Below are 72,089 nucleotides of genomic sequence, written 5' to 3'. Positions count from 1 at the left end.
AGAAGCACAGTCTGTTCGTTTTTTAAAATCGCCCCAGAAATTTAAAGTGTTCCATACTAGACTATCTATGGCCGATCATCCTTACCGCCATGGTAGCCCCGAGAGCAGTCATCAGTCCGATGATGAATCCGGTGGACACTATGGAGGCGGCCACGATTCTGTCAGAGAACAAGATAGACTCTTGCCCATTGCCAACGTGAGCAGAATAATGAAGAGGGCGCTACCTGCAAATGCAAAAATCTCCAAGGACGCGAAGGAAACTTTGCAGGAGTGCGTCTCTGAATTTATTAGCTTCATAACGGGCGAGGCTTCCGACAAATGTCAGAGAGAGAAGCGGAAGACTGTAAATGGGGATGATCTATTGTGGGCAATGGGCACCCTTGGCTTCGAGGATTACATTGAACCCCTCAAAGTATATTTACATAAGTATAGGGAACTGGAGGGGGAGAAGGCCACTATGGCAAAGCAAGGAGAACCAACCACGGGTAAGGAAGGAGGTTCTACTAGTGCAGCACCTGCAAATTTAGGGGTGAATGGTGTCATAAATAGTGGTGGAATGCCAGGACATATGCAGGTGTTGCAACAACCGGGAAGCTACATGTATGCCCAGTACCAGTTTGCACCACCCCCATATCAGATGCATTTGCAGAGTGGTGGAAGTAGCCACAGTGGCAGTGGGCAATTACGGGGAGGATGAGTACAATCCAGTGTTTGGGAACATTGTGAGAGAGCTTTCGTCTCTCAATTCTGGAGGGTCTCAGTGGATTCTGTGGTTTGCCGGGAGTTTCTGAAATATCAATCTCGGGTTGCCTTCTCAATCTCGGAAGGCTTTTGAAGTGTTGATCAGTCAGTACAGGGTGCATGTATTATAGTATTAAAATATAGCTTGTGATGCCTTCTGTCCATTCGAAGATTATTTCCTCATCTCATCTTCCCAAATTGAGCTTGCTGGGTTCTCTAGACGGTAATTTTCCTCAGCATCGCTCGGATGAATGCAATTTTATTTCAAAAAGTCACAAACTCCCGTCTTGCCTTATTTGATGCCAATGATTTCGTTGTGATTGCTTTCTGTGGGAGTTGGAAACATCTTTCTTTGTGCTGCCTTGGCTCTACTAATATTTTTGCAAAAAGGTGTCCTCCCAATCAGTATGGACACTCACCCCATCCTCCCACCTCTCTCTCTCTCTCTCTCTCTCTCTCTCTCTTCCCCCCCCCCACCCACATCGACTATCTACTCCATAAAAGTTAGAAAAGGCAGCACTGTCGAGCGCATCATGTGTTCCCTTGTTTGTAGAAGTAAAGAACTTTTGTGAATATGTCATTACAATTTCATCTTGCCCTAAACAGTAGCTCGATATCTGCAGTCTGCTGAGTATTGGGGTTGCTGGAATCAATCTGGTGGTTGTCAAGAAGTGAAATATGCGCACTGCAAAAATATGGTTGGCTGTTGAGAAGTGAAACCTGCACACTGCAGAGGATAAGCATTGTTTTTCAAAGCTGAAGCAGTCGATAAGCATTCTTTTTCAAAGCTCATTTATGTCAATATGTGTGTCCTTATCTGGTGGGTTGTCAAGAAGTGAATCATGCTCACTGTAGAGGAGAAGCTTTTTTGCAAAGATAATGTATTCAATGCATGGTTCTATATTTATCTTTTCCTTGTTATGGGTGCTATTTCACATGACATCCACTGTAAGGAACAGCAGGCTGGGAACTTTTTAGCATGACTGCTCTATATTTATGTCAATGCACAGTTCTCTATTTATCTTTTCCTTATTATGGATGTTGTTTCAAGTGGTATCCATATCAAGGTACAGCAGCGTGCACCTGATGTACCTTAACGGATTGTTTGATAGGCATCGTGTCACGTTTGAGTGATGATGATCGAGTATAAGAAGATTTCTGATGCTCACTCTGAACACTAGGCTGTTTAGTTTAACGTCTTTCTTTTTGAAATCATGAACACATTTTTCAAACAGTAGGGATTGAGAATGCCTAATGTTTTTGCATGGCTACTATCTTATTTTGTGGTTTATTCTCTCATGCCTTTTCATAGAATGGCTTGGAGCTGGGGCAGAAACTTCAAGAGGTCAATAACATGTTTTGTTTTTCCTTGGTTTTTTCAGTCCTTTTTCGGGGTTTGCCTGCTGAAGAAGCTCCTAATTGTGGCTGTAGCGCATTCTTTTAGGTGTTTTCCTATCATCTTATGACTGATTAAGTGTTGTTGTCAGATGCAACATCTTGTCACTCTATCCTCAAAATATTAGCTTGGCCTGGTCTTGATTGTTATGGGTGATTCTGTCTCTTTTTCAACTTCGAGTGGACAAGATTAGACCAATCCCCTACTATAGTGAGGGCATATCCAACTGTTTTTCAAGTTGGTTTTTTTTTCAATGTCTTCTTCAGCTGTGTGAATAATGCAGGCTTGAGTGGACAACCTTGGCTAGATGTGTCATCTAATGAGATCCACACATTTTGTCAAATATTTTTTGTGGTGATGGGCATAACAAAATGAGTCTAGGACACAAATGGAAAAGCTCCCATAGAAAAAAGCCTATTAAAAAAGTATCGATCTCGTCTTTGAAGCAACCTTAGTGAAAAACTAGATAGGGCAATACTCTTGACCTTTTAAATATAGAGTCTCTTCAAAAATTCTTTCAAAAACTTTTAGTACACATTGACCATACCATGGAACGTTCTCGCTTCCATTACTCTTTGAGGTATGGGCCATGTCACTCTAGCCTTGACCTTTGATGGGTTAATGGAAAAGCTCCCATAGAAGAAAGCCTATTAAAAAAGTATCGATCTCATCTTTGAAGCAACCTTAGTGAAAAACTAGATAGGGCAATACTCTTGACCTTTTAAATATAGAGTCTCTTCAAAAATTCTTTCAAAAACTTCTAGTACACATTGACCATACCATGGAATGTTCTCGCTTCCATTACTCTTTGAGGTATGGGCCATGTCACTCTAGCCTTGACCTTTGATGGGTTCATTCCACATTGGTTTTTTTGACTTTTTTAGCAAGCTTCTTTTTCCCTCCCCTCAGAAATGAGGATTTATATTAATAATTCACAAGTTCATAACTTTTTACATCAAAAGATTCTCTGCCCTGGAACAATGGGAAGACATAACAAGAGATTGCTTGCATACTAAACCTAATCCTCCTCTTTGGGTGTAACCATATCTAGTTGGAAGACAACAAACACCAACAATGTACAGGGAGGAGAAGGAGTCAGGAATTTGGGGGATGTTGCCATAGGTTTCAATCTGCAAATATTGAGGCACACACAGAGAGTTGGGAACAAGATGATCTTGCTAAGTCTGTGCTTCCACCTCGACTTTGTATGAGGCACTACTTGGGTTTGTGGGAAGCACCAATCTCTTGTACCAAATTTGGGGGATGCTCCCATCATGTGTAATGGGGGAAGTAAAAAGTAGGCTTTCCATATGATCTCTAGCAAATGTGCCATCTTCGTGGCCATCATTTAGCTAGCTTCTTGTTGGACATCTTTGCAGTGCACTAGAGAGCCATCACGGTGCTAGTTAGTACTTTTATGCATACTTTTCTTAATAGCACTATTTTGGTAGTAAAATTGCAAGATACATAATACTATCCTCATAACCTTTCTCTGTTTGTGTGTGTGTGTGCATGCGCGCGCGTGCAGGCGGGCTCTCCATATTTCAAACTTTTATTTATACTTTTTAACAACACTACTTTTGTGGTAAAAATACAAGATACATAATAATGCCCTCATAATTTTGGCAAAAATACATATGTCCAATAAAGAATTTTCCTTTAAAATTTGCATTGAGTGGATAACTGGCTTGCAATTCACAGTGTTCATATCCCTAGCTCATTGCATAGTGGGAAAGGTTTGATACACTAGAATATATTATTAGTCCTCCATGATATAGTGGCTTACTTGGTTGGTTTGATATACAGGACTTTCATATCACAAGAGGGATCGGGTGCTGGAATGGCATAGTTAGGATCCTCCCACTCATTCAGTGGCTCTTCAATAATAACCTGGTAGGGGTTGCAGTCCCTAGATGGGTGGTGGCAGTGGTAGGTTTTGAGCCCTAGGTGGCCCTTGGTTGGCCGAGAGGGCTCCATGTATAGCTAGCTAACCCTAGTTATATTGGTTTGGCTATGCAATCAAAGCCAAGGGTTGCCTTTATTGATACATGGGGGGGGCATAGACTTGCAGTACCAACATTGTGAATTTTTGTGATTCCCCATCTTGCATAGTGAGTACAACATAGCGTTGGCCTATCCCAAAGGCTGGGTCACTCATCAGTAGGGTGGTTACATTGTCTCATCTTAGAAACAAGTGAGGATTGCTAAGGCCTTATCATCCCGACCCACCCTTGAGTTGTTGGGCCACTCGGTTCAACAGGTCCATAGCTATTTCCTCTATGTTCACGTTTTTAGCTAGCGGAGTTCCCTCTTTGCCTCACCTGTGCTAATTGTCTTGCCTGTATGAGACACCTCCGATGGAGTTGTAGGCAACTTTTTGGATTGCGCCTTATCCTTCATATTATCATCCAAGAGTATAAATGTTTTGCTACACAACCCAAAAGATGTGGGGTTCAGTGTAAATAGATGATCAATGTGCAACTTTACATCCATTTTGTTGCACAGCCCAAATGATGTGGGGTTCAAGGTAAGCAGAGGATCATGCAACTTTGAGTCCCTTAACCCAATATTAAGGAAGTGAGGCAATATCCCCTCGTCGCTCATCCTCGCATGAGGCTCACAACATGACTTCAAATATTTAATCCTTGCAATATATTCCCATAATAATTCATGTTCCTTCTTCTTAACCTCATATAAATGGTTAATTGGGCTCCATCTAGGACCAATGGGGGAAAGCCCCACTATAACATCTTTCCTTAGCATCTCTGAGTTGATTTTCTCCTTTGTGCTTAGAGCCCTATACTATTAGCATGCCTTACCATCTAGGCTCAACCCAAATGCATTACTTTGTCCAAGTCGCCTATGTCCCTGAAGGTCTTGCAAATCTACTCAAATGGTTCAATATTGGACAGTTGGTCTCCCTCTCGAGTGAAAGCAAGGTAATATGGAATATTTTTTCCACTATATAGCATGAAAATATAGCAAAATACTTAGTTCTTAGATGGAGAAAAAACAAAAATGGTTGTTATATTTTCAATAAAATATAGAGAGTTCGTTGCATAATTATGTGCACCACTACCAAGTAACTGAAAAACTGACGAGATGTTTCAGGTAGTTCTTAGATTGCAACTTCAAAATTATGTTCCGTCCTCGGTGTAGGTGATTGTGTTGTCAACCATTTGTTCCCCTATCCTCCAAGTTGAAGATGCTTCGGTTTGCTATATTCACCGTCTATGCTATTGTCTAGCTATATTCACCATCTATGCTATCATCTAGCTCAACTTCAATTTTCCCACAGTACTGGTCTACTGAGGATTCAAACAAGTACAATGCGACGAACTTTTTTTGAAAGCGGGAGTGGTGAAGCTAAGAATCAGTGCTTAAATTTGCTGCGCACTTTCAAGCTTCACAAAAGTTTTTGTAAAGTTCCCCAAAAAAATTCATGCTTCAAAACACCCACTTTTCCACTCCCCTCCCCTACTGCGCTTTTACAAAACATGCATTAACTATGGCTACTCATTTTATCTCTAGGCATCAGTATAGAGGTCCTAGATTTTTATGTATATACTTGAAGCTCTTAGGATAGGCTTAGGTTCCCTCTCTGTGCCACTCTGCTCTCTCCCTCTCTCTCTCTCTATATGCCAATGAAGCTCTATTCGTGAGGTCCCTTTAATTCTAATGACATTTTTTATTTTCGGGGATGTAGTACCATGAACTGGGAATCTCAATCTGTGCAGCGCAAATTTAAGCACTGCTGAGAAGATACTTTCAAAAGCTGCCCTTCTTTTCTTCAAAACGACTCATGAATTCAAAGTTGCGCAATATATATTGACTTTTAGTCTTTCGGTCTTTGCAGAGATCATGGCAGCTAATGCAGCTCGCAAGGCATCCAAGAAGATATCACAAGTGCAAGTCCTAGTACAAAAGAAATTTTTTCGGTATGCATAGGATCTTAATGAGGAGTATGGGTTCAGTATGGTTGGAAGTTTTTGGGCAAAAGAAAATAAATTTGTATCATGTATGTGGTTAGGAGCTAATGCTTAGAAAGAGTTTGAGGAATGACCGTGGTATCATACTTACTGGTTAAAAGACTACATAACATGTGCTGTGCAACACAATGTATGGTACGTAACACATATCATGATCTTTTTATATGCTACACGGCTCACAATTTTTGCGATGAGGCACCTAAGTATCATTGCAAAGGTTTCCAGTTAAAATACATATGTTTGGAGGTTTTGGAATGTTTTGATATTTTGTATATATTCATAGGTTTCAGTTTTAGAAATAGAGAAGATGATTGAGGAGGCACATGCCCACAGGGATTTTTGTTTACAGTTGAAGTCCAGGGCTAAGTTCACCCCCCCATTGTTATTCATCCACATCCACCAGTTGTTGATGGTGTGGGTGGTTTGCTTTTGAAGGCCGGTCACTATAGCCATTGCTCAGCCTGTGGCTTCCCTTTTGGTACTCAGTCATTTGAGGTGTTTGGATTACAAAGCGGTCACATGTACCACTTTCTGTGGTTTGCTCATGTAGCAATAGAGATTGGTAAGCTTGTACATAGTGCATGTAGGGAGCCCATTTTCTGAGAGATCCAAATCAATTCTTGGCATTCCAACTTCCTGTATATTTGGTATGTTTTAAATTATATGTGGTTTTTTCATCATGGCAAGTTGGCTGTTAAATTATTGAAGTTTTGTTATGTTCATGTGCAAATGGTTGACTTGATCCTGAGTTTACTTCTCCTGATGATGAGCACGTGACTCCTATTACAAGTGTGTATTTTTTTAATATCCTCAATTGTTCTTAGTGTCCATTTTTCTATGATAGCACTTTCACTTTTGTAATTCCGGTGAAGGAGGATCTGTGGGTGGAGATGTAAGAACACTTAAGATAGGGAGGACTAGTGATCTGGACTCCACTTTTGTATGTAGCAGTCATGACCACTCTGTGTTTGTAGAGTCGAGCCACAGTCTGGGAGACATCACATCGTATATGGTTGAAGGTATGAATCTTTAACATTCATAATTTCATTCATGTTCATCCTACTAGAGGATCTAATATTAGTTGAATATGATCTCTAAATGGACTTGTAGGCTCAGAGAAATTAAAAAGAAGAAAGCACGCATTGCAATATCCTGAAGCTGGAGCGACTAGAAGAATGAAGGAGAAGGAATCATTACAGGTTGATGGAGGTGATGAGATGGATGGCTCAAGAGGGCAGGCGCAAGATGTGAAGGAGCCTAGGGAGACTCCTATTGGATCAGTGGATGATTACATTCCCTCGTGTGTGGTTGAAGGTATGAATCTTTCACATTCGTAATTTCATACAATGTTCATTCTACTTCGAGGATCATGGTATCAGTTGCATATGATCTCCAAATGGACTTGCAGGCTTGGACAAATCAAAAAGAAGAAAGCAAGCATTGCGATACCCTAAAGCCACAGGGGAGACTGGAAGGGTAGTGTTATGAGAATTGGAATTATCCCATTAATTTAATCCTTCAGTATTTAGTTTAGTGAGATCCAGCATTTTTGTCGCACAGTTGATGCTTGTGTGCTCGATGTTCCGTAGTGATGTATGTGTGCTCCTACATGGCTGGATATACAGCTGCGACTGTATGAGTGTGTAGCATTGTGTGCACCACTTATGCGATGACGGTATGTGTAGCATGTGTGCACCATCCATACGATTTTATTCATGTGTAGCATCAGATGCACCATGAGATGGTATGTGTCACATGTGTGCACCATTCATCTGTGATTTATTGATTTCGCATTGCTATAATACTGAAAGGTTGATTGATTGTGGTGATTAATTCCAAGGTTATCTTATGCTTGAAATATTTCATTACTATTGATCGTGTGAATCCAGGGGAAGAGTAACTGATCGGGCGATGGCATCTGGCAAGCATGATCCGCCATATTTTGGGCACGTAGGTGCAACTCCAGTGATGCGGGGATGAATAAGGCTTATGCCTAATTTTTTATATTGAATATTAGTGGCTTGGCTAAGTGTATAAACTAAAGTTAGAAAAAGCTTTATTTTTTAAAAAAGCCAGCTATTCTAGAAGGTGGATGGGCTTTTTGTAGAAGGGTGCATGGAGGAAAGCACAGAGGCCTTTGTATGATTTTTGCTCGGAAGCTTTTTGGGAAATATACATAAATACATAGGAGGTGGAAGCAGAGCACCACTCCTATGGGGGGAGATTGTACCTAGCATGCTTGTTCTGTCTCTTCCGTTTGTGAGGTTTGAGAGTTTGTGCATATTTTCGAAGAGTGTTGCTGGGTTTTTCAAGGATTTGTAGGTTCCGCAAGCGTTTCCCGTCGCACTGGTATTAGAGCCAAGGTTTTGTCGTCCATAGCACGGGAAGCACATGCACCCCATGTCCTCAAACAAGAAATTGCAACATGCATCAAATTGCGGACACCGCGTACAAGAGCGCAATGAAGTTCGAAGCAGCAGAAGTGAACAGCATAGAACGGCTCATAGGTAGGAAAACGTGTGGCAAAAAAAAAAATCAAGGATTTGCAGGTTCCGCGAGCGTTTCCCGTCGCAGTGGTATTAGAGCCAAGGTTTCATCATCCATAGCACTGGAAGCACACGCACCCCGCATCCTCAAACAAGAAATCGTAGCATGCATCAAATTGTGGACACTGCATACAAGAGCACAACAAAGTTTGAAGCAGCGAAAGTAAACAGCGCAAAACAGCTCGTAGGCAGGAAAATGTGTGGCAAAAAAAATATCACAGCAAAAGAAATCGGTCATATGTAGACAGGATGAAGCTTGTGAATGCACACCCGTGCCTTAGCTCCTCCAAGTGTATGACAAAGGCACCGACCAAGGCATAGTCCTTGGCATACCTGGCACTGAAGGCATCGTTGGCACCGGTGGCTGCACGCGAGGAAGCCCTGGGAGATTGCTCTTAAAACTTCCCGGGAGGTCCCCCATCCCAGTACTGTTCTAGCTCAAGTCCGCTTAACTATTGGTGACTATCCACTAGATCAAGTCACTTTGTTGTTCTATTCTTTGAAGTTCCTAGTCATAAAGATATCCTTCAAGGCAAAAGTGCAAACAAGGGAGCAACCCAACGGATTTTGGAAGAGGAGAATCTCAAAAGCAAGTGTTCACACGAGCAAGAGGCAGTCTACAAGTGCTATCGGACATGAGCTTTGCTTTGTACCTTGCTACGTGGATTCACTTGTTGGAATCATGTGAGTTCGAGAGCCCACAGAGATACTATTCGACAAATAGCCGCTTTCAAAGCTTGGAAACTGAATTGAGATAAGTCTTTTGTTTGTGTGTATTTCCTTTCATAGTGATTTCTTCTTTGCACCGTGCACATACTTAACTATGTCTGGAAGGCGAATTCCATCAGAGATAGGTTATCCTGAAGATCTACATCATGATGAGGATGTGGAAAATGATCACCATTGGTCAAGAAGAAGTTCAACACCGATGACACTTACTGAGGAAGAATGGCGAGAACGCTAGCAGCATGAGAAGCAACAACGTCAAGAAATTGAAGATGCTCTACGCCAAGTGATGACAACTTGGAAGCCACCTATATCGATTGAGGACGAGGAACCCATGCATGCATCAGATGTTCCTCATGCATGCATCAGATTCACTGGATGCATGGAAACATCATGCATGGGACCTTAAGCAGGAACTTGAGTACATGCACAAGATGTGTAACACACATAAAGCCAACGAAGAACGCGCAAATCGAGTGTTAAAAGAGATGATTGAAGTCACAAAGAAGCGTATGAAGGACAGAGATGATGAAAAAAGTGAAAGCAGCAAATCATTAGACACCAATGATAGTGAGCATGGAAGAAGCAAGACGAGACATCAAAGGAAGAAGAAGCAACATGTGAAGACTTTACTACGACGACATCATGACACTACTCCTTCACATGAGTCCAGCAATGAAGACAACGTGGGAAAGGCCATCTTGAAAGCACTCAAGCTTTGTGATAAGAAGAAGTCTGGTAAGATTAATCGCAAAACTTTTTCTTTTCCAAAATATGATGGTAAAAGAGATGGACAAGCTTTACTTGCATGGATTAGTTCTTTCAATCAGGGAGAACAGTACGAAGAGATTGAGAAGGTAAAACTTGCTGCAAGTCACATGACAAGCAATGCACAATTATGGTGGAGTGTGGTTGCCGAAAGCACTCATGTTCCAAAGACATGGGAAGCATTCAAAGATAAAATCAAGAAGCGCGTCCTACCTACACAATTTGAAGAGGCAATGGCAAAGATTGAGGCAGTTGGATAATGAGAGTGTGGACGCATACACCGATCCTCTCTACTTCAATTGCAAACCATTGAGAAAGTGTCCCGAAAGGAGCAATGTCGTACCTTTGTTGAGGGTTTATGTCCTACTATTCATGCTGATGTACGTATGCTTCGACCATCTACAGCTTCTGATGCTATGGATTTGGCATTAGAGTCAGAAAGAAAGCAGGGAAGAAGCTTTGCTACCCTCGAGCAAAGAAGCATACTTCATACTTCAAGCAGGAGGGTGTAAGAGGTAAAGTTGGTAGATATGATGGTAAGTCTAATTGGAAACCTACTAAGTCACGTATTAATCGAAGAACCAAAGAACTTGTCACATGTTACGAATGCAAAGAGAAGGGACACTACTCTTATGAATGTCCAAAGAATCCACTTGCTACACACAAGACAAGTACCTAAGCAAAGAATGCTACCAACAACAACGGAGGCAATGGAGGGAGAACCAATGGACGTACCAATGGTAATAGTCAGTGCAACAATTCCACACGGATCAACTACATTGATGATGGATCCCATGATAAATCTTTCAAGCAAGAGGGCGAGGATGAGGACAACGACACTGAAGATGCCGACTACACCCCTTCAAGTAAGTGTTATTCAGGTAAAAGTGCATCTTATTTTTGTACTTCTTTGTTACATATGACTGCACTATTGCACGAAAAAGAGCATAGTGTCTTATTTGATGATGGAAGCATCCATGATTTCATTTCGCAATGTTTAGTTGAAAAGCTCTTGAAAAGTTAGGGCTCGCAACCATCAAAACAAAATATAAAGTCAAATCACCTTTTCAAGGATCGAATTATAATTGTTTGCAAATGGTTAAGGATCTTAAGGTGACTTTAGGGCCATTAGTTGAGAGCCATGATTTCTTAGTCGCTCCTTTGTGTGAGCAAGATCTCATTCTAGGGATGCCTTGGTGCGTCGATCATAATGCCAAACCTGATTATCTTGAACGCACCATTACTGTGACTCAAGGCACTGAGACTATGACTCTAGAATATGACAAGAATCTTCCCTCTTGGCCTATATTGTCACATACCCAAGCTAAAAGAGCTTTGCGCAAATGTGAGAAGACATATCTGGTTATGGTCAATAAGATTGAGGCTAGAGTCCTGAGACTAAGAAAACTAAGCAAGATCCTTTGGATCCTTTTCTAGCTACCTATGACGATTGCTTTATGGAAGACTTACCCCCTGCCCTACCTCAATCTAGGATCATAAGATTGACCTTATTCTAGGTAGCGCACCACCATGTAAATCACCATATAGACACAATCCTACTGAGCAGCAAGAGATTCAATTCCAAATAGAAGATCTTTTGGCTAGAGGCCTAATTCGACCTAGTAGCTCACCATTTGGGGCACCCGTTCTCCTTGTTAAGAAGAAAAATGGAACTTTCCGAATGTGCATCGATTATCGTGCCTTAAATAAAATCACTGTGAAAAATCGATACCCCATTGTGATGATCTACTTGACAAGTTGAAAGGATCCACAATCTTTAGCAAGATCGATCTTAAGTCAGGATATCATCAAGTGAGAGTGATCGAGCCTGATATTTTCAAGACTGCTTTTAGAACCCAAACTGGTCACTATGAATTTCTTGTTATGCCTTTTGGATTGACCAATGCACCTACCACATTTAGTCGAATGATGAATCGTATCTTCCTACCCTATCAAGACTTTGTGGTAGTTTTCTTTGATGATATCATGATTCATAGCAAGAGTCGAGAGGAACATGAGAAACACTTGGATCTTGTTTTCTCTCTCTTACGTGAGAACCAATTGTATGCCAATCCGGAGAAAAGTTCTTTTTTCCAGCCTGAAATTGAATATCTTAGACACATTGTTTCAATTGAAGGCATTCAAGTAGATCCCAAGAAGGTAGAAGTGATAGTAAACTGGCCACAGCCTAAAGATATCCATGAGTTACGATCTTTTCTAGGTCTGTGTAGTTTCTATTGCAAATTTGTTAGAAATTTTGCACACAAGGCACATCCATTGACCGAACTACTGCGTAAGAATCGTGCTTTCTCTTGGGGTGAGCAGCACACTTTACCCTTTCAATAACTTAAGGATGCAATGATGCACACACCAATTTTGACCATGCCAGACTTTACGAGACCCTTCTTTGTCATGGTTACTGATGCTAGTGGACAGGTTTTTGGGGATGTGCTCATGCAAGATAACCATCCAATTGCATTCGAGTCACGTAAATTAAAACCAGCAGAGCTAAACTATTCCACGTATGATAAAGAATTAGCAGCTGTGGTGCATGCCCTTAAACTCTGGAAACACTATCTTATGGGTTCCGAGTTACTCATTAAGACTGATCACCAGAGTCTTAGACATCTCCTTACCAGCCGGTGATCATTAATCAGATCATTAAATGGGCTGCCTTTATTGACAGCTTTAAACCGACGATCCAATATCAACCAGGCAAAGACAATGTAGTTGCTGATGCACTGAGCCGTCAACCTAGCATAAATAATATCTTAGTCATCGAGGGAGACCCTTTCGAGCCTATGAAAGTGGACTATCCTACTGATCGAGACTTTTCAGAAATTTGGCATAAGATTAAGCAAGCTAATAGCACCCCTATGGCCTCGTATTCCATTCATAATGACTATCTATTCTACGAAAAGCCCTTGTGTGTCACTACACCATTTCGACGATTGGTACTAGAAGAGGTACATCAGCCACCCTACATGGGACATAGAGGCATCGCTGCTACGTATCAGACTGTAATTCAAGATTTTTTATGGCCTAAGCTTAAAGTTGATGTTGCAACTTTTGTTGCGTGCTCCTACATGGCTAGATAGATTAGGGACATTGATAGATTTACCTACTCGATAGTGTCCCCTATAGCCCCTTCCGAGGGGTCATCACATGGGCGTACCCATCGTAGGTCCAAAAAGAGTAGTAAGGATTGAGGTTGCTATGGTGGCACAAGGGATGTAAATGAGTCTGCACACTCCAATCCCTCCAAGTTTGCCCTACATCATGAGACGCAGTACTGGTCTCAAGATCCTTGCCCTCGCCACAACACCCAGAGACCACTCGCTCCCTTACTCCGTGCTCCTTAAGCGCTAGTTCCACCCCTCACTCTAGCTCTAATACTCCATCTACCATGAGTCATTTGGACTTTTTTTTGCTCAAGGATCTATGCTACAGAGTGAATACTGTTGGGGAGGTTATACACATAGTAGGGACAAGCTACAATGACATCTCCACTAACATCATCAACACCTAGCAGTGGGTATAGAACTTTGTATCAATGTATGATCATACACACACCCCACACACACAAGCATTTTTTTTTAGAGCTCTGGAGATACGGGATAGAATTAGCCATGTTAATCTAAAAAGCATATGCCTGCATGTATTCCAGGAGCATTCCCGGCATTCGGGCATTCCAAGAACCACTTGAGATCAATCCATCCATGGCAAAGGATACTTCTTTTAATTAGTCATTTTGTTAAGACATATATCAGTCACATATAAACACATGGACTTATCTTTTTTCCCCACTACGATCATCAGAAGGGGACTTTACTTGGTCGAATATGCTCCATCCAAACATATTGCTTTGAAAATTAGTTGCACACTAGGGGAAAGCAAAATCCTATGGTGTACACTCCTTTGTGGAGGCAAACCAAAAGGCAACTCAAATGGAAAAACTCTTGAAAATTCAACTCCTATAAAAGTTGAGCCTTATCTAAGTTCACAAGAGTTATCTTAAATTTAGCAGAGTTCAGCCCATTGACTGTGGATAAATATAATATTTCACATGCATTAAACATTCCATGCAAATTTGCTCTAGCCTTGGGCAAACTGCCTTGTATTGAATCCTTAATCCAGTTAGTATATTCAGAATCCACTAAACTAGTTCTAGAATTGAGCAAGGTTTAGATACCGTTTCTTGTTTCCCAAACAATTTCAAATTTCCACAATTATATTTAACTAAGTTACCACATTCGGTTGCTTCATTCACACACAAAAACATGAAGTTTTTTGTTTATGTAAGTATTTGGATGGACTTGTAGAATAAGTTTGAGTATTTACACCTTGATGGGTCAATCATTACAAGATTGCATGTAGCCAAAGTGGTTGACATCAAGAGACAAATTACAGTGACAAATGAGAAGGTGCTATGATGATGTGATCATTACAAGATCATATGCAACCAAAATTAATAACATCAAGAGGCAACTTATAGTTACATAAGAGATGACCGATTTACTCCACTACCAAAAGGGCCTACCCCATAAGCATGCACAGTACTCTACCTCATGGCACATCAAGGTAGCTCATCCCATTGTTTGCTCCATAGTTGCATTGGAGGATCCAAGAGCCTAGACAAACCCTACCCCGCCAAGAACGATCCCTTCAACATCTAGGACCACCAATCATGCCCTACAACTTATACATCACCCAAATGGCTGGCATTACAAGAAGTGTTGGATGTGGTTGTTGGACTTTGTAGAGTGTCTTGGTAGAGGAGTAAGGAAATATAGGACACATATAAAAGTTGGACTAAATGTCCTAGTCTTAGATGTTTCTAATTTTTCTGCACATGTTTGTTTTGTACATTTTACATAATGTTCACATAGAGAAATATCTTTGTATAATTACAAGGTGTGTGCTACAAGGTGTGTGCACATGGAACACTCACTATACAATTATGGGAAGTGAGGAAATGGAAATGGGACTACATTATGGTTGGCCTTGACTGCATTTTCTTATGCATCATAAGGCCATTTGTGGGGCCAATTTTTTTTTGGGGGGCTGCATATTAGTAGCAAACTTTGGCACATACTTGGGCATTGATTTGCTGCTCATTTGCTGCACTTTTATCACCATTTGAGGCTCATGAATTGTCACATTAAACAATGAATTTTCCATATTATTGCACTCCTAACCACTGCTTGTGGTGTCATCTTAGACTGCATGCCGTTGCTGATATTGTCCTTGATCTTGCACCTTTTTCTAGCATTCCTTCTCAAAGTGACCAGGCTCTCCACAAGAGTAATTGTGTGCAATGTAAGCCTATTTTCCCCCTAATTTATCTACAGTTCTGGATCATCACATGAGAAAGAACATGATGCAATTCGATAGGCAAAATCACAAGGCAAAGCTATTAGCCTTCTCCACAAAATGCCTGCTTGCCGGTCACCTCTCCTTCGCAAGGAGTGCTTGATCTCTTGTTGCACCTCGTCATTTTTGCCCAATAAGATCTATCCTTCATTAACCTCCTCTCCCTGATCTAGCTTCCAATTTACTAGCTAGATGATTGCTCATTCACTTTCATCTGCTCTTCAACTCAAATATGAGAATTATCTTTTAACTCTAGCATCATTGATGGAACATAGATTTTTTGATTGGTGGCCATTTTTCTTGTAAGCTAGCACGGATGTTGAGGATTGGAGAGGTGAGCTTCAAGAAAGCGACCCTCTTTCAAAGGTTTCTACCCACCACCAAGCTCCTTTGGAGTGCGCTCTCAAGCTACATCGTGCCTCACAAGTCAGTCGGAGTCGGAGTCATGACAAGATCAAATCATAATTTGTGGGAGCAAAGATGATGGAATGACGAGCTAGATCGGATTGTTTGTAGGAGCCTAGAAGGGCAACGTGGACATTGACCTCAGAAACAATGATCAACCACACAGCATCAAGATCAATCATAGATGGAACACAGATCCAAAGACTGTGTGCGGTGCCGTACACAGTTAAGGGAGAGTCTCATCAACATGTTCATCTTGTATTAAATAAAATTGACTCTAACTTGAATTACATGATAAAAAGTCTCAGACTGTGTGACAATGTGTGCGGCGCCGCACACAGTTTGTAGGGCCTCTGTGGCTTCTCTTTCCATTTCAGTTTGCATCCACCATTAGAACTTAGAAGCAAATTCTTATACAGTCGACTCCTTGGTCAATTTCCTCCAACTGATGTTCGCCCATTTTGGTTGAGTTTTCAAACTTCAACTCCGTAATATGCAAGCTTGAGGAAGCTTGAATTTCGGTATGCCGCATAAAGGCAAAGTGGGCTACTCTCTCCTTCACAATTGGCATCTCCCAATCGGAACTAGCCTGCTTGCTTTCCCTCCAAGACTATCCCCCTCCTCCCTCATCCATGGGTCTTCGTCATCCATGCTTTCAGAGTCAGGGTGCCCTGTGAAGGTTGTGGGACCTAAGTCCACAAAGGCGGCCTCAATCCCTACCTGTGGCTTAGGGGTTGGTTGCTGCTGACCCCCCTTTCTCCTGACATACTAGCAAAAGGGTTCTCCATATTTGCGGAATCCATTTGTCCCAACCGTTCAGACATGTTGGATATCGTACCTCTTACCCTTACCCTAGAGGCTATAGATGGAGTATGAGAACTAGGTGGAGCTAAGCTGGTGTAGGGGGCTTCGAAAGCCCTCGAAACCGTGGGGTCTTGCATTTCCCCGTTCAAGCTCTCTATTTCATCAAAACTAGAGGGGTCCTCACATCGAGGCCCTAACACTATGTGAGAGCTAGGAATGGAGGTCCCGGTTGGAGGTGATCCCAAACTAAGGAGAAAAGTGGGCTGAGCGTAGTTTGAAACATTGTCCTCGGGCTTGGGTTCCTTGGACAAAATTCATGTAGACCCTCAAGTTCATGTATAAAATCTCCGTGGAGGTACACTTTGCCTCAAATTTAATTTTGTATTTTTTGACAGTGGGACTATTCCCAAAGCTATCCCCACAGTCATAGGGTTAACTGTAAGGCAACGGGCGTAGGGATAGACCTATAGAAACGGGCGTAGGGATAGACTGTTGACATGGGTTGACGGGTTGGGGTGAGTATAGTATGCCCACGGTCATGGGGTTAGCACTAAAGCAACGGGCGACAGGATGATCAAGTTGGCGGGATGTGAATATGGCGACAGTTGGAGGGTTAGCTGTAAGGCGACAGGCGTTGGGATAGTCTTTAAGCAATGGCGGCCAATGGGTTAGCTACCTCGGAGGGATGTGCATATGGCAACATTTGTAGGGTTGATAGTAAGTTGGTGGGTCGTGGGCATAGGCTCAAGGCCACCGGTCAATGCCTATCAGACCGACGGGATAGCAAATTTTGACACATATTAATTAAGGCGGTGTGTTAGACGACAGACAGTTGTCAGTCGTGGGGATAGGAGCTAAGCCATTGAGTCAACACATGTTTGACCGTGGGGATAGCGCTATGGTGATGGGTCGTGGGGATAGCGCTAAGGTGACGACCCGTGGGGATAGATGTCTGAGAACACAAATTTCACCGACCTTTGTTTGGTGATTTTTGAGTTTTTGCTCCAGCTTTGAGTGCCATACACAACCTAAACTACCTACACTAAGCAAAAAAGAGCAAAAACCATTAGCTTTTGTGGGACTGTCAACACTCAAAAACCACTTTGAATTTGAGCTTCCATCTCCATTTTTGGATGTTTTTGTTGGAGTTTGCCATCACACACACCTTAGAAATCCTCTAAACTATCTTCGTATCACTTCAAAACACTAGCAAACATAAAAAACAAGCATCACATAATAAAAAATGCTTTCCAATAGAAAATGATAGTTTTCACCTTTTTTCCGTCCAAACACACTTATTCACTCATTCTTCTCCTACAACTCCACTATCAAAGCTCCAAGTTAAGCTTGAAACAATGAGCAATGGGTAAATGACAAGAGAGGGCAAGTGCAATGCAAAAGCATACCTTCAACTCCCTGATAGCAGCACCAAAGATGTGTAGTCTCGAGGGTGACTCACGTGTCATGGGGATCTTGAAAGAATGCTGATTAATCCTCCACTCCAAGCTACTTCTTGTGAGATCAATGCAAAGCACAAGCCATCGCAAAGTGTCACTCAAGCGGCTCTCGAATTGTTGCAATGTGTTTCCACGAGAGAAAGAGGTAAGGGGGAGAGGGGAGAGAGAGGGAGAAGGGGAGATGGGAGAAAAGAGGGAGAGGGAGAGGGGAAGGGAAGGGTGAAAGGGGATGGAGTGGAAAACACAAAGGCAGAGAAGAGGGAGTTTGTATTCCAAACTTGTGCATATAACAATGAAGACCAAAGTCAATCATTTGGCCTTTTATACAAGTCACCTTTTGAAGGAAGGGCCAACCCTTTTCCTTATACCACTCTCGCTCTTATCTCTTTTGTTACAACCACTTGGGCCAATATGGCACCAAGGCATTCTCTCATCTTCAAATGACTCTTGTGTTATCCATGTATGGGATCCAATGGATCTTGTGTTATCCTTGATAATTTGGATGGTCCCGCTGCCTACCTCTGTCTTAAGCCATTTGAGGCTCAAAAACTGTAGGTCTAGGTCGATGTTGAGCCATTTGCGGCTCAAACCCCATCGGCCTTTGAGCCATGTGTGGCTCAAAACCCATATGGCCGGACCCGTCATCGTGCTCCATGGTTGTGGCTATTAACAATTGGCAATTTCTTATGCCTAATACTGATTTATAAGTTGCTTCTCACTGAGCATTGCTCTAGCACTGTCTACTAAAGTACTGCTTGTCCTTTTAGCTATTGCATGCTACTGAGGAGCATTTGCACATGTGAATTGTCTTCAAATTCCATTACTTTTGCAAAAGTCCATGAATGCTGAAGACATGTATTCACCTCCTCTATATGATCTCATGACTTTGATCTTTCTGCCTGTCTGGTTCTCTACCATGGAATTCAATTCATAAAATATGAAAAAGACTCCAGATTTGTCTTTCAAAATATAGACCCAATAATATCTGCTGTAGTCGTCAATTGAAGTTTGGTAGTAAAGTGAACCATTGATTATGTGGGTCTGTGCATAACCCCATACATATGTATGAATCAAATCAATAATTCCTCTTGCTTAAGAGGTTATTTTGCCAAAATTGGTTCTCTTTTGTTTACCATATTCTAGTTGCCATATTCTGATTTCTTAACTGCATCAAGCTTTTGAAATTGACATATCCATATCTCATATGCCAAACTATGGAATGTGATACTAGCTGATATCCTCAAGATTTGTCTCTCATGGTGCATTGATCTCCATCTTCCGAACATTGAGAACATCTTTCACCAATCCTTTTGTACCAGTGAAATTATTCGTAGGGACAATGCCTTTCTCTTGAATTGGGTTCGATGTGATATCTACAGTGTAGATAACATTATTTGGACCTTCTAATGGTTTCATCTCTGTGAACCATTCCTGATGCTTTTTCATGTGTGATAATGCACCACTATCGATATACCAAGGATCTTGGTTTGCTTGATTAACTTGATAACTACATTCCCCTTTTGAATTCCAATCAAGATACATTGTTTCAATGTTTTGCATAGCCTCACTTAAAAGATACATATTCTGATGTTCATTGGCATAATGACTGTGACTTGGATGTTCACTTTGGCGATTTCCTCTTCCACGGAAATTCCCTCCATTGCTATTGGATTGACCTCATTGGTCATACTGTTCCTTGTGGTGGAAATCTCTTGTCTAAACTTATGATATTAGTTGCATTGAATGTTTGACATGTTGGTGGATGAATTCCCTCTTCCTTAAAATCTTCCTCTATTGGAATGATTTCCTCTTACGTGCTGATGTTGATGCTATTGCGAATGCTAAAGCTATTGTTGGTGCTGATGATGATGACCACTTGAATGAAACCAAAGCAGAGATGCCCATTTGTGAAAAGCACCTAACTCCATGTGAATCACTCTCTTGAAATGAATAGTATTTCAATATGAGAATAATAAATACAAATAATTCCCTTATGATGCGCTTATAAATAAAGGAGAAAACTAAAATTGAAGGCGCTCAAGTGAGAGAGCTTGCAAAATAGGTGTCGAAGAAGTAAGTAGAATTGGTTTACAACAAAATCCTAGCAAAATATGGATATGTTCATGTCCACTACCAAGAGCTATCTTTTGAATGACAATCAAGCTATGACCAATGTCACATATAAGATATTCATTGTAGCTAAAAGGAATTATGGACCAAATAGACAAGGAAAAACTAGAGAGCAACTCTCGACAATATTCCCCTTCCTAAACATATGAACAACACATGTAGGTAGAGAACATCCTCAACAAAATAAGTAGTGCCATGAAGGAGCTTGTGAGAAACAAGTATAGTTGCAAAATACAAGAATTAAGTGAATGGCACTATGAAAGAACCTGCATAAGTTATGCTGGCAGGGGACAGTACCATGAAAGAGCTTGAAAAAACAAGTACAGTTGCAAAATACAAGAATTAAGTGAATGGTGCTATGAAAGAACCTGCATAAGTTATGCTAGTAGAGCGATATGAGTGCATAAGGATAGAGTAATGATGGAGTATCTTTATGAAGCACGTAAGGAGATGCCCAAGTGCAAGTAGAAGACAATGAGAGGACAAGCAAAAGGAGCTGCAGTTGCAAATAGAAGACAAGGAGAAGATAAAGCAAAAGGAGCTAGAGATGGAGTGCCACTTAGCAAGGATCACTCACTTTGGTCCTCGATACATTAAAGCTACACTAATGCAATCCTTAACTAACCGTACTTCTAACATACGCACTAATATAACCCACAACTATTAACTAAGACAAAACCTAAGAACTTCTACGTAGAAAGAATAGGGTTCCAACCATGGAGCCAAAAATTGGTGGGTAATAGCAAAACTAAGGGTGGCTTCATAGTGGTCCTAGAGGTTAACTATTTTTAAGACATCATATTGGACCTATTCTATAACTATTGATTTCCTTTCGCATTGTGACAACCGCAGGCAAAATATGGTCTTAACTTAGGCCATGTTCTTCATAAGACTTTGAGGTCTTTGAGGTTAAGGAATTTCCTATGAAAGACTCTTCTAAACTTAAGGAGTTAGCACATTTTAGGGATCAATGGAAAACTTCCCTAACCACGTGGTAGCACCCTTCAATGGAATGCTCATTCTCTAGTACCTAGGCTAGGTTCAGATAAGTGCGGGGGCCAAAACACAATTTGGACTTATTGAAAAAAAAAAACACAATTTGGAGGATGGCTCATTAGTAATTGGCAGGAAAGCCGTTGGAAAGCTAGCATTCTTTGGCTGGAAAGCCGTCCCTCCCTCGCTAAGAAACTATCTCTAGCCCGACAGAACCAATTTTTATCCCTGTATATGGGCTGCTATTGTGCCATGTTCACACACACGACGACACAACGATACACCCATTTATTGCCAAGGTTATTTTGCAGCCCTGCCATGGGCCCTCTTGGTCATGCTAGAATGTTTAGTGGCTGTGTTGAGGCTGCCTGGGTTCAATCCGTGATCGCTACAACACGCCAACCAATTTTATTGGGTAGGGGGGGATGGCCACCCCTTGGGGAGTGGGGACATGTTGGGCAAACCTTAAATTCATGGGCCACATCTCTGAACCAATCCAAATCTCATTTTGTGCAATGGCCAGATGGTAGATGTCCCACTTGCTCCCATCTCAACCCGACCCTAGTAAAATGTAGCGTGGTAGCTAACACTGTGAATGATATTCAATCATTCATAAGGCCTGTTCGAGATCCAAAAAAGCGCAAAAGAAGAAAAATTGGATGTGTAGTGGAGATGGTGTGTAGAAAAGGGGGTGGAGACTGCGGGAGATTAGTTGTGTGTGTGTATGTGAGAGAGAGAGAGAGAGAGAGAGAGAGAGAGAGAGAGAGAGAGAGGATTTCTAGGGAAGGAAATAGCAAGTGGAACTTGGACCAATCATAAAAAAGAAAATAATTTCTAAAATTCAAATCCTAAATTCGCTTCTTTTTTTTTTTTAACACTCACCCACTTTGTTTGAGCACACCCCACCCTGGCTCTACTCCCCAAAGGGATCGAACACCAGTCGCTACCATGGTAGACAGGCGCCCTGCACGGAGGCTGCCGCGACATTGGCCAATTTCGCTTTTTTAGAAGTGTGAATCTCAAATAAGATTTAGGCCAACTAGGGGAAAAAAAGGATGCAAGAGTGCTTGTGTTTTAGTATATATATATACTTGGAGGTAATTGACATTTGCAAGCTCTCTAAGCCATGAAGCCCATCATCGGGATCGTGCTCTCCAACAAAATGCAGAAGTCTGTCGTAGTTGCCTCTTACCACTTCTGGGAGCACCCAGTGTACAAGAAGAAAATGCAACGCAGGACCAAACTCATGGCTCACGATGAAAAAGACGAATGCAACATCGGTGATTGGGTGAGTACGTCGTCATTCGTGCCTCAAGTGTTTCTTTTCAAACTTGGACACCTTGCACACTTGTTGACGTGCTCAAAGAAAGCTCTCATTGAACCCTAGCCATAAATGTAGACATGGATAGACATCACTGCGGCATTCCAAACAAGTGTTTACTTGATGCCACCGCTATGTTGACATTTTTGTACATGAGTTAGTCTGCGTGTCGAAACAGGAAGTATACTGGAAGAATGTTCTTACAAAGCGTTCCAGCATGCTGTGTCAGCGGCATTCATGAAGCTCACCAAGCTGCTCTGTAGCTCTGTTTTGTACTAGTTTACCATTCTCAGTCTTCTCCTATGAGGCATTATTTCTAAGGCCTTTTCCCTCGTCTGATTCCGTCGCAATAGCGGGCAACAGGTTCACATTAGACGTTATAGGCCTAGTTCTCTTCTCATTTGTCCATATCCTTGTTAGAAATGACCCAACAGAGGGTACACACAGCGGAAGACTTATAGTAATGCCCAGGACCTCACGCAGTGTGCGGTGTGGGTGTGGAATCATAAACTTCTTTACTTATGTGCATTCAATAGATGTGCAGACTCATCAATAGACAATGAACCGGCCAGATAGAGAAACCACCAAAACTTAAATATTTCCGTCCAAAACTATGGACACAATAAAAGAGAGACAGATCCAGAGTCCCACCAATGGTGTGGTCCTCTGATCTTACCACAAGGTCCTTCTCCTATCAGCTGGCTATCTCTAGACTCGAGCCTGCGTGCTCCACCTGGAGCTTCTGTAGACTTTCCGTCCTTTGACCTCAGCTCCTTGCTGCCCTAGAAGACAGCCAAGGTCTCAGCCTCACACTTGAGCTAAGTCTGCAGCAACACTGGTACTCCTTCAGCTTCTGGATGTAGGCCCCAGGGGTTGTGCTCTGCTGCTCCTTTCTGCTCTACTGGAAGCTGCACTGCTGGATACTGAAATGAGGCAAGAGCCTCTGCATTTATAGGCCCCAAGGCATGGCAAAAATACCGACCAGTCTGTCCCAATCTGGCCGACTGGACAGACCAGGTTGGCTGGCCCAACCGACCTGGTTGGCTCAGCCCAACCAGCCCTTTAAGGGCTCCAAAACCGGGGCCTTTTGCCCCACACTTCTAGGGCCTTTGGCCCTCCAATCAAGGCAGGGGCCCAGCCTATACAAGGCATGCCTACTGCCCACTGACAGCCCCAATTTGCTGCTGGCCTGCTGGTTCTGCCCTCTGCCAGGCTCTTCCCAGCCACGTGTCCTGCGCCGTACTGCCCTGTACATCCTGCTGTCCTGACCCGCCTGTACCGCGCCATCATCAGGGTCTGTTGCAGGCCCTTCACCTGCCCACTACCCTCGCCATATGGCTTGCCATGCTGACGCCATCTGCAGGTCGCAATCCTGTGAGGTGCTGCCCATGTGGCAGCCCCCTCTCTTTCTTCTCTCTTGGGCACATCCTGCCCTAGGTCTCCCTCCCCCACGCACTCCTCATTTGGGGGCTTACAGATGGAGAGGTGACCTTTCCAACAATCCTCCCTGCTGTAACGTGTATGTTTCCTTCTAGTGGTTAACCCGCAGCAAAGCTGCAGTCCTTAGAAGTAGGGGGATGATAAAATTGAGTAGTGGACATGTACGTGGCTATGTAGATACAGGGAAATTATTCATACTCTAAGATGTGAGAAGGTGTGGCCTTAGTGCTGATCTGAATAGTTGGAGGGTGGTGAAGGTCTATGCATGTCATTTGCTCCAGTTGTAAGTTGTTGATGCTTGTGAATAAACGATTGTGTTATTGGGTCGGCAGTTCCAGGAGCAGAATGGGCATGCAATGAGGCAGACCTCCTTGCTTTTGTTGACGTGAAGGACCCTTTCTGTCTTTTGCGTTTACCCAGAAATCTTGTGAATGAGCGGTAGGACAGGTTAAGGAGGTGGAGGAACAGAGAGAGCAGTAGCAGTACGGGGGCAACAAGAGGGACTGAGGAACTACTCAGTTTTAAGAGATCGAAGTGAATAGCTTAGGAGTTGCATCACACCTAATGTCGTAGACTTACACAGTATCCTTACATAGTCTCCTATTTAACCCTCTCAAACTCAACACCCTAGCATATCACTTCTGATCACTACTAACCTGGCAACGTTTTGCCTTTTCTACAGGCATGCCCTCCCAAATCTCACAAGTTCAAACTGAGAAGCCCATGCCTGAGCAGCTTATGGCATGGGCTACTATCCAGTTGTCCTGTAAAAAGATAGGGGGTGCTCCTTCATGATTGCTTGCCATGGAGTAGGTCCTTCTATTGAGGTATATAGTATAGTCTCTGCTAATGGACCAAAACCCATAATTTGCTTGGAAATGTAGAAGATACTATTTTCCTCGTCCCATGGGTGGCACCTTGCGCTTCCAACGAGGCTGCATGTTCCAGCCACATCGGTTTCTGTTGAAGAATAAGGTCCAACTTTCCTCATGTAAGCCTCTAAATGAGGAGAGCCTGGGGGAGTGACCTGCATGATGAGGGACAAGGGCTGACACATGGGCAGCACATTGGCGGTCATGTGGGCAGTAAGCATTTATCGGCTACCCTTGAGGGCAGATTTGTGCATGGGACAGCCATGATGGTGGCCATCCCTTGAGCCACAGAGCCCTGGAAGAGGGCTGGATAGCAGCCAGGTTAAGGCCCCTTTGATGGGGCAGAAGAGGTTGCTGCAGCAGTAATGGCACAGCAGATGGGGCCAGCAGAGGTTGGCCCAGCAAAGAAAAACACCACAGACCGGTTGGCCATCTGAGGAGGGCCTTGTGCCTACATATAGCCGCTCTTGGGGGGGCAGACGTGCTCTAAAAGATGGAGGGTCTGAGATATTGAACAGATGGATGGAGCACTCGCAGCATTCTGCCATGACACCCAAAGTCTTGAGATAGGTACTCGCAGAGTTTGCCGCAATAACACCAACGCATATGTGTAACAGAATGAGTCCATTTAAGGCCATTTATACAAAACCAAATTGGATGCCCTAAGCCATAAGCACAGGATGATTTTGAAGAAATGAAGCTCCTTTGCAAGTGGCCAAAGAGAACATGTAAGATGCCCACGACAAGCAAACTAGGAAAATTACTTGGGTTTTAAGAAGGAGATTATGTGTATGTAAGGTTGCAACAAGCATATGTATGCCTCCTTGAAGGGGAACATCACTACAAATTGGCCCACCACTTTGACCCTTATAAGCTATCCGCAAGCTTGAAGAGGCAGGATACCAGTTATAGTGCTACACACTTCTTAAATCCACAACCAGCTGTATGTATCATCACTGAAACTGGGATTAACAATGAATGGTCCTTGATTGCTAGGCCAACCACAAACCACTCTACGCAGTGGAAAATAATGATTACTAGCCCACCAGATCCATTACTGATATGGATCCTACTCCGTGTATGTGCACAAGAAGCTAAGATCTGAGCATAGAAAGCGGGATATAGCAACCAAAACTCTACTAAATATATCCAGAAATAGGACCAAAAGACAAGTACAAAGAGTGACTCACAGCTTACACAATGTGGATAGCGGGATAATTCAAGGCCATACGTATTGCCCAATCTCCTGCTCTCTCCTTCTGCTGTGAGCACCTAAGTGAGGTCTTCAGTAGCTTAGGGAGGATCCCCAAAATGTCCTGTCAACTGTAGGCGTTATGCTCCACCATTGAGCTCTACACACCATGCTAGGGCTTGCTGGAATCCCTATATTTGTTGTTGGTGCCTGCGGCACCTGGTGCCGCCAATCATACTCATGGCTAGTGTCTGGAATCACCCTACAAGGGCATGCACATCTGCCCGGCACCCTGGTGCTGCCAATCACACTCCTGGCTAGTGTCTGGAATCACCCTTGTGCCTTGAATTCACCCTACAGGAGGAGTGAGTTCGATGCCCAATGTTCCGTGCGCCCCCCCGCCCCCCCCCCCCCCCCCCCCCCCCCCCCGATGCCCAATGTTGCAAGTAACTCCTGCTGAAACTGATGCATGAATGTAGCATCTCTTTTACTGACGATCTTGAGTGGAAGAACATGTCACTTAATACATTTTCTGTAAACTGTGAAATAACACGAGATGCTTGAAATATGGCTGCTTGTTGAGCATATGACCCACCATATGAATTCTACCCCATCCCCCTTTGTAGAAGGCATCCTATGATGAAACACACTATCACTCTTTCCTGTTGAATGTAACTAAAGACATACCACTCTTGATCCTGTGCAAAAGTGGGGTCTCAGACCCTTGGCAAACTCTACTAGGGTGCATGTAGACCTCTCAAACGGATGCTCCAGTCGCACTACGTTGAAGCTTAGCAGACTATGTGAGCCTCGCTCTGCTTATAAGTTCACGTTAGACTCATTACCTCTTTGACTTGGATTTATGGTACCCCAATCTCAATTCCATTTTCATAAAGTAATGGACTCTTTTAAGCTCATGGAACAAGTTCCAGTTCATGGAGTTGGGAAACTGCTTTTAACAATGGTAGTATGTAAATTCTTGAAGTTAATGGAATCGTGATACAATGTTCTCTTTTAACCAAGAGCACTTGAAGGACTAGGCTTTTAGATAATGGCATGGTCTGGCAATTGATGAGCATATTAACAAAATTATCTGCACAATCTGAAAGGACTAGCTGCATGTCAGTGTCTTTGACTAGAGGTGACTGCCGAATGGTTGCTCTGCTAGTTGTTAATGGAATACAATCCCATGTAGTTTCTATAGGTTGAGCAGGTGAGTTTATAGGTCTCGTGTGTGTGCGCGTGTGTGTGTGTGTGTAAGAGAGAGAGAGGGAGAGTGCGTACATGCATGTTCCCTCTTTGGGGACTGCTTCTTGTAATATAAACATACATGGATTTCACCAAAAAAAGGATTGTGTGTGTGTGTGTGTGTGTGTGTGAAGAGGCCGAGAGATTGTTCTGCTACTAATGTGTGTATCTATGTGAACTACTAACCTGGACATACCGAATCTCTACAATGAACAATTTCAAGCCTATGACAGTTAACAACGTCAAGGATAGTGTCAATATTTCAGCAACAACTAATTTACAAATAGGACATACAACTAATGTTGAGCAAAGAACCATGCTCTGAAACTCAGTTCTTACATTATATTGAAAATACCTTTCTTTTGCTTCTTTTGCTACTCCATGCTTTTGTACTAATATCTACAACTTGCAATAAATAGTTACTTATATGATCAAATTGCCCATGCTAACTGCCTTGTAGATTATTGTTGTTTTTATCCTGTCAGTCATTTCCCTTTCTTGTGCTAAGAGGTTGATAGCCTTTGTCTTTGTCTTGTATGCTTGTCTGCCTCTGTTGGTACCAAGAGCTCAATACTTTCTAATAGTGATATGCCATCCATATTAGTTTCGGCTCATCTTTATTTAAAACTTTTGGGCAATTGTCACCCCTGTTTTCTTTGAAGAAGATACCATGATGGGAAGCCGTGCTTTTTGAAGAAATGTCAAGAGAGTATACAAATGAATGAATGGAACCTAATGTGAAAGATTTTGCAGGTTAGACTTGATCCTTCACGACCTTTAAGCAAGAGAAAACGGTGGATTGTGGCAGAAATTGTAAAGAAAGAAAAAGTTTATGTGCGCCCAGATGCACCAGACTCTCCAGCATCTCAAAGTTCAACGCAGAAAACACAGCCTGGGAAATCATAAGTCTTTAGAAGGTAACTGCTTAAGTTACATCCATGGGTTTGTGATCCCATAGGAGTTTTTGTACTGGATTCAAAAGATTTCACTCATTCCTCTCTCAGAGATCTATTGTGGTTTTGTGCAGGGATGGACAAGAAATCACATGCGGATACCAATTCTTTAAACTGTGACGTCTAGTACGTGTACAGTTCCAAAGCATGTGGGCCATGGCACATGTTCGGATTCACATATTTTGTTTCTTGTCCTTTTTTAAACAGCCGAAAGACAGTGTTTTTCAAAAAAAGCAATTGCATATGTGGCAAACTAATAGTATACGAAAGTTCTAAGTATGTATGTGGTTGCGCACCCTTGCTCAACTGTCCTTCAGGCTACCTGTTTCCTTTGAAAAAAAATTTCATATGGGTGCAACTTGATGGACTTATTTTGCTTTTACGAGTTACATTTGGGACGTATTGGTATCACACTAACATTAATGTATGTTTGATCTGCTGCTGTGTTGATTTCTGTGTTTCATGTGTTGCTTGTGTCTTGCTTAGTACCAGCACTACTCCGCTAGAGGGCAATGTGCTTTAGCAAAGACTTGGAACTCGCCCAGTGTGATTTTCCATATCTTCTTAGAATGGTTAAATCTATTACATTGTGTCTATCTCCTTGCTTTTCTCCTTCATCTTTCATACTGTTTTTTAATGGAATATACATAGGGTGGCCGCTTGTTGTGTGTTTTGATATGAGGATTTTCTACCACTTTCATCCCTTGTGTCCCATTTTTTTTCCGATAAAATTTCAATCTGATTCAGGGCACAAAAGATGTTTAGGATCCTTTTTCAAAAACCCACATTAGAAAACAATAGTTATGTTTGTTTCACGTGTTGTCATGCTCACTATAAAATTTTTGTACACATTTGCTATGTAAGAAATTTGACGATTTTCCTCATCGATCACGCTAATACTTTAGTTACATAAGTGATCCTCTTATGCACAAAGTGCATTTTCATGTCGTGTGTTTTTTTCTTCTTTCTTACTTTCAAAATTTCAATCTGATACAGGACACGAGATGTTTAGCATCCTTTTTTAAAAACTCACATTAGAAAACAATAGTTATGTTTGTTTCATGTGTTGTCATGCTCACTATACAATGTTTGTACACGTTTTCTCTATGCAAGGAATTTAAAGGTTTGCCTCATTGATCACGGTAATACTTTTATTAACATAAGTGATCATCATACTCACAAGTGCATTTTTCATGTCATGTGTTGTTTCTTCTTTCTTTCTTACTTTTGAAGAAAGTTGTCATTTGCAAATCACATGTTTAATATGATGTACTCCTTAATTGTAAAATTAGAAATAAGCATGTGCAAGTGGTGGGCCTTTGCCACAGAATAAGCTAGGTCACGTTGATCAAAAGCGTTAGCAATTATTTCCTAAAGCTTGTGGGATGAAAACCAAGCGTAAATGTGTGTTCATTGCACATAGATGTTTGAGAGCCCCTTTGTCCCATGGGCCTCTCATTTTTTTGATGTAGTGGATAAATAGACATGCATGATTTTATAAGCCAATTGGGAGGAGCATGTTGATGTCATCATTTGTAGGAAGATGATTATGCACCTTTTTGTAGATAAGGGCCACGTGATTGATGTGCCTACTATACTTGGACGTTTTGCAAGCACAAATCAATGTGATCTTATTGATTGGGCAATGGATGATCAACAATTGAGGATACCATGCCTTGTCACACAATTGGGGGAGCAGGTTGTGTGTTGGTAGTTTTTGCTTTTGTGATATTTGCCTTTACACACATACATGTGAGAAATGTATAAATTTGCATTCCTTCTCCCGAGGGAGAGGTTTGAGGTAATGTTTTAGTACTCTACACATCATAGAGATGCATCTTCCATTTTGAGCATGATGTTGGAATATAACATTGTCCCACCTGTAAGCTCCCAAATGAGAGCACAGGGGATTTGATACCTTTGTAGGATAGGGGAGAGTGAGATTGGGCAATGTGGGAATGAAACATCCATGCCATACAGGCAGATCATCATGGATCTTGCCCAACGTATGGGTTGCCATGCGGTCACCAAGAAGGCCAACACCTAATAGGGCTAGACAGTAAGAAGAGCTGCCACGTGGGCAGCATGTGGGCTGCTGCACCCCGCAGCATTGGCTAGAGCAATAGAGAGCTGAAGGTGGGCTGCAGTAGAGTTTGGAATATTTGCAGACAGAGGTTAATGGAGAAGAATATCAGCCCATGTGGAATATGGAGTAGGCCAGCATTTGATAGAGATGAAGGCCCATTTGTGGGTAGGATGTGGCCCAGCAAAAAACTCAAAAGTAGGTAGGGATTGGGGGTTGTATAGACTTCAGTCAGGGTGGCTATTGGATTGCTAGTTGGCCATAGGATGGGGTGAAGGGACGTAACAGGTTGACCTGCCATGTGGTAGGTCGGTCAGCCCCCATGGTCAGTTCCAGATCCCCTGCATCATTGTTTGTGTCCCCATCCCATTTAATACTGTGCTTCCTTGCTTGCTTTTTTCTTTCTACGGCATGATCTTTTCTTGCATGTGGATCATCATTCAAATCATTCACATTGCGCACAGTAATTGCATGCACATTGCATTATAGGCAACACAGAACTTGCCTTAAATATTATTGAAACAAGTCAAACAAGACAAGCGTGGAGAGGATGGAACACATGGTGGATCATGATTCACCAAGCATGGCACATCTTTATTATATTACAAAAAACTCTTGCAAGCTACATTGTTGGGATGCTCATATAGCTTGCAAATAACTACTCACATACAATGTATTACAATGTCATGGAAGTCCATTACACTTCAATGACATACCATTGCCCTGAGCTCTTTGCCTTGAGCTCTATCCTTCAAGGGTCTTTTTTTGTGTGAAGTCAGATAATGTAATGTCATCATTATAGTAACATCCAATGGTCCAACGGGAGCCTCCTCACACTCCTTGACATCCAGCTCCCGCTCTCTTGAGCTTGCCAAATACTCATCACCTCCGTCCACCTGTAACAATTCCTTCTCCTTCATTCTTCTAGTCACTACCTGCGATGGGAAACGCTCGCGGAACCTGCAAATTCTTGAAAAACATAGCAACACTCTTCGAAAATACGCACAAACTATCAAAACTCACAAACGGAAGAGACAGAACAAGCGTGCTGGGTACAATCTCCCCCCATAGGAGTGGTGCTCTCCTTCCACCTTCTATGTATTTATGTATATTTCCCAAAAAGCTTCCGAGCAAAAATCATACAAAGGCCTCTGTGCTTTCCTCCATGCACCTTTTTACAAAAAGCCCATCCACCTTCTAGAATAGCTGGCTTTTTCTAACTTTAGTTTATACACTTAGCCAAGCCACTAATATTCCAAAATTCAAATATGTACATAAGCTTTTGTAATATCAAAAATTAGGCATAAGCCTCTTTCATCACCGCATCACTAGAGTTGCGCCTATGCGCCCAAAATATGGCGGATCATGCTTGCCAAATGCCATCGCCCGATCAATTACTCTTCCCCTAGATTTACACGATCATAGTAATGAAATATTTCAAGCATAAGATAACCTTGGAATTAATCACCACAATCAATCAACCTTTCAGTATTATAGCAACACGCGAAATCAATAAATCACAGATGAATGGTGCACACATGCGACATATACCATCTCATGGTGCACCTGATGCTACACATGAATAAAATCGCTAAGGTAAAGCTGTCAATGTTCCTAAACTACCCCGGAGGGGTGTATGAGAGGTAATAGCTAAGGTCCTCTAGGACAAGAGAGAGAAGAATCACTACTGCCTCTGCATTGCTCATGGATGCAACAAACTCATCAAGACTCCCGAGATGAACCCATGGGCTGCTAGTAAAGGAGTTCCCCAAGAGGTAGTCACAGGGGTAGGCCCTAGAGGAGTTGGCCCGTGGGGAGTCCACCCAGAGGTAGTCATAGGGGTAGGCCCCTGAGGAGTCGGCTAAGTGGAATCGAAGTCCTCTAGAGAGTATAGCTTGCTACGTCTCCTCCTACGAGGGGTCCCATGATCATGGGGTCTGTGCTTTCTGGACGTGTGACGTGCTGACATGTCTAATTTGGGGCGATTGGACAAACACAAACACAAACACAAGAGCAAATAAGAAGTGGAAAAAGCAATAAATACTTACACTTTACTTAAAAGACAATTTACTACTTAAAACTTAAGTTCAATTTACTAAAACTATGAAAATACAATTTACTTAAGACTTCATCGTATATTATCATATATCTCCATAAATTACATTACCATATGTATCCGAAAGAGTATTCATATACAAAATTTGGGTCCAAACAAGTGTTCAAGTACAAAAATTTATCTCCAATAGAGTGTTCATATACAAAAATTCTCGCAAGAAGAGTATTCTTAAACAAAAAGAGTACTTTTAAACAAAATTTGTCTCCAAAAGAGATATTCTCATGCATATGCTAAAGAGAGGAGGAGGTCTACTACTCTGCATTACTATTACTCATACTGTCCTCCTCCTCATGGTGGCTAGATAGGTCACTTGGGACCTCATCTTGCATGTCTTCTAATATATATTGATACTATTCTTCGACGATGTACTCACACTCCAAGAAGATGTCTACACAAACCATTATGTCTTTGATAGTCTTCTCCTTGTTAATGAGTGGCTCGAAGCGGTCTCTCTAAAGCTTGTGAAGATCCTGTAGGTTGTTTCATGCGACCCTCAAAAAATGTTGCTCCTGGTGCGATCGTTCTGAACCCCACCCACGTGCATCTGCATCATGAGCAATTTTTATTGCTACATGTGGTAGCAGAGTAGAGATGTCCCGAATGATAGTAGCATGGGGAAGCAGGTTGGGGTTTACGAAATACTATTAGGGAGGAGGGCATTCCATTTATTACCTGTTTGAAAAAACCAACCAAATGCGGGCATATAAAACACATTACAAATCATATCATGGCACTCATTCAAGATCTATAAAAGAATTCAGGGTACAAACAAGCTACATTCACATTCACTTCTATTCAAAATGTTATATATATCACACAAGCCAATATATTCCAAAAAGATAATTCTAGGAAAAACAGCGAGTCATAAAAAATGACAACGAGTCATGAGTTGTCATTTGCAACAGACTATCGTCTTGTTTTACTTGGCGTAAATATTGTTCAATTTTAGAAAGTTTTGGAAACCTTAAAGCTAACTATTTTCATTACTTTTGCAAAATAAGCTTATTTTTAGAATTGATTTAGAAAATGCACATATCACAAATTTAGAATTGAAAAATATCCACTTTTCAAGTCAAATTAGAAAATTGGAAAAGTGAAGCTCAATGATAAGATCTAATATTCTATAAATTTTTTAATAATTCATGCATGTCTATGTAATGTATAATGCATTCATCAATTGGAATCACAAAGACATGTTTTTTTCTTCTAAAAGAAATGATCTATCAAAACAAAATATTGCTCACATTTCATCATGAAATATTTACAAACCATCAATAAAAAGATAGTGACAACATCTTGTGAAGAAAATAATGAGACTCATGAATAACACAAACGTTTTTGAGTAACTTGAGTAATGGACAAGAAAGTGAGAAATTCTATCCTAATGAGACTCATTAACATGAGTAATGGACAAAAAGGCAAGAAATCCTATTCTATTAGGGGATGTTCTTCTTCTTCTTCGTGTTCCTCTCCCTCTTGTTGCTCAAGATTAGCATCAAGAGTATTGGTTATTGTTTCATCCTCCTCATTATGAGCATCTGGTTCACAATCAAGTAGATATACAATCTCCCCAACAGCTTGTTCACCAATGGGAGGTTGAGGCTCTCCACAAGCATCAAAAAAACTTGGATCATACTCTATAGTCTTCATTCCCACTTCCTGGTACTCATCTGGCAACTCTCCTAGTGCCATCACTCATTACAAAAAATTTGGACTGAAAAAGGGCCCTGTAAGGGAGCCCTTGGGCTGGTGACATGGAAGAATAAGGTGAATAAAACCCAATAGAACTTATTAGGGGAGAATTGGGGTCCCAAAAGGGCCTCCAATTAGTGTTTCCTAATTTCAAGGGATTAGAGAGTGATCTGAGGTGTACCAATGAGAGTGCTAGAAGGTGTGGGGCAATGGTATGTTGAGGTGGAGGATGGACAGGCCTGCCGAGAGCCACTATTGGTTGCTCCCCTTACACTAGGGACCACCCAAACCATCCCCCCCCCTCTTAACCCATGTTTGACCCTCCTACTAGGTGCATCTCCCCCACATGAGCCCAAAACTGCCTTCAATGGGATGGTAGGGCCCTTTTGGCAAATTTTCCTTCTCCCCTCCCTCTTTCTAGGGCCTCTGCCCCCCACTGTTCTGGTCTAGCGTTCTGGTCCAGCCTGCCAAATCACTCCATTTGAACCAAATCCCACGCATTTTCCCTCTTCCCCCTCTTTCTCTGCTTCCTCCTGCTCTAGCCTGCTTTGCTGTAGCTCCTCTCTCTCTCTCTCTCTCTCTCTCTCTCTCTCTCTCTCTCTCTCCCCCCTCTCCCTATCCTATGCCTCTGTTGGAGCTGCTCTGCCCTCTCCTTCTCCCTTACTATGCCTATGTTGCTGCTACTTTGTCCCTCTCCTTCTCCCTCTTTTGTGCCTCTGTTGGAGCTACTATGTCCCTCTCCTGTGCCTCCATTGATGCTACTTTGTCCCTCTCCTTCTCCCTCTTTTGTGCCTCTATTGGAGCTACATTGCCTTGTGTAGGAGTCCCATTCTTGCTGTTGCAACCTCTGCAAGCATGGTGAGGAGCAAGGCTACAAGACCACGTAATGTTGTGATCTCTTGTGTCTTCCACAACACCAGAAATACATTGGATGAGTGGATCCCTTGCACCTACAGCTTAAATGATTGGATAGTGATGAAAGGATCGGCCAAAGGTCCACATAAGCTTCCCAAGAGCAAGAGAGGTGACATCTTGCATGAGTGGAAGGGGCACATCTTGAAGTTCAAGTTTGAGAAGAAAGGATGGCTCACAAAAGTGCAACATGTTTACATGGGAAAAGATATGCGGCTTCCTCCATCATTCAATCAATCTAGGATACCATCACATTGTGAGCCTTTCTATCTATGTACCTTTTCCACTTGTAAGTGTAATGAGTCCATTTGGAAATTTTATGTTTCGTTTCTAAGAGCTCGTATTCATGGTGGCAGATGTTTTCCCTTCGGACTCCGAGGAGTGGGAACTAGCTGAATCATTCATAGGCAAGTTCACTGCTGTGATTCATGAGAGGATTTAGGTAAGCAAATGCATGCCGGGGAGAAGTTGGCCTCCTTGCAAATGAAGAATGTGTATTGGTATAATGCAACATACATCACTCCAACAACATCATCAAGCTATGGCCATCTGCAAACTATTGCACCACCACAACTTCAAGACATGGATTGCAGTAATGTGGACTCGAGGACATTGCAATTGTACAAGGACAAGATTGCAAAGGATGTGGGCATGGCCATGAAGTTTACATTTGGATCCAAATGGGCAAGGTTATCTTGGTTTATGCCTCTGCACATTATTGCTTCTTTATTTCAGAATATACATATGCATAGAACAAAAACTATGTGGTCCTGCAAGCGTGTAGATGAAAATGCTCTTGAAGATTTACTTGGGATGAATTGGGGAACCAGGTCAGGTGACCAAAAGGCTGATGTGTTTCAATGTCACGCATGTAAAGACAATGTGGTTATTAGATACCATTTGTCATGCCAAATGTTGTATTTAGCTTTTCAGTATAGGCGCTAGAAGAAAACAAATGGCCGGTGGCTTCCCCTAGACTCTAATGATGAAGACAATACGGGGGTAAGTTTGTCTATTGATGTTGAAGAGGGAGATGTCAAGAATGTGAATGTCACATCGCAATGGACTCTAAGGGATGTGCGAGAACACCTATTGGTCATGGAGGATGGCATATCAGAGTCCTTCTACTTTACGTTAAATGGTGATAAGATCAATTGCCATGTGGAGAAGTGCATGCATAGTGCCAATTTCATTCCTCCTGCAACTTTGAAGATTGCTAACAATGTGTTTGACTTGTGCAGCATTCAATTTTTTATCTGTCAAATCCTAGTTATTTCTTCAAAAGATGGTGGATGATTAAATTAAAATGTTATTTCTTTTGATGTTTTCTCCTTTCAATTTATGGTAAATGTTTTTCAAAAAAATTGGGATTTTATGATTAATTTTAATTTTAAGAGCCCTTTTTACATCACATTCTCACTTTCACGTTTAGAGAGCCATAGAAACTCCCGTCCTCAAAAGTTACTCCCTCTGCTGCTATTTGCCATGGATTCAGCTAGAACTGCATTCCATGACTTCATCTCATGAACTGCATTTGCAAATCGTAAGGAAGAGCTATTTTTAGTGTTTGATAGGACTTTAGATGTCCTAGGCACATATATGTGAGCCAAGGATGACTTCTTAGATCTCATCCTTTACGTGCAAGATAATTTCTCAAATTTTGCTTATACACTTGGCCACTCTACAAAGAGATGGGTTCCCATAGATTACATAAAGTATCTGTTCGTAGAGGAATCCAAGGTTGTAAAGCGCTTGGCCCGCTTTTGTGACAACCTTATAGAGGAAGGGTTTAGGATAGTTGAAGTTCAAGACATCCTAGACACGGGGATCACATGAAATATAGGCACCAAATTCCTTTCATGGGAGATGACATTCATCTTCCTTCTCTAAGAAGGAAATTTAGAGGAAGAAGCCTCATCGTCTAGCACCCCCTCTTGTAGAACTGCTGATCTGGTCATCCCTAGACTAGACTCAGACATGTACATGGAAGAGAGTCTTGATGATGCAATAGCGCAAATCAAAAATACCAACCATTTGGGCATCGCCGTGCTCTTTCCATTGCCTTGACCTTGTGCTTGAGGATTGGTATAAATCAGTGAAGACCCCGTGGTTTAAAGCTACTGTAGATGAGGTTGAAGATTGGTGTTGTACTTCCTCAACCACGAGGGATTGTTGGGGGGGAAAATCTTTTTGCGAGCTTTTTAATGTGAGCTTTTTTACCATCTCCTTTGTTTTTGCGAGCTTTTTTTAGAAATCCATATGTGTTTTTGTTATAAGAAAGATGCGGAGGTTAGAAAGAGGGGGAGAGGATATAGGATATGTTCATTTTCATAGCATGTGGGAGGGGTGGAAGAGTGTATACTATGCATAAGGGGGGGGCGGATATGAGTGAAAGTAGGAGGCAAAAAATTATGGAAGATATGTCTATATTCAAAGTAGAAGGGAGGAACTATGGGAGATATGTTCATTTTAAAAGTGTATAATTTGAAACTTTTGACCTCATATTTGGATTCCTCGTTGAATTCCGGTCATTTTGAGTACCATCATGACCATATTCCGATAAAAATTGAAAAAATGGTGTTTTTGTCATTTTGGCCTGTTTTGGGCCTATTTTGAGTCTGCGCTAGCACAGACTCAAAATAGGCCCAAAGCAGGCCAAAATTGAATTCATGACAAAAACACCATTTTTTCATTTTTTATCGGAATATGGCCATGTTGGTACTCAAAATGACCGGAATTCGATGAGGAAACCAAATATGAGGTCAAACCCGTCAAATTATACACTTTGAAAATGAACAAATTTCCCACATACTCTCCCTTCCCCTTTGCATTTAGTAGATGAACATAACTTTCACATTCCTCATCCTCTCTCTCCTCCTTGCACTCCTCTTTGCATACCTTATAAGTTCCCCCTCTACGTCTCCCCTCCCCCCCCCTCTCTCCTCTTAACTGCAACCACAACCCAAACTTTCAACCCACCCCACTCCATGAACCCCCCCCTCTCTCTCTCTCTCTCAGGTGAATGAAAAGCTCGCAATATTCATGAATAAAAGCTCACCAAAAAATCACACCCATTGTTGGGCATATTCAAAAATCAGCAACCTACTGAACATCCACTAGAGTTTTTGAAACCTGGCGAAACATGTTTTGGAACAAACTACATAATGTTAGATTGTTTGCTCAAGCTACAAGGAGTTGTTATGGAGACATTAGTTAGTGTAGAAGCGAGCGAGTAGATAGCTAAGTCAACTTCACAAAACGCCCATACCGAATTCACAAAAATAAAGCAAATCGGTCACAGTGCTGCCTTTTGGAAGAAAATAGATGATACATCTGATGCAATGTGGCCGGTATGGTTTGCCATTCAAAAACTAGACGTGAAAGGTCCAAGTTTGGGCAATTCTTACATGGCTTGGTGTGATACTTGTTGAAGGAAAATAGAATATTTACATGTGATGGCAGTGGCTACAGCACCGATCGTTGTGCCACTTTGCAGAAGATGTTTCAAAAGCGATGGAATCATGCTCACAATGACCTTCACTATGCTAGTCATATTTTAGATCCCCAATGGCAGGAGTATCATTCAAAAACATTAGAACATGTAATCCAGCCTTGGCATAATCTCTTGGGATGATTTTTTAAGGATATATCTGAATATGCTGGTGCAATCAGGGAACTATCCACTTTTTAAAATAGGGAAGGTTGTTTGCATATACAAGAATACGAGACCTTACAAAGGAGATGCTTGCATGGAGATGGAGGGAAGAGTGTGGAGCATCGACACCTCATTTGCAAACATTGGCTTTGAAAGTGCTATCCCAGCCTTGCAACAATTCGTCCAATGAATGAAATTGGTGTAATTACAAGTCTGTACATTCCATCACAAGAAATTGCTTGAAGACAGAAAGAGCAGAGAAATTGGTAAATGTTTATGCAAGCAGTAGAGTGTTGGATGATGTTAAGGGAGAGAGTAATGATGGAGATCTAGCCAAGTGGGTAAACCTTGATCTCCCAGGCAACATGCCACTTGGAAGTTATGTTAAAGCATTTAGATGGTATTACAAATGTTTTGTTTCCATGTTGGAACTTGGAATTTCTTCCAACCTGTACGTACTTGTGTAAGTGATGCTAGCTACTACACTAGTGTGTGTGAAATACCGACATCCATCAATAGAGCTACGAGCATGATGTTGTTGTGGATGATCATGGTGTAGATAGATGCTTATGAGAGAGAGAGAGAGAGAGAAGAACGTGGGAAAAGGCTATTTGCTATCCCGCACCTATTTTAACAGGTAGATTACCATGTTCACAATCATCCAATTTCATCGGGAGGGGGCAAGACAGTTGGATGATTTCTCTCTCTTGAGGTCTAGCAAGCTTGCATGGAGTACTGGCATGTTGGAAGTTAGGACTAAAATGCTACAACGAGTTCAAAAGTTTTTTGATGATTATGAAAGCTATTGAATTAATTGCAATCCTTAATTTGACAGCACTCGATGGCTCCAAAGAGGACTGGAGGATCAACAGTAGCACGCAACTACGTTACGATGATAGCAGGCAATCATTGGAGATGTGATATCTGCCATCAAGAATTTCGAGGCTCAGCAGAGAGAATGTTATGGAACTTCATGGGAGATATCAATAGAACAATGCCATGGTGCAGAGGCGACAGTGCGGAGAGAGTGGCCACCATCTTGCAGGCACTTGCTAGTATTGATGTTGAGACAACAACATGGCCTATGGACGTGGTTGAAGTTGTTGCAGATGTGGAGAATAATGTTACGATGCTAGATGGCAGGCAATGGAGATGTAATCTTTGCCATCAAGAATACAGTGGCTCTCACTTAAGAATGAGGTTGCATTTCTTGGGTGATGTGCATACCGGGAATTGCAAAATGCAAGAGGCGAGGAGCTGAGGCCATTGTTGCTTCCATTTTGGGGTCTATTGACCAATAGTAGTGTTTTAGGGCATTGTAAATCTTCTTTTTAATTGACAATAGTCTTCGACATGTATGTTGCCAATATGGTTTGCATATGGTGAAACTAGTTTTGTGAATCATGTGATAATAGCATTGCAATTTACAATTACACTTCATACTATAACAATCTTACAACCCACATTTCAACATATCCACGTTACTTATAGTTTACTTCAACAATTGCACAATAATAATTTGACATAATGTGTCGCATGATAATAGCATTGCATTATTTAGGCATCCACGTTAATTACTTCAATTGCACATGTTTTTGAATTGTGTGATAATAGCATTGCATTATTTACAATTCCACTTCATAGCATGACAATTCTACATCAGGTACTTTAATCTTTGCACAATAATAATTTGACAAAATGTGTTGTTATAATCATCATCAGTGTTAATACATTTTAAGTTACAAGATTTCGTATCCGTGTTGTGGAGTTTGCATCTCCGAAAACATTACTATTACAAAAAAATGGAGCTAGCAACAAGATAAGCCAATAGATGGCAATATCCATACAAAATGGGCTTGGAAAAAAAATAAGCCAATAGATGGAAATATCCATACAATATCCAGTAGATGGCAATATCCATACAAAATGGGCCAACAAAAAACTAAGCCAACAAATGGCAACATAAATACAATATCTAGTAGATGGCAATATCCATACAAAATGGTCCCAGCAAAAAAATAAGCCAATAGATGGCAATATCCATACAATATCCAATAGATGGCAAAATCCATACAAAATAGGCCCGACAAAAAAATAAGCCAACAAATGGAAATATCCATACAAAATGCATGCCAAAATGAAATCTATAGATGCTTTTCACATGACGGCTTGTGCGACAACCGGTGGGTGCCTTGAGTCCCCAGTAAGATGTGTAGGCTGTGGCGATACAAAACCACAAAGCATCAGCAAACAATAGTGACTCCTAGACCATGCTAGTGATGATCATCAGGATGGCGAGGATGATTGACATTGTGGGACTGCTACTAAAACAAAGAGTTGCGCTTTATGAGAACTGATTCAATATTCCATTGAATGTAAACTGAATGATAATTTATTCAATATACCATCGTAAACAAAATCAACCAGAATTGAAAACAAAACAAATATTAATTCAATACGCCATTGAAACAAACCTTTAATACAATTCTTGCAAATTGATTACACATGCCAAAAAAATGGTTTAATATTATATGTAAATATGTATACAAAATGTTTCTGTCATGATCATTTCAATTATATGTAGCCTCGGATCAGGAGAGTACGTTGTGTTGATGCCGAGCATGTCATACTTTCTCATCCATCTAATGGGCTCAAAATTGAACATCAAGTAGCTGATAGGGTTGCCCAGCTATGACTAATAGGGTTTTACAAATGGTTGAGTCTATAGGTGGAATTTTGTGAAATGTCACTGAGTGAAGAAGCTACCAGTACATGCAATAGGAGCAACCACTCCCTAATTCCTTCTAGCCAAGGTTTTGCCCCATCAAGAGGGTGTTTGGGCTCAGACGGCTTGGGAAATGGCACAAAGTAGAGGGAGAACAAGCTCAAGCAAAAATTGGGGAGAAGGAGGAAGAAAGGAGATGAAGATGGAGGGTGAAGAGGAAGATGATGGCATGGCTCAAGGAGGCTCAAGGAGGGAAGTATGGCTTTGTAACCGCATGTTGGGAAGTGGTGGGAGAGAATAAATGCATCATGACAAGAGTTGAGAACATGAGAAGAATCCAAAAATGTGTTCTATTGATTGTGAGAGAGAAGCCTCTCATTTATAGAGTGGGAGAGAGAGTGTCCTAGATCATAGGCACCTCTACTACATCAAAGGTAATTCTTCTAGTGGTACTTCCTTAAATGGAGGCTTGATCAATCCTCCTATCAAAGTAGTCAAGGAATCACTAAGGAGCCCTATCCAAGGTAGTGCCATAGTACCCAAAAGTCAGGACGAATATCCAAACCCCTTGCTAGAGAAACAATGTCTTATAGATGTGCAAAACTTGGTATGCAAGTGCTAAGAAAATTTTGAGCAAAGACTCAAAGAAAGAAAGGGATTTGATATGATCTATTTAAGGCACTAGGCAATCAATAGAGCCTCTAAATCCTTGCAAGTACCCAAAAGAGTGGAAGAGGAAATCACGTCATGCTCTTCAATGGAAAGGTCCACACTAATATAGCAAATGTTTGAAGAAGACCCCGCCTTGCAAACAACAACCAAAAGGAGGATGACAACATGTCCTTATATGGCTTAGAAGAGTCAAAATTTATAGGTAGGGAACCTATCCATGGGCCTCGAGACATCACAGGATTAGCCACTTTCATGTCCACTGAGATCAAGATGCCCATTGTGACACTATTACGGAATAATCCTACTCTGTGGAGAGACTACTTGGATTGGATGAATGGACAAATATTAGCTCTTGAGTCCACTGATCTTGAGATAATCGAGCCCACAAATGATGCCCAACACTTTCCCAAAGTGCCCATTAACAAATTGGGCCAATACTTTGTGAGTGATGACGCAGTACTTCCCATCTCCTACCAAGGTAAGGACATGACTACAATCTTGGATGGTGGATCTGGTGTAAGCATAGTCACTAAGAAGTGCTCTGTCAAGTGGGGACGAACTAAGATGGATAGCACTTGTAGTCAAATTGGCCAATGGAGCAACAGCCCAACTAGTAGGAGTTGTAAGGGACATCAAGATTAAGACCATCAGTCTAACCTTCCAAGTGTGGTTTGTTGTTGTAATAGATTTTCCTAACCAAATGAATGGATACGACATCATATTGGGTAGCCCTTTCATGCAAACTACAGGATTGGTCCACCACTACAGCTCAAACAAAATATATCTACATAAAGATGAGTAGGTCATTAGGGTGGGCCTCCAAACTTGGGAGGCTCACCCTATGGTAGGGAATCTATTTGCAGCTAAATCTACATAAAGATAAGCAAGTCATGAGGGTGGACCTCCAAACTTGGAAGGCTCACCCTATGTCGAGGAATCTATTCGCCCGTAGCACAGTTGAATCTGACACCACCAATAGGTCAACATCAGTAAACGTGTTCTTATAAAGAAGAGGACAAAGAAAAGAGTCCTCAAGACTCTTGGTGTGCTATACCGGAGTTAGAAGTACACTGGATGCAATAGATCCACGAAATGTTAACGGAACTCAATTTATGCACATTTACAAGGATACATCTACCACCATTATACCTGTTTACACCATAGGATCCATACTACCTAATCAAATTGAACATGGAATTGATAATGCCATTGATACTAAGGAGATAGATATTACTCCATCGCAACTTTGGGTAGAGCTGATATCAGCAAGTGCAACATGCTGAATACAAGTTTGGCGAGCAAACAATAACCTCATCTCATGGGAAACGTTAAAGCACCTCGGCCAGGTACACCTTCAAGTTTGTGGTTTTGAAATTCAATCCATAGGAGGTACCTCAATTAAGGTTAATGGTTCTTTATTGCTAAATGTTTCCATGGGCAATTATGTTGTGCCTTGCAAGTTTTTAGTAACTGCTGCAACAATAGCAGGTACCTTAAAGGAGCCACAATTATTAGTAAAAGTTGGATGCAAGACACTTACAAAGGGTTGTTTGGTGATGAATCAACCCATGAAGCTATCTTGAATGACTACCAACCAACCCAACATTCAAGCATCAGCATCAATGTCTACTTCCATCTCTCAACCTCCACAAGAGCCTCAATAGCCAACAAAGACAACAAAGAAGAACAGCAACCAAGCAAGTGTGGGTCCAAAAGGATCTACTAGAGGCCCAAGGGCACTCTGAAGGTGAAACATATATTTGGGTTCCAGCAAAACCTCGACATCAAAATCCACTCCATCATGTAGACAACAAACCCCGACCTCAGAGAACAAAACGATGCCATCCAACAAGGAAGGTACAATATCATTGGGTTTCCACAAGACTACTAGAGGCCCAAGGATAATACCTTGGAAACACTTAAATTTGGGTACCCAAGGTACTTAGTGCAACAAGACCACCTTCATCGTCTTCAAGTAGTAATGAGAATGTGTTCAATAAAGAGCACAAGAGAGACTGGAGGCAAAGGCCTTTAAAATCATCATCAACAACAAATGAGAAGAAAACATCAAATTCAAGCCTACCAACTATGAAAAATCAAGGCAAATATTGGAGAGAAGAACCACAAGAACCTACCTTGAAAAAGGGGTGGAACCACAAGAACCTGCTCGCAAGGACAAGGGCAAAGCACCAATACAAGAGTATCACATAGAAAGATCATCCTCTACCTCCTATTGGGTAGCTGCCATAAGAACCTGTCTCAAAAAGAGAGATAGTAATACAAGAACCTACTTGACCACCAGTCTACCAAAATGCCTTTGAATTCACTGCAAATAGCAGTTACACAAGACTTCCATGAAAAGAATGGAGGCTACACAAGAACCTTCCTTAGTATGAATTTTGGCATCAAGCTTTGTGACAGCTACACATATCACACCAACCATGCCAAACACAGTGGAAGTCACACATGAACCTTCTAATGAGAATGACGAACTATTTTCATCACTGGCAACTTTCTCAGAAGCAACTTGGGCTCAACAAAAATAGAAGATCTCCAAGACACTACATTCCTACTCACATTTGCTCCAGAGGACATACATCACTTTATTATAGTGAGACAATGAAAGTTAAACAGGCTAGAGGATCTAATTGACAAAGGCACCAAAAAGATGGGATCAGGAAGGACTACTGCAAGCTCAAGGGTCTTACGATGGCAATGTGGATCCCTAAGCATCATCAACATGGCAGCCCACCTTCTCATGCTTGTACCATGGTCAAATTCACCCCTCTAGACCCACAAAAGTCAAATGAGGGACCCAAAAAGTCTGAATCTACGAGGAATCTACCACACCAACAACCAAGGATACACCGGCAGTAGATACACAAGAACCTGCTCCTAAAAGAAGACTTGTGACACAAGAACCTACTGCAAGGTCCCATTAGGGGAGAAATGGGGTCTCAAAAGGGCCTTGTAAGGAATGGATTAAGATAAGCAGAGTGAACCTACTATGGTAACCCATGGGGTAAGGGCCCCATAGCATTGATTCAATAGGCATGGGTACCTTTATTTTGAATTTGGGCAACCTTGGCCTTTGGATGGAGGTGCTTGGTGGATGGATCAAAGGTCTAGAATGCTCAAATTGGTGGGAGCTGCCTTTACTGGACCCCAAACTGGCAAAGGTTGACAAAATGGAGGTGTAATAAAGAGGGAGAGGTCGCCATTTGATGTGGACCATTAGATCAAAGAATCCAATCAAGGGCCTAGATCTAGGCACATTTTAGAGGGTGTAGATGGAGCACTTTAGATAGATGGCTGAGATCTAGGCACATAATGGATGGCTTGGATTGAGCGGCTTTTGCTTGCATCTCCACCCTTGGGTCTCCTTGAGATCAATGGCCCGGATTCTAGCGCATTTTCCTTGCATCTCCACCCTTAGATCTATTTCTAGATGGATGGCTTAAAATGGACCCCCTTCTCTTTTGATCTCATCCATTAAATCTTTGCCATTTTCAAGGGTTTAGATTTGATCCCTCTATCCTTTGATGGTGTCCATTGGATCTACATCTTGATCTAATGGCTGGGAGTGATCTACCACAAATTTGAATGTATCCCTTGGATTGGAGATTAGATCAAGGGCTAGGAGTGAAGAGCATGGGTATAAACTATGGGTTAGAGGCCTCCTCTCCCATAAATGCTTTTGTCAACTTCAATATGGCATTGCCCCACACCTCAGGGCGCTCTCATTGGTACACCTCAAATCGGTCTCTAATCCCTTGAAATTAGAAAACACTAATTTGGGGCCCTTTGGAGATCCCAATTCTCCCCTAATGACAAAGAGCAAGGCAATGATAGTTCAAGTCCTTGATGGGTCTTTCCACATGAAAAGGTAAAACCTACTCCTAAAAATGGAGTAGATCCACAAGAACCTACTACAACGGAAGATACTAGAGACCTTGATGAAATGTTGCTACCATGGAAAGAAAATCTTCAACAACAAAGGGTATGCAACTCTAATAACTTCTTCATGGTCTAGGGCCAGTCAAAGACATATCAACCCCCGATATCCCAAGGCACTCCTCCACATATGGAACAACAAGTGATCCTACACCAATAGCTCTATAAGATGACTTTGATTGCAGGGTGAATCTGTTGACATAAAAAGGGGTCTGGATGAGTTTCTTGTGATCCTCAAAGATTTTTTTTCACTTTCATTTACTAACCCCACCCCTCATTAGCTAGCTCTAACTCTCCCTCCTCTCTTTATTTCATCTTATTCTTCTTCTTCTTTATGCCTAACACTAGTGCCCACTTAACCATTTGAGCCTTCCAATGTAATATTAGTTTAGTTTAGAGGACTTTCCTAGAACTCAAGATTCTCTCCCTCCTCTTTTTATTTCTTCTTATTCTTCTTCCTCATTATGCTTAACACTAGTACCCACTTAACCATTTGAGCCTTCCAATTTAATATCAGTTTTAATTTAGAGGACTTTCCTAGAACACAAGATGCTCTAAACCTCTTCAGCCATAGTCCTCATCTTAGGAGTTTGTATGGTGTATTATCAGACTCCTGTAGATGTGATGACTCAGACAAAATGGGGACAAAATAAAACTCTAGATTGTTGGAGGTGCAAATCTCTCATGGACAAAGGGGATAAGAAGAAGGAGAAAGGGTTGAATTATCCCACATACAAAGGTGTGTGGAAGATGAAGGGACATAAATAGTCCAAGTTGCCCCTCCTATCTTCAATTCCCCCAAGCTTGCCTTTTGTGGAGGTTGGAGGGCTGGCTAGGCAAGGGTGCCTTATGGCAGGGGTGGGGACCTCCCATACACACATGCCAGAGCCTCCGTAGTGGCCATGAAGGTTGTGCACTTCCGTGAGGTGCTAGCGGTCTTGGCGGGGGGCACACTAGGCACATGCTCTTGGATTCTAACATGGTATCAGAGCCCGGGTCTGATCCCCGGCCACCTCTCTCCATGATCGATTGGAGGGGGGTGTTGGAGGTGCAAATCTCTCATGGACAAAGGGGATAAGAAGAAGGAGAAAGGGTTGAATTATCCCACATACAAAGGTGTGTGGAAGATGAAGGGACATAAATAGTCCAAGTTGCCCCTCCTATCTTCAATTCCCCCAAGCTTGCCTTTTGTGGAGGTTGGAGGGCTGGCTAGGCAAGGGTGCCTTATGGCAGGGGTGGGGACCTGCCATACACACATGCCAGAGCCTCCGTAGTGGCCATGAAGGTTGTGCACTTCCGTGAGGTGCTAGCGGTCTTGGCGGGGGGCACACTAGGCACATGCTCTTGGATTCTAACATAGATAGTGCCACAACAATTATTGGGCTCAAATACTTTCAAGCTATCCCTCAAGGAAATATAATCCATAAAATGGAATTTGAAAGAACTTCAAAGTAGAGAAGCAAGGAAAAATGTCATGCAAAACTTCGGACTTGCAAACATGGCAAGTCTAAGACATAGTCTGATGAGAATCCAATACAAGTACCACTCAAATAGAATATGGGACTTAAGATGGAGCATGAGAATGCATTTTACTTACTCTACTAACACTAACACCACTAGGATATTACATCAACCCCTACTAACTTACACCTTAGATTCCTCTTTTTCATTTTCTTTTTTTCCTTTAAAAGGTCACAAGTACTCAGCCCACGATCCCTCCATCATTGCAATCACTCATACCATGCCATGCCAATTACAATGGAATCCAATGCTACCAAATGCAATATCCATCTTCCCAGCAACAATTCCGCAATAGAGGATCCATTGAAGACCTAGGAATGATCTTCATCAACAGCACTCCAACAACCATGACCTTTGCAAGAGCAAGGGGACTGGATCAAGAACATGAAGGGGGGCATGTTAACTACATTAGTTGGCAATGTCATTTGATGGATAGTGGGAAGCCTGTAGAGCTAGGATTGTGCCTTGGAGCTAAATGGGCCCAAGACAATTGTAAAGAGAGATTAGGTTTGTCCCTCCCTTCAAAAGGTGGCATTTATAAAAGGCCAAATGGTTGACTTTGGTCTTCACTTGTTGGTTGTACACAGTGAAATGCAAGCTCTCCTCCTCCTCTTTGGAGTTGCCTCTTGTTCCCTCATAGTGCCTTTCATGAATGCCATGTTCTCTTCCCCTCTTCCCTTCTTCTTCTCCATCTATTCCTTCTCCACTTCCCTTTCTCCTCCTCTTCTTCTTCTTATGGATTCATGATTGCAACAAAAGCCGCGAGTCATTAGAGTGATACTAGTGGAAGGCATTTGCATGTATTGCTCTCAAACTAGAGTAGTTTGGAGGAGTACTCCATCAGCGCTCCTGCAAGATCCCCACCAGAACACGTGAGTCACTGTCAGAGACTACTCATCCATACCATCATATTTTCCATTCTCTACTCTGTAAACCAAGAAATATCTCTTCCTACTTCAATAAAAAGAATTATTATCTTGGATTATGCAATAAAGGCAAGGGAATGCGTGGCAACAGACATTAGAGCACAATGGATAATGGGGCCCATATGGTATCCTAGGCCAAATGGTTACCCTCATGGAAATCCAAGGAAAGGAAAGACATGGCAAAAGAGATATCAAACTATAGCGCCTGTATAGGATCCTAGGCCAATCCATTACCCTCATCACATGGACATGTATGCCATTTATGAGATGAAACAACTAGAGAAAATACTATAAATGTCCCCAACTTGAACTTCCTGCATTTTTTCAATAGAGGTGACCCTAAAGAATTCATTGCATTATTCAAGAAAAAAATAACTAGCATATACATCAATGCAAGAGCTTTGATAAGGAAACCAATTGATTGGTACCTCAACATGGATGAGGACACTTAGAATCCACGGCCCATGCTTTAACATTACGTTATAATATAGTTCACATCATATGAAACTTCAATGCCATGATTGTGTCAAAAGAAAAGTGCTATAGTAGTGAAAGAATATTTCAAGAAGCTACAAAACATTCTTACAAAAAGGAATTTGGCACTAATAGAACAATAACTAATTAAATGCTTTGTCAAAAGGTTGCATGAAGAAAGCCAAAGCAAATATATCATTATAGGTTATTGATATAAAACAATGATGGATGCAAGCGATGCTACAATGATTATCCAAAGAAGCAATTAAATGATATCAATCAATGATTGATGAAGAATTGCAAAGAGACATTTCCAAAGCCACAAGTGATACTAGTGGTACTAGTGGAACTACTTCAAAGTCCTACACATTTGACAATGCTTAAAGAACCTCTAGATGTACCATAATAGAGAAGCACCTATCAACACAGTATCCAATTGTGATATCTATTTAATGAAAATATGTCAAATGGATAGCCTAAGGACAAGAATCAAAAGAAGAAGAAGAAATCAATCAAAAAGAACTTTGTGATGAATTTGTAGCTAGCTGACAACACCAAACAAGACTTATAAAGAAGATAGGTAAATAGTAGTCAGGTACAAATGATTGAGGTGAATGATAGTAAGTAACAAATGATTGCACCTAAAAATGAGGAAACATGAGTTTGTAACATTTAGGAAAAGCATTTGCAATTAAAATGTCATAGTATAACACAATTATGTGGAAATGCAATGCAAATAAGTGTATAAATAGATGCTAGACAAGGATGACCCTTCAACCCTTGTCATTACACAATGGGATCCAACAAATTCAAATACAATTTTAGAGTAGCTAGGGACATCATCCCAAATGGTTCCTACAATACTATTTAACATTCACTGAAGAGACAAACAAGGGTGGTTTCACAAGAAAAGAAAATTTTTAAAATCTAGAGCAAAATTCAAGGATGCTTCCAAGAGCCATTAGGTGCCCACGATGTTCCCAAAATTAAATTCGTTTATGGAGGCACGACAGGTGAGACTCGATTAACCTATGTTAATGAAATAAATGTAACGAAGTTTCACGATTCGTGGAGTGTCTAGAGGCTTCCACAGCTGATGCCCTCGGCCACTATATAAGGGGGAGGGAGGGGGAGGGAGTGTTGAGGGAGAGTAAATAACAGAGCAATAATTCATAACTTGGGCAAAAGATCCATCTATGGATGTAGAGGACTTTGTGTTCAATGTAAATAGTAGAAAGCAACAACTTTTATTTTTGTAAAACTTGTATGATCCTTAAGCTAAAGTTGATATTTGTGTACATGAACTCCAAAAGGATCCTCCTATTGTAAATGAGGTTGCAAGTTTATGTGTAATCAAGTTTTCAATTCATGTTGAAATGATGACCATGAGGGACTTTGAAAGTCATTATTTGAGACACATTGCTTAATAGTCAGCCACACTTAAGAAATTATTGATAGAAGTTGTGGATTGCATTTTGTTACATAGGATTCTTATCTCTTTTTAATACAAATGAAGTAAGTTTCCAAATAGAGGGACCAATAGATAACTTTTTCTCTAGACAACATTTACTTGCACAAGCTTGGAAATATACATTGGACGTAGAAATTTCCATACAAAGCATGTGCTTAAAGTTGTGATTGCCTTCTCATTTTGGAGGCAAGGTTCGCAAAAAAAATACTCTATATTTTAAGCATGTGAGTTGTAATAGATTTATTATTTGCTTCACTATGGTTTGTGCTAGACTTCCATGTAAAGCATGTGCTCTAAGTTGGATTGCCTTCTCATTTTAGAGGCAAGATATGCACAAAAAGAAAACAAGTAAAGTCAGCAGGGATTTCAAAGGGGGTAGTGTTGTCCATCCCAAAGCATCTTTGTACCTGGTCTTGAAGATTAGCATTAAACAGGGCAGCATCAGATCTGAACTGAGTTATTAGCTCTGCAATTTTCCTTCATTCCTATGCATCCAATTGAGAAAAAGTATATCAGCATGCAAATCAAGTTGGTTAAACTAAAAAACACCTTGAAGAGTCGCCTAACAGAATAGCTTTTGCAATTAATGGGGCTCTCCTGTTTCATATTGTACTATTTTCCTACTTGCCATTTCCCTTCCCAATTCTCAATGCTCTTAGCCTGACCAAATGCAACAAAATCTGAATTCCATTTGCCCCTAGAATCCTGCAACTTCTAGCTAGTATTAAGGACAGGAGAACTCTCTGTTGTAGACCAAAAAAGTTCCACCTTTCCATTGCTGATTACCCTCCCAAATCCAAGCTCCAACTATGAAGAAGGAATCAGTTTCCCTCAGTGAAGCTCATGCTGCTGCCTCTAATGACTCTGATAATACTGGTGACTCATCTGATACGGATTTTAGCTACTCTAACTACTCTACTGATGATAATATAGAGGAACCCTCCTTTTAAGTCTGCTGCTGTGATAAACTCAGAAGTTTCCAAGGTCTTGAGTTTCTGTCAGAAGGGTTTTGTTGATGTAACTTCTCCCCATGGGGGCTGGCTTTTCTACTCTAAAGACTATGTATTGATCATATCTTTGTTGATATAATATATTACAAACTTTCTCTGCCCCCAAAAAAAAAAGATATGCACAAAAATATTTAGTATTTTAAGCATCTGAGCTATGATATATTTGTTCTTTATGTCACTATGGTTTGCAAAAGGATGTATTTCAATACATGTTCACTTGCCAACAAAATTCAATTTGAACCCCTAGGAATAAAGGGCTTTAATGAAGCAAAGTAGCTCGCATAGTGATGCGAGGCAACCCATTCGCCAATGTGCAAGAAGTTTGGATAGATTCAAAGTGAGGAACTAAACTGTGATGGAAGTAGTGCTTTGAGATAAAGGGTGGGCCTAGACTATCAACAAGAAGTTAGGCACAAGCCTTGCGAGAACCTACCCCCAATGGCGAGTAGGTGCCATACGTGTGAATGCTTCATAGGAAATACCCATAGACATTGAGAAGGAGTATTTGAGAAAGAACAAACCATGTAGTAAGGGTTTAGGTGTGGTGGGAGGGTTAAAATAGAAAGTATTTAAGAAAGAGTAGACTGTGTATTAAGGGCTTGATTGTTGGTGGGGATTAGGAAGTTGAGTTGGTGCGAGGGTTAAAGGAGGGAGTATTTAAGAACAAACAGATTGTGTAATAAGGGATTGGTTGAGGCCTGCTAGGTGGTGGTTCGACATGGATTCCACGTCCTGGAACCAAGCCAAGTTTGGAGAGCTTGGCTATTTGTTGTAAGGGCTTGGCTATTTGTGGCATTAGGATGTTGAGCTGTTGTGACTATAACAATTTGTAGCTAGCATTTTGGTGATCTTGCTAAGGAATGGTTTGCATCGATAGATGTGCCAGTGAAGGAAGATGGTACAATGGAATGGCAAAGAGACGCTAGAATTGATGTAGTAACATGGGGAGAAGTATCGTGGAGATGCCACAAGAAGAGGTGCAAGCCCTAATCAATGTCAAGATGTATGATATGGCAAAGCTAGCATGGAAGTATAATGAGAAACAATCATCTATGAAGTCTGTGTGACTAAAGTAGCTCTTCAACCTGATAAGTTACCATTGCTATTGTCCCACTACACTTTATATCCTAGAAAATTTCAATTCCTAGCGTAGATGTAACTGTGGAAGGGAAGTCACTGGCATCCCAAAGAATTCATCATTGATGCAATCGTTGAGAGATGATCTATGGGTCAAGAACACGAAGTGAACATCTTGGTAACAAGTCTACTGATGGTGAAAACCACAAAATAGAGAGCAAGCAAAGAATTAATCCCAACGAATTCATCGAATTCATTTAATTTGTGACAGACAATCTATGGGTCAAGTACACAAAGTGTACATCTTAATAACATGTCTACTTATAGTGAAAACCATAAAAGAGAAAGCAAGCACTGCAAATCATCTTGCAATGAATTTCACAAGTATAGGAGGGTGAAAGAGCTCATCAATAACAAAAATCTTAGTAGAAAAGAGAAGAGTGGATGGCAACATTAAATGACCAAACTTGAGTAAGTGGATTCCACCAACTTCTTTTGATTCCTGGCAACGTAAATCTAGCTAAAGCCACTAAACACACATTTTACCAAGCAGCTAATATAGAAAGCATTCAAGGTAGGCGCAGGTGAACTGGACAAAGTTACTTCGCATATCAATTATCAGGTGGAGAAGTTCAAGGCAGAACCAAACGGCATGCTGAGCTTGATCAGGGTACATATCTATCTACTCACATGAGGGGATGAAGACATTCTAAGGAAGCTCCCAACTAAACCAAACAAGCTTTTCAATGAGCCAACCACCAAGCTGGAAGAATAGATCCAACATAAAATGAACCACCACCCCCAGCAATTTAGAAAAGGCCAAAAGGCCTACCACATGAGTGCCCACCAAACAACAAAGAGCAACCAATAAAGGGAAATAGTTGATTGTGGAAGAGGTCGTCCACACAAAATGAAGTGGAATCCCACCTGGCAACTATATCAGGCGAACTACCAATCTCCTGTGTGATAGAGTTTAGCTTGCTGTAGACACAAGTAGACATCCGAAGCCTCTAAGCAACATGTGCGACTTTGTAGGCAAAGAAGGCACAATGGAAGAACAAGGATCCCCAAACTTAGTTTGAGTAGCATGAGTACCCTACTTCAAGAAGAAAAGGTGAAACTTCCAATCATATGGAGTACATATCTTATTTTCATAATAAGCCTTCTACCAGTGGATATGGAGTGTTTTTGTAAGAAAAATGGAAGATTCAAAAAATCCTTACCTTGATCGTAATTAATTCATAGTAGTCATTTCGATTTATGCAATCTTTCTAGTTACTAGTAACCAGTAATCGATTGCAAGCATGAAACAAGCATAAATCAAAACATAACTATGACTAGTGATTCAAGTAATCGATTGCTAGTAAGCAATTGTAAGTAATCGATTGCAAGTGAGTGGTTACAAGTAATCGATTGCAAGCATAAACCAAAACATGATACTCATTTTGAAATGGAAGTTTCCTAGGTGTAAATCCGTTGTTTTTGTTCACTACTCAATTGAAAGCATAATTTTTTTAACCATCTTGGGAGATCTAGAACTAGCTTGTTGTGTAGCACTTTTTGCTATCATGCTATACCTTCTTGCTGAGGCTATGATGTTGTGAGCCTTCAAGTAAGGCCTTAACTCTATTTAAAGGTTGGCCTTCCTTTGCTTGGGCTAGTGTCTCCTAAAGTTCATAATCTAGGCGACATGCTTTCACAAGCTCTTATTGCACCCTATGATCCTTCACTATCTATCTATCTATCTAATCAAATTTGCTTGATGTGCGACGTGTGTGCATTGTGTCGTTGGAGGGTGTTATCTCTATGGAGGGCTAACTTTTTAACACTAATATATATATATATATATCACAAGTCAAATTTGCTTGATGTGCTACGCATGTGCATTGTGTCATGGGAGGGTGTCACAATGCTTGACTAAAATGGCCTTTACAAATTCAAAATTCAAATTCAAATATCTATCTATCTATCTAATCAAATTTGCTTGATGTGCAACGCATGTGCATTGTGTCGTGGGAGGGTATTATCTCTATGGAGGGCTAACTTTTTAACACTAATATATATATATATATATATATATATCACCAATCAAATTTGCTTGATGTGCGACGCGTGTGCATTGTGTCATGGGAGGGTGTCACAAATCAAATTTGCTTGACGAAAATGGCCTTTATGAATTCAAAATTCAAATTCAACTATCTATCTATAATCAAATTTGCTTGATGTGCGACGAGTGTGCATTGTGTTGTGGGACGGTGTTATCTCTATGGAGGGCTAACTTTTTAACACTAATTTTATATATATATATATATATCACAAATCAAATTTGCTTGATGTGCGACGCATGTGCATTGCATCATGGGAGGGTGTCACAGATCAAATTTGCTTGATGTGTGATGAGTGTGCATTGTGTCGTCGGAGGGTGTTAAGCTATTGTAATGGTCAAGTAGTAATAGGGAGCTAATTTGAGCTAAAATGTCTCCCTAGTGAACAAAAATTGAAATTCCCTTCACCCTTGATTCATAAGCCAAAATGACCACGGGGAATTAAGCCAACAAAAAATTAAGGGTTAGCTCTTGTCTCTCTTTCTGTTCACCTCCACCCCTCTTGCCTCCCCCCTATAAATCAAGTAAGCATTAGCAATTCCACTCCTCTCGCATTCCCATCATTGAGAGGAAGAGGGGAAAGAAATCAGAAGGGAATCGTCTCTTGATAGACCTTGGGATGAGCATTTAGTCCCTTCCTGTGTGTTGATCCTCTCACAAAGCATAGCTGAGCAACAATGCATGTTTATCCTCTCACAAAGCATAGCTGAGCAACAATGCCATGACATCTCTGCTGAAATTCATGGACTTGCTCCACTTGTTTATATCTGCCAATTTTCTTAGGTGCTTTTCCTCCTCGACATAACCGTTTGTGTGCGATGGAATAATTCAATTTCTACGGAGATAGAGGGTCTTCATCGAAAAATTCAAAAGGTTTTGTTACACATATCATCTTTTGCTGGAGTTTTGGGCAATGAGGAGGGTGCTGAAGAGATTATCGACCATCATATATATAAGACCTTGGTGAGGGTGGGGTTTGTAGATCGTGAGTCACTGCCCTTCCTATGAAACCCAGTTGGCCATCTAGGACAGCATAAGCTCTCGGTGGACGTCAACCTAAGAGGAGGCAACTTTCTCCGATGCCAACGAACGCCCTGCACAATCTATTTTTTCCATTTGTGCCACCTCCTGTGAGCAAGGAATCGAGCTTAAAAAAGTTGGTGATCTTGTATGAGCTATTCGGATTGACAATTCACAACTAACGGACAGCACAGTATCTTAACATAGAATCAATTGGGGATTGTTTAGTAATGTTCCAAATGCAATTCCCGCAACAAGCTATGGGATCAGTAGAACTTCCCGCCGGCACTTGAGGAGCATATGCCACCTCTCTCAGTGGCAAACCAACTAATAATTTAATCAATTTCTCAACCCCCCCACCTCCTTCCATTTAGCCACCCTCCCCCTTAGATTGCCTCACTCTCCTGCAGCCTCTCCCTCCACTCAAACGCAAGGTAGTCAATAGAGCGAGCGAGAAAAAGCGAGCGACAATTAGTTGAAGTGGTTGGAAAATCAAGCAAGCAAAGAAAGAATCTAAGTTTTTTGTAAAATAATTGCTTGAAGTACAAAGTATTCAAAAAGGTGGTTATGTGTCACAAAATTTATATATCCTGATGCACACAAGTTTTTTAGATGGTGCAAAAAGGCATGATATTCATCTAAATCATGCCTTGTCATTTGATTTGATATGTAACATTATGCCATTTAAATTTGATAATCAAAAGATGCAAGGATGTTAAGAACTCATCTTTTGGGCCAAAATAATCACATGTTGACATCTTGCCAAAATATAGGGATGTAAAAATGTCCTCTTCTGGACCAAAACAGGAGCACGTTAACAGGGAGCGCATTAACGCGCTCCCTGTTTTGGCCCAAAAGAGGACATTTTCACATCTCTGTATCTTTTGATTTACAAGGTCATGTTACATATCAAACAAATGGCAAGGCGTACTTTAGATGATTATCATGTCTTTGTGCACCATTTAGTAAAATTAAATGCATCAAAAAATGAATTTGTGGCTAATTTGCTGCATTGGTAAGATTAGTGGAAGGTAAGAATAAATCATTAGGAAAGGATATTTTTGTAGTAACAAAGAAACATGGGTTTTATTCCAAGAGTGAACAGAGTTAGAAAACCTAAGCATTTACATATGCATGGAATCTAGACTAATCCATGCAAGGAGTCCTTGGAAAGATGATCTCAATTACTCTAGTGGAAAGAGAGAACTTGATTGTAGTAGGGTTTGTCTTTGATACAAACAATGACTTGGAAGTTAAACATACAAACTATCTCATGAATATCTCATGAATGATGTGAAATTAGTGTTAATGGCTTTAAAGTTATATGCATGTTTAACCTTCTGGCATTGAGGGAACATATGCACTTTTGAATAAGTTATTACTTTTGATACTAAAATAGGAGATTTATTAATCTTTTATTATTTTGTCGCTCGCTTTTTATCGCTTGCTCGCTTTTTGGTAATCCTCCTCATACGCCCCATCTCTCACTTCCTCACTCAGTCCTGCCTCCCCTCGGCCTCTCCCTCCACTCAAACGCCCCCTCTCTCACTTCCTCACTCAGCCCTGACTTCTCTCTCTCTCTCCTCCCCTCAAACTCTCCCTTTCACTACTTCAATCACTAGTAGTAGTGAGGACACGGAAGCAGAGGCAGCCTTATATGTACACCTCGGGGCGGTTGGAAATTTTGCGAACCAAGAACCTTCTAGACTTCAACTCACATCTCCTAATTTTGCAAAGGAAAACCTACATTAATAATTCACGTGTCACAAGTGGGGCACACTCTCCAATCCTAATAACTATTAAGCCATTAAACTCATCTAACTTGGAGGAGCTGCTATTCAATAGCTCGCTGAAAATCAATTAGTTCCTCTTGAACGAGACTCAGCGCAGATAAACATGTGATAACCCTTAATTAATAGGTTGCAAGTCATTTTATGCAGGCCTTATTGTAGGCCTTACAACCGCAGGGACTCTCCCCTCCCTGCCCTCCTGCTCTGGGGGGATGACTGATCTTCATCGACTCTGAATGTAGGCGCATTGCAGGCCCAAGAAACTTCTCAAGACATTTATTGCTCACGGCTTCTGGGAGACGTTCAATTTTTTGCCACAAGTGCAGCCGACAAATTATTCAAATTTCATTGGAGAACGTTAGGAGCCCCTTTTTGAGGAGCTGCTGACATTTTCAAGGCACCCAGCTAGCCTCTTTAGTGTTGCTCTACAATCTATTGTGGGCAAGTGTTGTCATGGGTTGCCATGTATTACCTGGTGTGCAAGTGTTTGTCATGGGTTGCCATGTATTAGGTGGTGTGTTGTACATTGTGTAGTGTGGTGCTCGCAAGTGGTGAATATTGTGTTGTGTTGTATTTTCTGTGTAGTGTTTACGTGTGGCTTATTAAGTTCTGTCATAAGACGTTTTAGAGTCAGCTGCTAAAATGAAATAAATACAAGAATTTATTAGTGGCCTGTACTTCATGAAGAGTACCACCACCTTGGGAACCTTCAAAAACAAGTACCACCACTTTGGGAACCTTCAAAAGCTTGTCCCTAGAATGACACTGGTTTCTAGATTCACTTTACAAAGATGCACTACCTAGAATACAAATGCAAACAGATCAAGTTCAGCTTTTCCTTGTAGAATACAGCTTATCTCAGCTTTTAATTTAGCAACTAATTCCAAATCCACTTAAAAGTAATTCTAAAACATACCAGGAGGAAAGCAGCCAGCCACCTAAACTTTCACAATGAATTCCCCTCCAGTTGACCTAAAATGCTTTGAACCCAGAAGACGAGCTCAGTATGCAGTTCCCCAAACGAAAATCAAGATAACTAAACAGTTACCCACGCATCGTGATCAGATCAGATAATTTGCTCCTAACACCTTTCTGACACTCCTATGCAGAAAACTAGTCTTGTAAACCTTACTCAGTCCATTACAACAATCAATGTAGAGTCCTAGTTTTTATAACTTCTTCCACATAAGTGCTTGCATACTGCATTCACTAGCATCATACAAGCCTTTGAGCATAGTATGTACACAACAGAGAAATAAGTAAATCGAAATCTACAAATGCAGGAAATCCAGGACAATTCACTATGGAGGATTCTATGCATGCATAACAGAAGAAAAACCGAGTTTAACAGCTGAAAGCATAGGTACCCAAGTACCAACATGCAGAGCTGCTACGCCTGAAACACCATCACAAACGAGCTGCAACTTCTATTGGCAACTTAAATAGGAAGAGAGTTTTACTTCCCCCACCCTTGTTTCTCTGGAATGACATCCAGTTCACCTATACTTTACAAAGTGTGCTTTTCCTACAAACAAATTAAGACCTCCGACTTTGAAAAGATGCATCTTTAAGGGGGGCGTAAACTCACCATAAAAGTAGAACTGCAATAAATATTCATTAAGATTGAACACAGGCCTTCCAACTAGAATGTGTTCTCAACAAATGAGCCTTCCACAGGTTCTCTTAGACAAAACTGATCATAGTAAACAAATAGCTCTTTCCAACCTATGCAAAACCTCGGAAGAGTCACACAACCTGCCAATTTAAGACTGCCTCAGAACTAATGCCTCCAACCCAAACCCCACAAAAATTTCAGATCAGCCAAGACCAGTTCAACCAGGGCTGACCAGCAAGTAAGCACATCATCCATGCTTTTTGAACCTGAAGCTTCATTCCCCAGACAGCGTGACAAACTCTTGTACACTAATAAGAAGTAAAATTCCGCTTGCTTGCTCCAGAATCAAGCAGAAAATTTCTCATTACTTTGTCATCAGCTGTTTGATGAAATATTCGCCACCTTCACATGAAAGTTCAAGTTCAGACCCATCATTTCTAAACCACTTCATTGGAATCAGCTGAGGCAGAAGTTGATATTAAGTCAGAGTCAAATCACAACAGCAAATACCTCAAGAAGAGGTGCCACTGCGCAAGCGAGCTGGACCCTTTCGAGGCCGCTTGGACTCACTTGGGTTCTCCACCTGCATGCCTCAACACATTAAAGAACCAAACATAAAGGATCCAATTTCCAGTTGAGCTGACTTCAAGCATTACAAGAAAACACATTTCCTGCTTAAAATAAGGAAACGTCAGTTCTGAAATAAGTATCTACAGGTCAAGTTCATGACACGAGGAAATAGAGATTGCAAGATGGAAAATGCCATTTCCAACAAATGTCATCTCCAGAAAACAAGTATTCCTGATGAAGGCAAAATATCTGGACATAATTGACTGATAGCATGCTGCCAACCCCTTGCATCACAACCAACCCTTTAGACCCTCAACCCTATTATAACCCCCCCCCCCCCCCAAAACACACCAAACTCACCCACTACCCAGTATCCTGTCGCCAACCTATCAACTCGCCCCCTCACACCCCTTATAAAGGGGAGTAGACTTTAATTTTTTCTATTGGACTTGTGAATTTCCCGAAAATCAGAAGGAAATGAAGTTGGCACACTATGATGGCATGGCATTAATATGTTACTGCATTTCAAACCAATAGCCAGCATTCTCACCTCTTTCTTGACAGCAATCTCTTTCTCAGAAAGGATGAGCTCTATGTGGCATGGTGATGACATGTAAGCTGCAAAGAAAGACAATCACAACAAAAATTTATGGTCATTAACCAAACACAAGCTCTGATTGTACTGCCACTATCAAAAAGCAGGAGACATACGGTTTATACGCCCATGTGCACGGTATGTGCGCCTGCGTTGTTTCTGAGCCTTGTTGACCTGGATATGTGAAATGTAAAGCGTATCCACATCCAAACCTTTTATCTGCAATATACCAATGCAAATGTATGCGCAATCATATATAGAAAGCAAGGCTAGAATCCTACCATCTGCATATAAACCATTAAAATGACAATGTAGCAATAGACAGAACAGCTTCAAACTGCCACGAGCAGAAAATGAAGGGGGGAGCAAGCACACCTCGGCATTGCTCTCCGCATTCTTCAACAAGCCCAACAGGAAGTGGGCAGACTTAGCTGGCCACCGACCCTGCCCATTAGAATGCCGAGATTTCGCTTGGGCTGTTCTACCCACACCACCACAAAAACGCCGGAATGGGATGGCCTGCTTGTGGGCAATAACATCCTCCAAATATCTCTTAGCCTTTCCAAGATCGAGCTTTTTGATAGCCTGAGCTGTCTCCCGGGTATTCTGCTCGGATATAATCATTTGTATTCAGCAATAAGAGTAAGATTAACCATAATGCAAGCATCACACAAGAGAAACGAGCAGATACCTTAAAATGAACTCGGAGATCAGAGCCTCTAGCCTTGCATGCTGCCACCAGAACAACAATATTAAGAAAATGGCAGATCTTGTTGAGGGCAGATGAACACCTCTGAGTTCAAAAGCCACATCTCAATAGCTCATAATACATAATGCTAGTATTGAATATTTGGACACACAAGGCACACATCTACGATAACAAGTTGACAACTATTAAAAAAACAGTAAGGAAGAAAAGCTGACATAACAATAGCAGTCCACCATGAAAACACACAAAAAATGCTCAGAATCAGCATGATATGAAAGTTTACCCTTGGTAACGTTATCAGGCTCCCTAGAATACTTCACCTGCATGGTTCAACAAACAACGTGCATCCATGAGTGGAGGAGAGAAAGGCCATACCTACATTAAAAATGGAGCATACCCAAGTCATCTTATAAAAGCAAAATGAATGGAAAAGCCTTGGATTAGCCTCACTCAAAGGCTAAACTCAATGATTAATAGCAAGCAATAGTTACTATAACATACCCACTGTCAACAACTCCCACCGATCAATAGCAAGCAATAGCTGCTATAAGATACCCACAAGTCACCAACTCCCACCGAAAGCTGTAGGTCTTGCACAAACACATAAGCCTTATGCGCACAAAAACTTGGGAAGAACAGAAGCCGCATCTCATACTGAGGAGTAACAACTTCTACGGGTGTGTGTCAAATGTAGGAGACCAGAGGAAGCCCTCGATAAATGAGAACGGTTCGATAAGCAGATATTATCTGTGTTTTTTTATTTTCCTTTTGGTGCGGGGGAAAAGAGAGGGTGTATTCTCTAAAACTACCCAATAGTATGCCAAAGAACTTGACATTCAACCACAAGAAAAACAATGTGTCCACCAGGAAGCTAGAAAAACTCATGCGTAGATTATCCTACGTCCACACCCAACAAGGTGAATGAACAAAACGTTCCGCACGCAAAAATAATGGCAATTTATCACACCATTACTTCGCACAAAGAGCATCGCGCTGGGTCGCATGTCTGATAAAAGGCACATTTTCAGGCTGTGCCAGGAACTCGATAAAACCAAAGAATACGTAACGTTGTTAGAGACGCACATTTCGACCGTGGCTACGCGCTTTCCATCGAGGAAAGTAATAGCAAAAACCGCCTCCCCGAAAATCGAGAAGGCTCTGAATCTTCTGCGTCTAAAACACCAAGCTTCATCTCCCGTCACTAAAAGGCCAAGGTCTACGTTTTCCCGTGCCTACCTAAACGTCCTGTTTCCGTCTCTAGATCTTCCTGCCTGCCTAAACCTCCTGTTTCCGTCTCTAGATCTTCCTGCCTTCCTAAACTTCCTGTTCCCGCGCCTGCCTAAACTTCCTGTTTCCCGCGACTGCCTAAACGTCCTGTTCCGTCTCTAGATCTTGTTCGTTCCCCGTCCAACTTCGTGTAAACTCTATGGATTCTGGTTTAGAAAAAACGGTGCGAGAAGAGAAGAAAGATGAAAAAAGAAAAGGCGAAGTGAAAGAGGAGAGGGGGGAGGGAGGACGGAGTACCATGGCTGCTGAGGAGGAAAGCCGAGCTGCTGCTGCTGCTGCTTCTGTGGAAAGGACCGTCTTCTTAGAAAACCCTAGGTCTTCAAGCCCACACCTCGGACTTCAAATCTTTCAAAATCACTCTTCACTACCTTCCTCACGTCCGATTGCCTTGCCTCCCTTAGGGCCTTTTCACACGTGTGGGTCAGTGTGTGTGAGTGGCTGGTTTGACTATAGCCCCTTGTTTTTTTTAAGGCAGGCAGCATAGCTGGTTGAGCCACGTGGCAGCCTAATTTAAGTTGTGAGCCACATGTCATGTCATTCCAATCAAACTGACTAAAAATATCTGTATTGCATGATTGTGCTCCACTCCTTTTGGCTTGTGAGGTTCGTCTTTAGTTTGCCCCCTCCGCCCTTCTTTCAGCTGTATTGCATGATTACTTGGCCAGCACTAGGACGTTTTTTCAAATTCTGAAATCCTGTGCTTCCACATGGCACAATATACACCCTTAGATTTTTTAAATTCTGAAAGCCCAAAAGCTTTGAAAGCTTTTGAAAAGCTGCGCGTGGCAGACTAATTCAGCTCTGCTCTCGTCTCCTTTCTTTCTTCCTTTACTTGAGAAAATCTCCACGCTAATTGCTCTCATCTCCTTTCTTTCTTCCTTTACTTTAGAAAATCTCCACTCCAACATGCAGCTCCTTTCGACGTTGCCTGGCTTGCTTGCATGGTGCCTTCCCTTCCCCATGGCGCTACCTCTCAACCTCTCCATCACCCTTCTCCCTCCGCCTCACCTCGCTTCACACCCGCCATCCCTCCGTCACTGCCTCCTTGCTCACCAGTTGCTGCCTCCTTTGCCGCACCCATCGCCTCTATGACCCCCACCTCCAAATTCTATCGAGTCTCCCTCTGCCTCACCTCGCTTCACACCCGCCATCCCTCCGTCACTGCCTCCTTGCTCACCAGTTGCTGCCTCCTTTGCCGCACCCATCGCCTCTACGACCCCCATCTCCAAATTCTATCGAGTCAGTGAAGGATTGAAAGCAGTTTGGAAGTTGCATTTGCGAACATGATCGCTCAATAGTGGTCGACACTCAGGCGGAGAAGGGAATGCGGTCGTTGGAATTACGATTTCGTCGGATTTCTTAGATCTTTGCAAGCGATTTGATTGCGACTTGGTAAGCGAAAAGGCTGCACTGGCTATATTTGCGTCCACGGAGTAGAATTCCGTCTGGAGGCGGAGGAATGCGGAGGAATAAAAAACGAAGTGGGACGAACGAATTCTTTATGCGGCGGTTGGTGCTTTTAGATTTGTTTAGGACAACGGGGAGATTCTGTGAAGTCCAATAGATTCTGTCGAGGTCCTTTGCTCTACCCTCATGGATTTCGTTCTTTGCTGTGCCTCCAAAGACTCCCCCTTGCAAAAGCAGACCTCCTTTGCCGCACCCATCGCCTCTACGACCCCCACCTACATTCCAGGTACCATTCGTGTTTAATCGAGTCTTATTGGCTTGAATTGTAGTCTTTGAAGTCCTACAAAGAGACACACCCTGAAATAAGCTTTTTCCTTTGAATTTCCCGCAGGCATTTGTTTCCTTGGATTGATACATCCTGGGCCTATCGGCACCGCTCCCTCACAGGAGCTTCTTGAAATTTGGAATAAACGAGAGAGAGAGTTGGTAGAGAATGGAACCAAGGCTGCCACCTTAGCAGGCGTTTTACATACAAGACCTCTGGCATTGCTTCCAACGGAGAAGGGTGCGCTGCTTGCACAGGTACTCGCATCTCTTCCCTCTCGATATCCCCAGGATTCACAGTTTATCCTCACGGATTTCCTTCTTTGCCATGCCTCCAAAGACTCCCCCTTGCAACAGCAGACCGCCACGACGGGCTAGTTGGATGCAAGATAGCTGGGGACTCCTCGGCAGCACCAGGAAAGGCCACGGTGCCTGGGGGCACGACACAATTGTGGGCAATGGTTTCTACTAGAAAGTCAGGGTGGAGATGAGGAAGATGAATTGCTCCAAGCCTGCGCCTCAGGTTTCATTATGATAAGCTCAGTTATGCGATGAACTTCGAGCGACCCCCATGTTCAGGGTAGATTAACATGAACATCGTGGCGCCGAGATATATACCTTTGATCGCTAGCTGCAGCACGTCTATGCAAGACACGTTCTCATTCCCTATGTTCGGGGTGTGATTCTCTAGTTGCGAACAAAATTTCCAAACTCAATCCGCATCGGACGATCAACACAACCAGATTCATATGCAATTCACTTGAACAAGTCGCCCTCACCGAGGAGAACCACGAGATCCATCAAGCTCAGGCCTTTCTCGGTAAATACTACACTGACTTGATCGATGCTGAAGCTCGGTGAAGACAAATGCTATGTAATTAGACATAACAATAAAACAAAGATTTGTCATGTGAATAAGAAAACATTTCAAGTGTGCTTCATTTCTTGTATACCTTCATGACATATACAAGACATATCTTTTTACATTTGCAACATAGGCTCTGGAGAGGTGACTTACGATCAATCAACACAGCTTGTCATCTACACCAATTGCAAACAAGTGATACGGGTAGTTATCTACATGCACATCTAAAGACAAGGTACTTTTATATTCTAATTTACTGTCATTCATAGAAATGAAGCGAACATTTACTAAAAAGACGATTATACACTAGTTGTCCATCATGGCCATTCATTGATATATATTTAGAAGAGTGGCAAAAGATGTTCTCTAAATCCTTGCTCACGTTGATCACTTCGAGCGCCTTGCCCTTGTCCCCGTCTTCAGGCACCTTTGAGGAGGAAGGTTGCTTCTTATCCTGCCAGTGTTTCGGCCTCGGAGAAGAGAATCGGCGATGCTGCTTGCTCCATGGCAGTTCTTTCTGAAGCACTGGTTCTCCTGCTGCCTCATGCAATTGTTCTTTTTCCAGCACTGGTTCGACTCCTCTTTCCTTATGCAGGTCTTCGTTTTGAGGCGCTGGTTCGTCTCCTGTTGCCCCGTGCAGTTTTTCTTCACGAACCTCTCATGCAGTTCTTCGTTTTGAGGCACTGGTTCATCTCCTGTCGCCTGGTGCAGTTTTTATTTTTGAACCTTTGGCTCGTCTCCTGATGTTGTGGCTTTTTCTTCTCCTCCTACTGTCTGTTCTTCATGTGCTTCGGGCAACAAAGCAACCCTTAACTCATTGTATTTAGGGGATGGCATATCGATGCAGACAAACTCAAACTCGACCCAGCAACTTCAGAAACATCCGGCCACCACATGACCATAGTGCTTCTCGGAAACAAGAGAGACAGATTTTAAGGGTCAGGGTTGAAACATAGTACCTTTTCCTACTTCACCCAATCGATGAATGCATCTTTCTTCATCTCTTTTCTTTCAACGTCTCTAAGATCACCAAAATCAACCGTTTCGGTTGATGACGGCGCCTCCCTGGTCTTCTTCTTCTCCCCCCTCCCCATCGGCGTCTCTGCCTCAGATCTCAGCGCTGATTCGCACCGCTTCTCGCAGCCAATGATTCAGCTCTATCTCCTCCAGTTTCCACAACCTGTTTTCAGTCTCAGTTTTCAGCATCGAGCCCCCTCAGATCCTGCCTGTTCTCAAGCATTGACGGTGATGACACTGGGATCACCCTGTGTGATAACAGATCCATTGGACACAAACAGAAGGTCGAGGATCGCTTAGTTACCTGGTTTCGTGGCCATTCCTTTTTCACTCTACATCCACCCCATTGCAAGAAGTTTTTTGTACCATGAATTGCCCAATCCAAATGCTCACTGTCGATGAAACGGACGAACGAAATCCTTGCTCACATTGATCACATTGGAAGCAAGACCTCTGGCATTGCTTCCAACGGAGAAGGGTGCGTTGCTTGCACAGGTACTCGCGTCTCTTACCCTCTCGATATCCCCAGGATTCACAGTTTATCCTCACGGATTTCCTTCTTTGCCATGCCTCCAAAGACTCCCCCTTGCAATAGCAGACCGCCACGACGGGCTAGTTGGATGCAAGATAGCTGGGGACTCCTCGGCAGCACTAGGAAAGGCCACGGTGCCTGGGGGCACGACACAATTGTGGGCAATGGTTTCTACTAGAAAGTCAGGGTGGAGATGAGGAAGATGAATTGCTCCAAGCCTGCGCCTCAGGTTTCATTATGATAAGCTCAGTTATGCGATGAACTTCGAGCGACCCCCATGTTCAGGGTAGATTAACATGAACATCATGGCGCCGAGCTATATACCTTTGATCGCTAGCTGCAGCACGTCTATGCAAGACACGTTCTCATTCCCTATGTTCGGGGTGTGATTCTCTAGTTGCGAACAAAATTTCCAAACTCAATCCGCATCGGACGATCAGCACAACCATATTCATATGCAATTCGCTTGAACAAGTCGCCCTCACCGAGGAGAACCACGAGATCCATCAAGCTCAGGCCTTTCTCGGTAAATACTACACTGACTTGATCGATGCTGAAGCTCGGTGAAGACAAATGCTATGTAATTAGACATAACAATAAAACAAAGATTTGTCATGTGAATAAGAAAACATTTCAAGTGTGCTTCATTTCTTGTATACCTTCATGACATATACAAGACATATCTTTTTACATTTGCAACATAGGCTCTGGAGAGGTGACTTACGATCAATCAACACAGCTTGTCATCTACACCAATTGCAAACAAGTGATACGGGTAGTTATCTACACGCACATCTAAAGACGAGGTACTTTTATATTCTAATTTACTGTCATTCATAGAAATGAAGCGAACATTTACTAAAAAGACGATTATACACTAGTTGTCCATCATGGCCATTCATTGATATATATTTAGAAGAGTGGCAAAAGATGTTCTCTAAATCCTTGCTCACGTTGATCACTTCGAGCGCCTTGCCCTTGTCCCCGTCTTCAGGCACCTTTGAGGAGGAAGGTTGCTTCTTATCCTGCCAGTGTTTCGGCCTCGGAGAAGAGAATCAGCGATGCTGCTTGCTCCACGGCAGTTCTTTCTGAAGCACTGGTTCTCCTGCTGCCTCATGCAATTGTTCTTTTTCCAGCACTGGTTTGACTCCTCTTTCCTTATGCAGGTCTTCGTTTTGAGGCGCTGGTTCATCTCCTGTTGCCCCGTGCAGTTTTTCTTCACGAACCTCTCATGCAGTTCTTCGTTTTGAGGCGCTGGTTCATCTCCTGTCGCCTGGTGCAGTTTTTATTTTCGAACCTTTGGCTCGTCTCCTGATGTTGTGGCTTTTTCTTCTCCTCCTACTGTCCGTTCTTCATGTGCTTCGAGCAACAAAGCAACCCTTAACTCATTGTATTTAGGGGATGGCATATCGATGCAGACAAACTCAAACTCGACCCAGCAACTTCAGAAACATCCGGCCACCACATGACCGCAGTGCTTCTCGGAAACAAGAGAGACAGATTTTAAGGGTCAGGGTTGAAACATAGTACCTTTTCCTGCTTCACCCAATCGATGAATGCATCTTTCTTCATCTCTTTTCTTTAAGCGTCTCTAAGATCACCAAAATCAACCGTTTCGGTTGATGACGGCGCCTCCCTGGTCTTCTTCTTCTCCCCCCTCCCCATCGGTGTCTCTGCCTCAGATCTCAGCCCTGATTCGCACCGCTTCTCGCAGCCAACGATTCAGCTCTATCTCCTCCAGTTTCCAGCTTGTTTTCAGTCTCAGTTTTCAGCATCGAGCCCCCTCAGATCCTGCCTGTTCTCAAGCATTGACGGTGATGACACTGGGATCACCTTGTGTGATAACAGATCCGTTGGACACAAACAGAAGGTCGAGGATCGCTTAGTTACATGGTTTCGTGGCCATTCCTTTTTCACTCTACATCCACCCCATTGCAAGAAGGTTTTTGTACCATGAATTGCCCAATCCAAATGCTCACTGTCGACGAAACGGACGAACGAAATCCTTGCTCACGTTGATCACTTCGAGCGCCTTGCCGTTGTCCCCGTCTTTAGGCACCTTTGAGGAGGAAGGTTGCTTCTTATCCTGCCAATGTTTCGGCCTCGGAGAAGAGAATACGTATTTTTATTCCCCTCTTTCTTGTTGTTTTTCTATCTTGTTTTGCAAGCCCTCTTCCCCTATTGTTGCCCCCTAGCCCGAGTCATCAAGGCCTTCTCCAAATTGAACCGGAGTTTAGATATAGAGCTCTAGGACCAAGCGTAGCCAAGAAAACTGCCAAACGCTTTCCCGTAAGTCGACGAGCGGCGATGTTGCTTGCTCCACGGCGCGGGTGGGCAGAGGGGAAAGCCGTGGCTTTCGCTTTTAGGCATAGCGATTCAAGGCGAGTAGCATCCAATTCCTCATCCATACAACAGATACCCATCCTTGCCAATCGAATTGAATAACAGAGTCCCATGAGGCGGGGCGAGAAGTAGTTGCACTGCGGGGACGATGGGCTCACTCTGTAATTTGATCCTATAATTCAGAGCTACGTGGATGCTTTTCCTCCGCGTAGCCCCTCACCTTTCCATTGTATATATATATTTCTATCTATTTCTGTATATACATCGATCACTACAGATATACATTCGGCTTCAGCGCTTTATTCACCTAGTTCATTCCGTAAAATTGTAACTACAACTGCTCGAAGATGTGTGAAGATGATTACCTTGATGGTTTGAACATCTTTGATCGTTGGATTGTGTATAGCTTTTGTGCTTGAATTTATCATCTTTAGGAAATTGCATATATGCTAACCAACATATCCAAACATGCAGAACATGAGGAATGCATATTGACTAATCATGATTGTTTTTCAGATTCCAACATTCGAGCAAAGAAATAGGCGACTTCTCGTCGAGCTGTGGACGTCACAAAGGATACTCCACGTAAGTAGAATGTACGGTCATTGCAATTCTGAAATGTTTCTGCACCGTTTGTTGCTCTGGTCCGCATTAATGCGCTACACCTCCAACACTGGAGGTGACTATTCGAAACGGGGGGATGGCACGTTCCCCTATGATATATAATTTTTGGAGAGACATGTGCTAGCTCTCCACCATACATTACGTATGGTTTTTTTTTTAAAACTCCTCATCTTGAGCACGCACACTTCTTCGCACATTCTGTTTCCGTAAGGGAACATTACATTTGCTTGGTTCGACCAACATACTAATCATGTCTGCAACACTTCTGTTTTCAAGATGTTTGTAGCCTCCAAACAAGTGTCTTCTCCTAAAGGTACGCACAACAAAATGTATTTGCTTGATTCAAGTTATTTTATCAATTCTTTCACCTTCTAAAGATAGAGGTTCAGTCCATTTTGTTTTTCCTGTTGCGTTTAGACAAAACCACGTGAATGAAATTGTAGCAAAGTTTCGGATGGTTTTTATTATTAATCCCTGTAGGTGTTTAAACCCGAACATAAGACATCGATTCATGTCACGATTTAGAAATGACCATCGGAAACTCCTTCGAACATGACCATTCGTCAACACTCAGAACAGCCAGAGATCGAGCTATTCAACTTGATATAACATCAAGAAAGATGTCCTTGAGGCCAGCTACGTCATCGTGGTTGACCATCGCATATAGATACAAGCAATGGGTTAGTAATTGCGCGGATATTTTCTCTAGCCTTCAAATCTGTGGTGTTTGTGGCATAACCACGCTACTGTCTGCAAACCAAAGGATCGTTTCTTCACAAGGCATAGGCATCTCGAGCCACAGCGCCGCACTCGGAAACATGATACTTTTGGATGCCTGTAAGCTGCACACGAGATGCCCAGCGGAGCAGATACATTGTGCGGTTGATGCCACAGTACTCTCGGCAGTTGCTTAAAACAAACCACCTCCACACGCAACTGCTAAGCATCACGGGTACAACGTATCCTTGGAGTTGCTGAGGGACACGACGCGTGATCAAGGAACAGCTATACTCGAACAATTCATGGAACAATTTGGAGGGACGCACCCGGTGACGACAATGGAGAAGCTTACGTATATTTTCGACAGGGACTTATACGAGGAGCGCTTCAGTATTGGAAACGATCCTTTAACACCAACAGAGAAAAACCAGGGCAAGTAAATAAATGCATTCTATTATGGACGTCAAACCAAAAAAAAAAGACCGAAAACCTCGATGACTAACGTAATTGCCAATGTTTACGCAGGTACGACATTGAAAGACGCGAGCCTCGAGATGAAGGAGGAGCCTCCACTGAAGCGCCCGTGCAAAGGAATCATGCGAGCCTCGTCGTCTACTGCATCACGTGCAAGCCCAACGACAGAAAATACATAGGGAGCACGACGGACCTGCCGCAGAGGATCAAACAGCACAATAAAAAACCACCGGCGAAAATGAAAGAGGACTTGCAGCGTTACAAGCCCTTCAAAGAAAATTTCGAAATCAAAGTTTTAGAAACAATAGACACTGTAGACAAAGCACGAACTTTAGAACAGTACTACATAAGGAGCCACAACACAGTACATCCATTAGGTTACAACACGCTCGAGGGCCATCCGGCTAGAGCGCGGAAGTACTATTTTCTAAAGCGTAGGAACATAATTTGACCCAAAAAATAAACATTTGTGCCTTCGAAAAAAGGGATCCAATGAAGTTGCAAATGGTGCTGGAACTTTTGTCGTACATGCAATGCAGCTTTGGGTTTGGATTATTCATGTCACAGTTGCATGCTTCTGTCTCAATTTGGTTTTCATTTATTATTTATACATTTCTGAAATACATCTCCCCGTCGTTCGCTCGAAGTGGAATGACAATAGATTTGCTTACAATGCAAAGAATAGGAATTTGTCTTCCTCCGAAAAAAAGAAAAACTACGTTCTACTGTCGACATGAACAACATCAAGTGCAAGCAAGACTGGATGATAACGAAATCTCTAGAAAAGGTTGCATGCAATTGAACATCAATCTTCTGCATCATTTCTGACAACGTCACTCATGTGAACCTCAACAAGATAGCAAAAGAGAGAAGTATTCATCAACAGCCCAACTGGCCAAGCAATCTAGTTATGCTCCACTCCTTTTGGCTTGGGAGGTTCGTCTTTTCTTTTCCTTCGATTTCCTTCGATTGCATGATTGTGCTCCACTCCTTTTGGCTTGAGAGGTTCATCTTTTCCTTTCCTTCGATCGTAGTTCCTCCTGATTATTACATCGATTGTTTCCTTGGAGCTCTCCTTCCATCCCTGTTGATTTTTCATGTGTGGGAACGGATGGGGACGAAGCACATTGTCTGGACAGCTTCTGCTCCCCAACCCAAAAGGAAGCAGCTCGAAATGCTTCCCTTTCACATCGATATCCTTGTCCTTGAACCTTTCTCGCCAGAATTGCTATGGGTTCTCCCAGATTTTAGGGTCTCTGCCTATTGCCCATACATTCACAAACAGTCTAGTGTGCTTTGGCAACGTATATCCAGCCAGTGTGCACGCTTCCATTGATGCATGAGGAATCATAAGGGGAGCTGGGCGATGTAGACAGAACGTTTCCCTGATCACATCGCTCAAGTAGGGGAGACTGCAAGTGTCGGATTCTTGTAGGATGTCTCCTGAGCG

The 72,089-nt window shown here is 42.0% G+C and overlaps 2 protein-coding genes and 1 pseudogene across 2 annotated transcripts; 2 read left to right on the top strand and 1 right to left on the bottom strand.

The window, feature by feature from the left end:
• LOC147888431 (nuclear transcription factor Y subunit B-3 pseudogene) overlaps window positions 1-907 on the top strand; it is a 1,181-nt pseudogene extending 274 nt beyond the window's left edge.
• A 21,495-nt stretch (window positions 908-22,402) lies between these two features.
• Window positions 22,403-28,767, top strand: LOC147888430 (small ribosomal subunit protein uS17c-like). Its single transcript, XM_087392888.1, has 3 exons — window positions 22,403-22,616; window positions 28,155-28,318; window positions 28,429-28,767. The coding sequence occupies exons 1-2, from the start codon at window positions 22,455-22,457 to the stop codon at window positions 28,305-28,307; spliced, it is 315 nt and encodes a 104-aa protein (XP_087249014.1). The 5' UTR covers window positions 22,403-22,454; the 3' UTR covers window positions 28,308-28,318; window positions 28,429-28,767.
• A 30,382-nt stretch (window positions 28,768-59,149) lies between these two features.
• LOC147888429 (large ribosomal subunit protein uL22-like) lies at window positions 59,150-62,677 on the bottom strand. The gene is made up of 8 exons (XM_087393015.1): window positions 62,571-62,677; window positions 61,330-61,366; window positions 61,029-61,069; window positions 60,713-60,943; window positions 60,454-60,556; window positions 60,293-60,360; window positions 59,683-59,755; window positions 59,150-59,574 (listed from the first exon to the last, which is right to left on the bottom strand). Exons 1-7 carry the CDS (start codon window positions 62,571-62,573, stop codon window positions 59,684-59,686), a joined length of 555 nt encoding a protein of 184 aa, XP_087249141.1. The 5' UTR covers window positions 62,574-62,677; the 3' UTR covers window positions 59,150-59,574; window position 59,683.
• Between the last annotated feature and the right edge of the window lie 9,412 nt (window positions 62,678-72,089).

Source organism: Dipteris shenzhenensis, chromosome 21 (assembly GCF_047967505.1).
Source record: "Dipteris shenzhenensis isolate YYH24624 ecotype China chromosome 21, Dip_SZ_1.0, whole genome shotgun sequence".
In the NCBI taxonomy this organism is placed as follows: Eukaryota; Viridiplantae; Streptophyta; class Polypodiopsida; order Gleicheniales; family Dipteridaceae; genus Dipteris; species Dipteris shenzhenensis.
Note: the sequence above shows the minus strand (reverse complement) of the source record. Positions and strands in the feature narration are given on the sequence as shown.

Excerpts from the sequence above, each read along its gene's own strand:
- LOC147888430 (XM_087392888.1), top strand. The coding sequence starts at position 22,455 with ATGAAGCCCATCATCGGGATCGTGCTCTCCAACAAAATGCAGAAGTCT. Across the intron at positions 22,617-28,154 it reads AATGCAACATCGGTGATTGG|GTTAGACTTGATCCTTCACG; the intron begins GTGAGTACGTCG and ends AAGATTTTGCAG.
- LOC147888429 (XM_087393015.1), bottom strand. Across the intron at positions 61,070-61,329 it reads GCCTGATAACGTTACCAAGG|CATGCAAGGCTAGAGGCTCT; the intron begins GTAAACTTTCAT and ends TTCTGGTGGCAG. Across the intron at positions 59,756-60,292 it reads AGATTGCTGTCAAGAAAGAG|GTGGAGAACCCAAGTGAGTC; the intron begins GTGAGAATGCTG and ends TGAGGCATGCAG.